At 39.9% G+C, this 60,948-nt stretch overlaps 4 protein-coding genes across 5 annotated transcripts; 1 reads left to right on the top strand and 3 right to left on the bottom strand.

The window, feature by feature from the left end:
- Positions 1-524: 524 nt before the first annotated feature.
- Positions 525-3,909, bottom strand: hadh (hydroxyacyl-CoA dehydrogenase). Of its 2 annotated transcripts, none has more exons than XM_070918529.1 (8): positions 3,755-3,909; positions 2,455-2,583; positions 2,202-2,359; positions 1,786-1,912; positions 1,544-1,633; positions 1,326-1,434; positions 1,007-1,165; positions 525-835 (listed from the first exon to the last, which is right to left on the bottom strand). In XM_070918529.1, the coding sequence occupies exons 1-8, from the start codon at positions 3,869-3,871 to the stop codon at positions 717-719; spliced, it is 1,008 nt and encodes a 335-aa protein (XP_070774630.1). In that variant the 5' UTR covers positions 3,872-3,909; the 3' UTR covers positions 525-716. The 2 variants fall into 2 exon arrangements, with proteins under 2 accessions (XP_070774630.1, XP_070774637.1); XM_070918536.1 differs by having other exon boundaries at positions 1,007-1,123; positions 1,362-1,434.
- A 758-nt stretch (positions 3,910-4,667) lies between these two features.
- cyp2u1 (cytochrome P450, family 2, subfamily U, polypeptide 1) lies at positions 4,668-8,668 on the bottom strand. The gene is made up of 6 exons (XM_070918645.1): positions 8,242-8,668; positions 6,787-7,437; positions 5,860-6,021; positions 5,509-5,676; positions 5,104-5,395; positions 4,668-4,695 (listed from the first exon to the last, which is right to left on the bottom strand). Exons 1-5 carry the CDS (start codon positions 8,666-8,668, stop codon positions 5,214-5,216), a joined length of 1,590 nt encoding a protein of 529 aa, XP_070774746.1. The 3' UTR covers positions 4,668-4,695; positions 5,104-5,213.
- Positions 8,669-10,438: 1,770 nt separating this feature from the next.
- On the bottom strand, positions 10,439-15,759 carry sgms2a (sphingomyelin synthase 2a). The gene is made up of 5 exons (XM_070923611.1): positions 15,311-15,759; positions 14,359-14,476; positions 13,099-13,252; positions 12,046-12,212; positions 10,439-10,624 (listed from the first exon to the last, which is right to left on the bottom strand). Exons 1-5 carry the CDS (start codon positions 15,757-15,759, stop codon positions 10,439-10,441), a joined length of 1,074 nt encoding a protein of 357 aa, XP_070779712.1.
- A 5,553-nt stretch (positions 15,760-21,312) lies between these two features.
- Positions 21,313-36,526, top strand: papss1 (3'-phosphoadenosine 5'-phosphosulfate synthase 1). Its single transcript, XM_070915862.1, has 12 exons — positions 21,313-21,476; positions 22,697-22,811; positions 22,931-23,166; positions 23,907-24,045; positions 24,809-24,927; positions 25,287-25,400; positions 25,611-25,722; positions 28,497-28,702; positions 31,147-31,282; positions 31,694-31,962; positions 33,178-33,407; positions 35,309-36,526. Exons 1-12 carry the CDS (start codon positions 21,417-21,419, stop codon positions 35,445-35,447), a joined length of 1,875 nt encoding a protein of 624 aa, XP_070771963.1. The 5' UTR covers positions 21,313-21,416; the 3' UTR covers positions 35,448-36,526.
- The last annotated feature ends 24,422 nt before the right edge of the window (positions 36,527-60,948 follow it).

Below are 60,948 nucleotides of genomic sequence, written 5' to 3'. Positions count from 1 at the left end.
ACTGAAGACTGTACTGTTGGAAGGTATCCACTTGATAAGTCGAGAACAGCTGAAGCCTCATATTAGCACCAGATAAACTTTGGAATACATTTTAGCACAAACTAATTACTGTGAATTCTTCCTCATCTCAAAGGCGAGGGAAGAAGATGACTGCTACACATGGATGAAAACAATACAGGTTTTAAAATGTTCCGAAAATCGGCTTTGCAGATGTTTTATGAGGAAGGAAATTCAACATTCAACACATCTGTTAAAGCTCAAGGATACACACAATGCGTTTTGTTAAGTAAAGGGTAAAAGGTTACTTTCTATTGCACTGACTCGTGCGGCACAATCAATTTAATGCCTCAGGTCGTATTCAAAGAATTCCAATGAAAATCTTCCATCTCAACAGGGATATCGTTCTATCACAAATATGAATTTATGCTATTTCTGAACTGATGCCAGTCGATGTGAGAGGGATGTTATGTGTATCTGCAAAGCAGTCAACACCTTTCACTCCTATGACAAGAACACACACCAAATATTTGAAAAATCTATTTAATGAGATTTAGTCTCTTCACACATATGAAGACGTCATTCAGAGGACGTCCATAAGAAAATGGTCCGACAGACAAAAGTCGACTAATGGTACAGGCACTTTTTCCATTTCTTATCAGTCCTCGTTAGATGGCTTATTTTCTGATGTTCAAAACCAGCAACGCTGTAAAACTAAATTACTTGTACTTGTAGAATCCTTCTCCTGTCTTTCTGCCGCATTTGCCCTCTGCAACCAACTTGTTCAGCAATTCACTCTGGGCAAAGAGTGGGTTGCCAGGATCCATTGCACTCCAGCCTACAGATATGCAATAACAAAAGGGAATAGGGTTTTTCACATTTAATATATCTGTTCATTCGAATTAGCTTTGTTTCTACTTTCTTGCAACAGTTTAACCTTATCGCTGGCTGTCACACTTTTAAATTAAAGTCATATCCACATCTTTATTTTCCACGTAGTTTTACTCACCATCAATGATGAACTTTGAGGTGTCTAGTCCCACGTAGTCCGCAAGCTCAAAGGGTCCCATGGGATAACCTGCACCAAGTTTCATGGCAATATCGATGTCCTCTTTCGATCCATGACCTGGGGTAGAAAACAGAAAAACATAACGGTAACCCAGCAAAGCTGCAGAAATCAATCACAAATTGGAAAATAATATTGACTAATACTGAATTAGAGCCCCAACATTTGATGGTGTTCACTTAAACATGAATGTGACACCAAAGAAAGGCCCATACACCTCCTTAAAATAAACCTTAATCATGGTGAAAACTGGCAATTTTACTATTGACATAACTGGTGCCCATGCAGGTATACATACCTCTCTCATGCAACCGGATGGCCTCTATTATGTAAGGAACAAGTAGGCGGTTTACTATGAATCCTGGTGTATCCTGAATAAAGAGATGTTGGATGCTGCTGAGTTGGGCTGTTGAATATACTTTTTTTTTTTTTTTTTTTAAAGAGACCACAGCTGTAATAACATCAGACTGCAGATCTTACCTTGCAGGACACAGGTGTTTTTCCGAGCACTTTGCTGAAGTTCAGGAGGGAATCAAACGTCTCTTGGCTTGTTGCTGTGGTTCCAATGACCTGTGAAAGATTAATACTTCAGCAGTTACTTTAATTATTCAGAAATGACCTCTTCACGTTGAGGCAAATCAATCAGTTTTTACTTTTTAAGCATTTTGACATTATTTCAAATGGAGTTGTGCAATATGGAAATAGTTTTTTGGGGGGCCTACCTCTACAAGCTTCATCATAGGGACTGGGTTGAAGAAGTGAAGGCCTCCGAATCTGTCCAGCCTGTTGGTGGAGCTGGCGATCTCAGAGATGGGCAGGGAGGATGTGTTGCTGGCAAAGATGGTGTGTCTAAAAAAGAAATTGCAGAAAAAGAGATAGTATCTGACACATAATATAGACAACAACTTTCCATTTCATTGTCCTTTAGGAAGGCCACCGAATGTAGGCTAATACCTGCCCTCTTCCCTCTCAGACCAGACCTTGAAAAATGAAACCCAGTAATTAGCTGTAGCTTCTGGTTGGTATAAAACCCTTGCTACACTTTTGCAACACTCGCTTCTAATCTAACACCCACACATATACTATATACACCTTATTTTATAGCTAATAAATCAAACAGAAACGGGACGGTGCTTACGCTGGTGCCAGTTTGTCAAGCCGACCAAAGAGGTCCTGTTTGATTTTCAGATTTTCAACAATGGCCTCCAACACAAGATCCGAGCCCCCAACAACAGATCCAGCATCTGTCGAGGTCGACACATTCTGCACGACTTTCTGGATGAATTCTTCACCTGCCTGAAACAAACCAAATGCAATATCTCCCATTAATGACAAACAATTCACTCTCTCATTGTGTTTTTTATTTTGTCTGGTGATCTATTTTGTCTCACCTCTGGCTTATCAGCAAACTTCTTCTTGACCACTCTTTTAAGGCTCCCTTCAATTCCTTTGACAGCCTTTTTAAGGATGTCGTCACTTGTGTCCACCAGCGTCACTGAGTGGCCAGTTGATGCAGCAACCTTTCAGAAAGAAATTAGTTCACGATAACCAGAGACACAGCCGTCAATGTCAATGATGCTAAAGTTGGAGCAAATGAGGGGATACTGTTCACCCTAAAGCCTGGCTTAATAGCAGGAAGTCTCATTAAGGACCTAAAACAGCAAACATAACCAGAAACCAGCGATGTATCTCAATTAAAGATACTCAAAAAAAACATTGAAACAACAGATTTTTGAGCGTCCTGTTGATGTGCACTATTGTTCCACAATGCAGTGCACAAGTAAATACATTGTTTCTTTTATAAGAACTGCAAAAACTGTACAGCAACTTGTATATTGTGACACTGTATACAGTTAGTATTTACAGCTGAAATTCTCCAACAGCTGTTTACTGGAGACTGAATACAGAGAGCGACACCTTGTGGCAAAATGTGTACCTTCTTAAATTCCCTGCAGTGCATCCGAGTTGAATCCTTCGGTGTGTCTTATCTTTGTTATGTCACACCACAAGGAAAACAACTGTGTTTAATGAATGACAACGGAACTATTTCTTAACACAACTTCCTTATGGGATCAATGGGTGATTGTGCTGTGAGACAAGACAAACCATTCTTATAAAAACAATAAACCATGCTTATTTATGCACCAATATACCCAAGCAAATTCCTTGTGTGTGACATAGCAACGAGCCTAATTCCGATTCACTATCAGGGAAATGTGAAACTTTGAAAAACAACTACAGGCTTTTATTTTGTAAACTCATATGATATGTTGTCTTAATGTAATGATCCATACACCAGATTATGTTTTCAAAACATACACAAACCAGCCACATTATCACGTTTTGGTGTGTGCAAACAAGAGGGCAAATCACGTTTTCCACAGCTGAAGTTATTCAAAGTTAACTGTCTCAGTCCGCCCCACCTCCGTTTAAGAGCAGCGCACAGCCGCTCTCCTATGGGACCTTCAGGGACCGTCTCCTCCGTAGTGTATGCACGAGACAGTCCCGAGTGGGGCTAATTTAATCGTGTCCTATCCTTCTGGGTATCAGTCGATAATTATATAATACACGCCTGAGACACACTCAAAGCGTGTGACTATATGTTTGACGCGCATGCTCCGATTTATAGCATATCAGCTGGTTAGCTAAAATGAAGCTAACTGCTAGTTTCTTGCTAGTTTCGTCGCTTACCTGCGCTATTCCTGCGCCCATCTGTCCACCTCCGATGATTGTTACATGCTTTATAACAACATTCCTGACAGCCGAAGACGAGAAACCTCTGCAGATTTGGTGAGAGAAGAAAGCCATGATGTGTTGACCTGCTGCGGGACGTCAGGACAGAAACAGACCAGGGAACCCAAGAGAAGTAGGAGGAAGGTCGGCGGTCACGTGATCGCGCGGAGATGTCCATGACCTTTCGCACAGATATCCTCAGGTGTTACTACATGTGGGCTAAGTTTAGTCATTATTTTTGTGTACATGTTGACTCAGTTTAGTCAATATAACACAAAGGTTTCTTTAAGTGTTATGCATTGAAAACACCTGGAATATTGTTACTCCTTGACAATTCTGCAGTAAAAGTAAAAATATTACTTACGCAAAAGTACAAAATAAATGTCAGTACACTCTACTTTATGTATCAAAAGTAAAAGTATTTATTTATGTAGAATGCCAGAGTTATATTATTATTATATCACTTAAGTAAAAGTATGTATATCATCAAAATATCTAGATTAAAAGTTCTCATTATACAACAGAATAGCCCCTCTCAGTGTTTGATATGAAGGTTGGTGGAGCTGAAGCAAAGTTTAACCACTTTATACACATTTGAGTAATATATACACATTTTACATTTTATAGTTTTGTGTGTGAAACCTGAATTTGTAAAGAAACTAGTAACTAAAGCTGTCAGATAAATGTAGTGAGTAGAACGTACCATATTGAATGTTCTGAAAGTAAAAGTATAAAGTAGAATAAAATGAAAATAATCAAGTCAATTACAGGTAATTGTAACTGTAATTTCACACTGGCTTTGTGCTCAAAACATACACAAACTATTTCTTCCTTCGTCATAAATTCTTCACAGGGCTACAACGATCCCATCCAAGTTGCCAATAATCCACTCATCGAGTCTGTAAGGAAATATATTTTTAAACTCTTGGTCAGAAAACAAATCTTTCTTTAGTTAATGCCCTAATAAAACACATTATATAGACAGGTATGTGTGCTCATTTCTATAAATAAGTGGTATGCATCATAAAACAGTAAAAATGATAAAATACAGATACTCAGCAGGTTTCTTTCAAAATCAAAAAAGGTATCTGGCATGTAATACTGACCTTATTAATCGAATTTTGTTAACAAAATCAACAACATTAATTAATCCTTGATTATCAGGTAAATAATACAAAACATTTGCTGGTTCCAGCCTCTTAAATGAGATCATCATCAACGGATAATGGAATATAACATGCAGCCACAATTGCATTAGTATAACAGCCACATTCCAATCAAAACACTCTATATTTTGGACAACTTACATTGTCTCTCCAGGAGACCTTTACCAACATCTGACTGGCCTTTTGAAAGGTCCTTGGCATCAGAGCACCCGGTTTACAGAAAATCTGTTAAAACCCAGTCGTCCACTGTTTCATCTACGAAGGCTCACACACACAGTGTATGGGCAGGGTGCCAGCGTCAGGCCGAATCGCCCGTGCAGGGGTGGAGGAGGAACCCCCTCTGGGAGTCTGAATTTGAAGGCCTGAAGTAAGCTGGTAACCGTCAGGAACAGCTCCATCTTCGCCAGCTGTTCACCCATGCACACCCTGCGACCTGAAGGATGCACGGGATAAATCATTAGTGCCTGGTGCACGGACTATTAAAATGAAACAAAAGATCAATGTTTCAGTTATTTAGCCCATATAACTGAAACAGCAGTGGCATACCAATCCCGAATGGTATGAAGCACTCTTTCCTGAGCAACTTTCCCTCATCGTCCAAGAAGCGTGCTGGGTTGAAGCTGTCTGGGTCGTCCCACACAGTGGGATCTCTATGGACAGACCACAGGTTGGGCAAAACAACTGTTCCTTTGGGAATAGTGTATCCTCTGAACTCTGAAAAAGGAAAACACATTACAATGCCATCACCTCAGTGAATCAGATGCTCGTGAAATTATGGGAAATCAATCAAGTTCAGCTCTGTAGATCTTTATTTTCCCTGAGATGCAATTATTGTCGGAGACTCAGAGGTCTGACTGGTTGAACATTGACAGGGTCATACGTGTTGTTTAAGTTTACCTGTTGTCTTGGAGGCCATGTGAGGAATACCCAGAGGAACTACTACAGTCAATCTCTGCACCTCCATGATGGTGGCTTCAGTAAAAGGCAAACTTCCCTTATCAGTCAAAGACAGGACCCGATGTTTGCCCACCACTTCATCAATCTCTGCCTGGACCTTGTCTTAAATCACAACAGAAGACGCAACATTAAGCACATCTCTCTTGCGTGATTAATGAAGTCCTCATTTCAACATGTCATCAAAAATTAAGTGTGACTCCTGGTCACACCTTAAACCAGTCAAAATAATTTACTAGAAAGCGGTAGTAAGTGCATGTTTTGATGTGCTAATCAATGTGGTAGTGAAGCAGCTGGAGAAGTGGTTAAATGCATAATCGAGCCAGATGTTTTGTTGTCCTAAAACCAGGAAGTATTTGAGTTGTGAGTTTCCAATCCCCCCCCCAAAGTTTTCCATTTCCATCTATGTAGAAAACAAGGTCTGTGGTTTGTACAACCCAAAACACATTTCACATTCGGTTCTACACCATAAATTACCCGTCAGTATCTCAACTAGACATTTTGAAGCTCGACAATGTTGTTTAATATTATCGATAATTTATTGAAAAACGGTATAAATGAATTGTATTGTTGAATATCATTAGTTGTTTTCTAAACATGCAGAAATTCCATTGGAAATCTGCCATGGGAACTCTGAGGTCATTTTCTAGTTGGCCAATAGAAAGAGACAATTGCTTTTCTACTTTAAAACCTTATTAAAATCAGACAGAATCTGATATTTGATCTGATAATCTGATATGTAAGATCTTGCAGGTGGTGATCCCACAACTACACTCCAGTGTCACTGTGGAGGCCAGTTTTACACAAGCAAACTACACAAAGTGCTAAATTTCACAAGAGCATGCTAGACTGAATAGACTGTTGCTTTACCTTGGATATCAGGGTGTAAGACCATGTAGAGCAGAACCCATAAAACTGAATTAGTGGTGGTGTCAGTGCCAGCGATGAAGAGATCTCCTATTATATAAAAGAGATAATCTTCTGTGAAGCTGCTGTCCTCCTCTCCGGCAGCTTGCTGGGCCAACATCTCCATCAAGTACATGTCTGCAAGATCCCTTGGGTTGTCAGGATTTAATGTCTCCCGGTGCTTTGCAATAATCCTCTTCAGAAACACCGTGATGTCTCCTTCCACCTGCCGTAACTCCTTGAAGACCCCAAAAGGCAAGAAGTACAGCAGTGGAAAGATGTTGATGAGGACCGCAGGGCTGTTCACACAGATCTCCAGCCCACGAACCATCAGGCTCAGCACGGTGCGGAACTCGCGGTCCTCGTGATGGAAGCGCTGGCCCAGGATCATCGAGCAGATGATATTTGATACTGCGTTGCCGATAAGAGGGGCCAGGTCCACACCGGCGCCACGGGACTCCTCGTTCAGTCGCAGCAGCTCTGTTTTGATGGTGGCCAGGCCTTGCAGGATGCAAGGTTCCAAACTCAACTTCCCCAGGCCAAAGTTTCGGAGTGTGGTGTGGCAGAACTTGCGCTGCTTTCTCCACACTGGCCCGTAAGGTGCGAAGACTATTCCTAAAGTTCAATTAAACCACAAAAGGGATGGCATATGACTCAGGTAAACAAAGAGAGCATTTAGGTCAGGGTCAATTGTTTAGTCAGTTTTTATTCCTTTCTCTAGGGCCTCATCAAACTGTGACATACCCATAAATACACAGTTACCCTTGTCAGTAGGCTACTTGTATTGTATTGTTTTGCTATAAGTCAACCTGTGTACTGCACGGCCCAGCTGTAGGATTTAGGGTGGAGTAAGTAAATAAGTCACAGCTATATTGACAAGTGTAAATGTATACACTCAGTTGGCAGTACATCAGGTCATGTCATAACCTTTGGAACTAATGCAACAATCCTGCAAAAAATCCTACCTATATGAAAGTTATCATGTTCAGTTTTTGCAGAGGGATGTTGATTCAGCTTTATGGTCTTTATGGTCACAGCAACCAAGAACCAAGAAGAATGTATGTGCATATCAACCTATCCTTTAATCGGGCTGTGGTTATACTGAGAGTTGTTTCTAAGAATTTGTCCACCTCAGTTGTTACATTAGTGAGAGTAGACTAATATTAGAAACATCTCTTGGTGTATAAAGCAATACAATCCAACAGCACCACACAAACTACAGCCTCCAAAATGACCGTACAGATGAATCACCTCTCTAACGTTTACTTAAATACGTAATTTATTGCAGGGCTCATTGGACTGCATTGTTTTTGGCTAGGTGTAATAAAGTGGAAACTGAATGTGTTTATACAAGTCTATTACATGCGTAGTAAGAAATAAGGTTTAAAATCAATGAAACGTCCCTTTTATACACTTTACCTTTGCGTTTTGTCATGATAGTGACAACAGGAATAGCTGGTCTGTCGGAGAAGACGTCGGGATGGTTTGAGAGAGCATCCTTGACCACTTCATAGCCATTAAGCACAACGACTAACTGACTACCAACAAACAGGCTGTACACATTACCATACACGTTGGCTTGTTCCGTTAGAATAACCACAGCGTTTTTATCAGTAATGTACGTCTGCCGTCCAAACCTTCTCCGGATGAAAGAGGGGATGAGAAAACCGCCGAAGTTGCCGAATATCGGCCACGGTCTCGGACCTGGCGGAATATTTGCGAGGTCCCGTTGTTTCTGATAAAAATTAACTAAATAACAGACAATTAAGAAAACTATGAAAGCTACAATGTTTACATGTGACAGTACAGAGCTGCTCAGATTCTCCAGCCACGGCGGCGACACCATAGTGTCAAAATTAAAATAAACTGAATTCAGTGCGCTGACAATACTATCCCATTTTTAGGAGTCCTTGAAAAGCCATTGATAACATGCGAACTCCACGAAACTGGTATTTAAGGGACCAGCTCACGCGCTTCCTGGGTTGTTGTGAAACGGAACTAGTCAACGTGGTACCGTTACTGGCTTCCTATTGGCTGACCGTGCTGTGACCTGCTGTGATTGGTGCACTTTGACAGTGAGGACAAACGTGATTTTCAACCCTTAAACGTGTCTGTAAGGGTGCACCGCGTCTGGCTATTTGCTACAATGTAACAGCCAGACAGGATATGGTAACAACCTAGCAACATAAAATTATATAAAATTAAATTAAATTAAACAAAATTAAAAGGAAGGATGTGAGCTGCTGCGTCCACAAGAGATTTCGCAAGTGTCTCTTGGCGAAGGGCTACCACAAAGGGTCATTTCAGGGATTAAAATGCTCATAGTTTAACAATAGTTGTAATACTTTATAGTAAAAATGATAGGCTATAGTTTTAACAATCCCACCCCTAACAACAGCATCAATGCTCAGTAATCAATGAAATAATTTCCATTTATACAGATCAAAGGGGAGTGATAGTGAAGATACAAATTATGATTTAAATTAACTAATGAAATGGGATTTGCCTTGCAATTTGTTCATTTACTTTCTTTGTTTATCACTAAAGTTGCACATTAATCCATCAGTTCTTCAGATTTCTTTGTTTTTCTTAGTATTCTAATTTATAATGCTACCCAATGTATAACTTAATTAATCTATGTGTTGCAACTGCAAATTACATTCAAATGTCCATATTTGTTACACACATAGAAGATAGAAGAAAACTTTTAGGACAGAAGAGACTATATTAAATATTTATTCCAAGTTTAGCAAAATTTGATAATAGTCAAATAGAAGTTTATAATGAAAAGTTGCATCTATACTGGACAAACGCAGAATTATACACAGTCCTTTAATACATAAAGATGCATGTGGCTTGGACTTTATTTACATCATAGATTTAGAAAAATATTTCTTGTGAGAAATAGAAATTCTGCAAAGTTGAAGAGATTCAGTAAATAAAGTATTGCCTAAAACAACCAGTTGTAGTATATAGCATAATGTTGACTTTGACTGACGATTTCATTAAATCAAAGGACACACTGAGGCCTTAGTATGGTTAAATTTTAATACAATAGTGCAATGGTGAGACTACAGCTAGGATATACACACTCAAGGCTACTAAAATGAATACAGTATTAATAATAATAATTAAAAAAAAAACTCATAAAAACAAACAAATACACCAAAACTCATAATGGCAGTTTTGGAACGCCTATACTGACTTTAAACACACTAAGGCACCTTGTGACTTGAGCACATTGATATCATGTTGAGGTAAACCCCGTCAACACACACAGTATGAAAGAGCTATGGTAGCAGATCTAAAATCAAGCAAATGCTGCAACAAACTTGCGAGTCAGTTGCAACAAACTGTCCGTTCATGTCTTAAAGTCACTATGGATGACACGAGTATCAATGACGAATTCGCAGGACTTTATCTCATAAATAAATTACAATTACAACGACAAACAGAGACAATATGATTATCTTTCTAGACACATTTCTGCAGAAAACATTTCTTTCATAGCTACGCATTTGGTACCATTATGTTCTTGTCCAGTAGACAAGACTGAATGAAGGAATACCACTTCAGTGGATTATCAGGCAACACTGCTGGGGTTATCAGGGCCATGTCACTCCTCTCGTGTGCTCTGCACCATGGAGTACTTCTTGCAGGAGTTCTTAAGGCAGGCAGGAGGCCAGGTGATGGGCCAACTGTAAGAGCATGGCACTGAGGTTTGGACGTTCCTCTCCAGGAAGTTGAACAGTGGGTTCCACCAGGTGTTGGTGAGGTAGTTGTTGGGCGAGCATTTCAGAGTCTGTCAAGAAAATAAAAGTTTTCATTTAGAATGACAATACAATAATACAAGCTTTTGCTTATATATTACCTTCCATACAAGGTATGTAGTTCCAAGTGCTGCTGTTGAACAGGCCAAACCCACCGTCTCTTCTTTTTGGCCACAATGTTTATGTAATTCAAATTTTGCTTTTGGTGCGATTGCATGTCAGATTACAGATATGCAGCTTCAGTGATTGTGTCATTTCTTAGGCGTCATTAGACAGTAGTTTTGTAAAAGGTTGTATCAAAGTTAAAAAAAACAAACATGTATTGTCACATTTACTAATATCAAAGAATAGGCTTGCATTTTTCAAGTCTGTCTTAAAACAACATTCACATTCTCATATGTACATTACAGGTTTTGCTTACTATAATTATTTCTCCTGTTCATACCGGCCAAAAGGTCCCGTCCCAACATGCTTCCAACAGAGGAGACGGGGGACAAAATCCACAATCCTTGTGGGTATCTTCCAAAACGTGTCGTTTTTGTACAGAATTCCCTCTTTTTGCTTCACCAGTGTTTCCATGCTGAGCCATGGTAGAGGGATAGAAACACAAAGAGGGAGTTTTGTACTAAAAAAGAATGTACCTACTTACTTTGTCTAACTCAGACTGCTAAAGCCTCATATTAGCTTTACAAAAACTGTGGGGTGTATTTTTGCTCAGAATGAGGACAATTTTTCCACCATCACTCACATTAGCAGTGCATTAGGAACGGGTCTCTTGTCACAGACAGTATGAGCAGGAAGAATAATTCAAGCGAGCAAAAACTGTTTCAGTGTATAAATGGGCACCTGACAGCTGTTTTAAGACAGACTTGAATTGTGAAGCTATCCTTTAACACACTCCCCAAACAGTATATGATTTGTAAACAGTTACATTCATTTATGAAAAGAATCATATTTGCACTGAAATCAGCAGCCAAGGTTGCAATTTTTGATTTATTTTTTCTTCATTGCAAAGTTGTGGTGAATGGGTTAAGCAAAATAATTTAGCTCGCTACCACCCCCTACCAACTGTCTGTCTATTTTCTGGCCAGTAGAGGGGGTAATACACTATGTTGAAAAGCCATACACTGACAGTTTGAGGGAATATCATCCAGATAATTCTGACACACAGTCTAAAAATATAGTTTGTAGTTACTGCAAATATATAATTACAAGTAATATATAGAGACCATTTCATTTAAACACAATTTGTAATAAATTCTTGTCCTGGCATGTAACCTTTAGCTGGTACACTTGAGGTAAACTCCATGTGTCACCAGACAGGCAGTAAATCCCTTCATGCATAATGATTAATGTGTAACAAGGTTCTACGAGAGGGAAAGCTCTTTTTTTTTTTACTCTCTTTCACTCCAACACATGCACAGCCACCCAGTGTTCAGCTCTGAGTTCAGACCTGTAAGTTGGCCATGGTGTGGTACCACCAGAACAGGCGGGAGGTGATAAAATAGGCCACGACAACATCCACACTGTAGTGCTCGTGTGCCACCAAGATGCAGACCACACCCACAGCACTCAGCAGCCAGCACATCAGATGGTACCACCAAAACGACCGCGGCGAGTCTTCAGAGAGAGGGGAGGAGGGACAAGAGTGTTGGCAATATTTATGACAACATCCATTTGTGGTCTGTTCTTCCATGTTTGCACAGTCAAAAGTATAGCATTTCACTGCAATACGACAAGAACGGAGGGATTTCTGTAACACACAGACAAGGTGGGGAAAACAATCTCTGCTTGTAATATCTCATCCACACGACATATTTTTGCGTTTTCAGAAACTTTTTAATATAAACTTTGTATTTTTTTTGCCTATTTATTAGATACACCTAGCTAAAACTAATGCAGTCTAATACAAAAACCTTGCAGAGACTCCTGCCTTTATGATGGTCATAATGTTCAAATTGTATTGAAACTGTTTTAAAGAGGAGTTGATTGAACTCTATAGTCATTTAGGAGGCTGTAGTTTGTGGTGCTGTTGAATTGTATTGCATTATACTGAGAGGCTGGTTTAATATTTAGTTTACCCTTATTGATACTGTATAGGTGTGGTGGGCAAAATATTGAAGACACCTCTCAGTACAACACAACATAATTCAACAGCACCAGAGACTACAGCCTTCAAAATGAGCATTATGTTCAACATACAGTTTAAATTCAAACTGGACACTATAACCTTCATGAAGGCATAATTTACTACAGGGCTGTTGTATAAGACTGCATTAGCTTTGGTAGGTGTACCTAATAAACTGGCAAATGAGTGTATATCCAGCAACATACAGCTTTACAAGATATACAACATATCTGGAAACAAATAATACAAATAATTTGAATGTTTGGCAACACAGAGAACTTATTTGTATCCTGTTAGTTCCTCGAAGGTCCATGTGTTCATATTCATATAAATTATTTCATACAAGCAAACAAACAAAGTGTTGCTTTGTGTACTTACACTCCTTGATGAACAAATAGGTGAGAGTGAGCATCACTGTGTGTCCACTGTAGAGGAAGTCTCCACACAAGAGGTGGGAGCTTGTAATGGACAGACCGCCTCCTGAGACCAGTCGCAGAATCCTCTGGATTTTTGCCTGGGAGTCTCCGTGAAGCTGAAAGTGAATTAGTGGTGGATGTAAAGAGGGAGAAACAGATAAACACTGTATCAGCAGCAACATTAGGGCTGCAACTAACGACTATTTTCCTTATCAATTAATTTGTCGAATATTGTCAACAAAGCGTCAGAAAAAAGCTCAAAAAGTTCCCAGAGCCCAACATAACATTTTTAAATTGCTTGTTTTGTCTGACCAACAGTTCAAAAGTCAAAGATAATAAATTTACAGCGATGAACAAAAGCAGCAAATCTTTTTTTGAGAAAGAACAAACTGGAACCAGAGAATGTTTGGCATTTTTGCTCGATAAATACTTAAAATACTAACCCTAAGCTTAAGTCATTATCAAAACTGTTAAAGGACTAGTTTTATATTCAAACATTCATAAACACTTTAGGATCTCCACTCACGGTGATGACAAGACTGCAGGAAATTACTGCGCCAAACTAATTAGTCAGCTTTAGCGGTGTTGGAATTTTGTAACTGTTGGACAGAGCCAGGCTAGCTGTTTCCCCCTGTTTCCAGTGCTAAGCTAAGCTAACCAGCTGCAGCTTCATATTTATCATACAGACATGAGAGTGTTATCGATCTCCTTTCATTTCCATTGATCTTTTCAACTCTAGGCAACATAATTTGAAGTGGTAATTGACAGGGATGGGAAACATGTTGTCAAAATGATGAAGAATTACAGGAGGTAAAACAAAGATAGTTTAACTGTATCATCAACTACACATGATCTAATATTGTGCTTGTTGCTCAAATTACTGCGGATAACCCACTTCTTACAAGTAAAGTACAAGTACCTAAAGGCTTTTATACACAGTACAAAACATTTCAAAATCTTGGAAACAAAACAGCTACTATACTGTCTGAGCCCTGATCCTTTTGCACTACACAACCCAGCAAACTGCCAGGAGCACATGTTTTTGATCAAACACTGATGCACCTCAATATTGTTGGTATCCTGAGGCAGTAAAAAGTCAAAATGGCTTTTTTATAGCTGCCTCTCTTGCGTGGCTGTGCAAAATGAATCCCAGGGGGTGTGCGAGAGTACACGGATGAGCAACGACAGCTGATGCCCGCTCTGATGTTTGCATGCTACTCACCTTAGGAGCACAAGTCATATGCATGCCAGGTACAGGCAGGGTGGTGATGTACATAGTGACACAGCGGTACAAGTACAGGGTGCCAATGAGGAAGAAGAACCGCCTGCTTGCTATTGACCTGCAAATGGAAAATATTTACATATTCAATGAGTCACATTTGAAAGATGAATAGATGTTGTGGTCTCATGAAAATAGAGTACATCTTCTTAAATCTACCAAATGCTGGATACTATCTTGTACAGTGTGATGAGTGTGAATGTGAGGGCTCCTGTTGAGCAAGTCAAAAAATAGTTTTAGTTACCAGACTACATAGTGGCAATACAAATCCTCCATAATATGCTGTAACAAGGTTAAAAATGTTACTGCTGATTTTGCTTGAATTGCTGTGCCCATTTTGTTGTAAAGTTTTTGTTTCTCTGTCTTTACCCCCCCAGGCAAATGGAAGACTTCTTGATAAAAGTTGAATTTAATTAAACATTTTTCAGCTATCTAGGTCTGGTTTTGGTGTCAGCTCTAGAGAGCACAGACTGCTTTCTAAACTACTCATGTTGAACAGTCATACAGGAAAAACTCCACTGTAGAAAAGACAGAAATACAATGTCATCACTGGACTATGATAAGATCCAGTTGCTGAATAAAAGGAAGAGATATGCAGAGCATAGATAAGTTACAGCACATAACTGCAAAACAGCTAATTATTGTGCAATACGAAAAGGAAAAACTGTTGCCTTAACAACTTTTTCTGCAATGATATTAAATTCCCCCCATCACATTTAATTTTCAGGTGTTTTTGAAAGACAGTTTTACATTGACTCTACATTAAAAGATGAGGCTGGCGTTTTTCTGTATTTTTCTTGTCAACAAATCCCATGAAAAATAATAGATACCACGAAAAATATACGCTGATCCTTGAAGATGAAAGAAAACAATGTGTAGTACCAAAGGTTCTTACTTGTATCTGAAGAAGAACAACTGGATCAACCAAATGGCCAGCAGCACCATGCCATTGATCTCTGTCACTGTAAATGCCCATTTGACCCTGTCAATATAGTCAAAAAACTTATCAGGGAGAGGTGGGCTGCTTTCTTTGGGCGGGACCCTCTCGTGGACTATAGTGATGACGACTGTGGTCAGGACCAAGTTAAAACCAGCATAAAAGAAGGCGATTGCTGTCTTCCACCACTCCATGGGCAGACGATTGACCTTGGACTCCTGCACAGAGATCTTCACGTAGTCATTATGCCTCCCTATGCCTTTCCGAAAGCCCCTCTTTGTGTCCTCTCCGCCTGGGGTGTGGACAGGACAAGTTTTACCACTGCTGGGGACAGCACCACCCTCCATTCCTTGGTTCAGATTATCAGTGGCAGAGTCACTCGCATCCACAAGCTCCTGTGATGCCATTGGTGCCTGCACTGTCCACCCACAGGCACCACTTCTCTGGGTTGAGGCCTTTTAACTGCCATGAGAGAAAACAACAGGTTGGAAACGGACCAATTCTTAGGTTTGGAAAGCACAAGCAAACTATTGTCATTTGAAAGAAAAGCACATAAGTAAACAGGTACTGCTCGGTTGCATTAAGAGTGCCAAATCACCATAAACTACCGTTTACTTTTGTTTGCACTCTTTCTTAAACTGGGGATTAGCAAAGCAAGAGATGGAGCTTTTGCTGAAGCAAAGTTCTTGATTCCACTGGCTGAAACGTCCATGTTAGACTAAAAAGCTATTTTTGAGTTTACAGCAGACAGTTATTCTAGATGTGGTTGTATGAGTTAATGCTGTGTGTTATATTTTCCTTTCCCTGGACATTCACCAGAACCACCATGACGGTTTTCTGCTTGGATGTTCAGTCAGACTCTTTATTTTGGGCCTTCCAAAGTCTTCCCGCCACGCTGCTTTGGTTTTCTGACTTTTGTCCTCAACAAGCAGCTGCTAAGGTCACTTCAATGGTTTTCATGGTCAAACATTATCGGTTGCCACAGGGGAATATGCACACTCATTGTAAAAGTTTCAAGCTGAATGCTTAATTAACCAAACTAAACCAAACTAAACTTGTTGAGATTGAGAGTTCATTCTCGACCTTGGAAACAGTAGTTGACAAAATAATCTCACCACCACCATGGTCCATAGTGTTCTGGAGATTTCTATCGTATCATGCCATATTTCTTTAAGGACTTTAAGGACTTCTTGTCATGGTGGCTCAAAAGTCCATGACAACTGGGCAAACTCTGAAGCTGAAGAAGATCATGCGATATGATTGAAAGCTCCAGCCACTAAATGGACCTTGTGATGAGATTATTTTGTCAACACAGCGAAACAAAACCTAAATAAAACTAAACTAAACTAAGCTAAAAACAAAGCTACGCCTAGCAAAACTAAACTGAACAAACAAAAGTAAACTAAAATATAATAACGGATGAGTTGTCGGGAGCGAGAATTTAATGATTAGTGACAATAGTAGCAGACATTCAGACGACAAACAAAGTTGGAAATGAGCTAGAGCAATGTTTGTTGTTGAGCTCTTTTCAGTTAATGACTTGAGAGAGCACTACAGCACTGACCATTTTCATTCTTTCATGTCTAAAAGGCTTCTATTCCCTTTAACAGCTCCATTAATGGATTTGACGATACTGCAATCAGCCATGAAATGCATCACAATAAATGTCATCTGGGATACATACAGAATGGTATGTTTGCTTGGAGACAAACCTGGCACTAGGACAAAAGACGGGATAGAAATAGAGTACGGCTGGATACAGGAGAGCTGCTGAAAGTATCAGTTTCCTCAAAATCAATTTTTGGGGAAATATCATTACAGTGGAGCAAGGCTTATAGTAGAATGCCCTCTGACTAACCCACAGCAGATTCAGCCTCTGTTATGCAACTGATGGATGGCTACAGAACACAAAGTCTGACAGATGTTAAGGGAGTTAAAGGGGTCATAAGGTATATTAATACTGACCAAGATGGCAAATAAGATCAACAAGAGCAGACAAACAATATAAACCAATTACAATGTCATGTCCCTTATGTTATCAGTGAGATTATGTTACAGCACTGTGGTTAGTTATACTGCAAGTTGGGATCCTGTATGTCAAAGATGTTTATGCAGTTAGTCTATTGCTGGTGTAGCAAAGAGTTTACATCATGAGTGTGAGAAATTGTGAATGTGTCCTTTTTGGTTTATGGAATAAAATATAAGATAAATGGTGCTGCTGCTGCTCCACAGACTGTGATCAAAGAAACCAAACTATAACAGCACCAGTAGTGATTTAACAGGGATATGTGAACATTTTCTGATTAACATTTCATCCATAGAACTTTAAGGACTTCTTGTTCATGTTGGCTTAGAAGAGAAGCATGAAGAAGCATTTTAAGCTAACCAATACAGACAAGAAGACTGCGTGGTGAGGTTGAAAGCCCCAGAAAAAGCTAGTATGTGGAGTTGGCCTGGTTCTATTGAACTACAGTTTCAAAGGTCAAAAATGAAAGACTGTGGTCATGGTTAACAGAAACCAACTAAAGCAGTCTCTGGTGTCAAAATCAGAGACTTTGTATAAATTCAACAGTTATTATTCACACAGCTGCATGAGGTCACCTGTTAAGAAAATGTATACATACTTTAGGTTGGACTTAAATCTGTGCATACTCTGTGACCCATCAGTGTGACATTCAATACAAAGGAAAATGGGAAATATTTATTTTCGAGTACCGTAAGACTGTACTGTGTACTGTACATGGAAGGTCAGCAGAGTGTCTCCATTAGACCAGTTTTCCACCGGTTCCCTCCTCCCTAGTGAAAAGTACACAGTGTTTTCCCACCAGTCGGAGCATCCAGCGCTCTAAAGGGATGGGTGGTGATGGAAAACTGGCATAAAAACCTATTCCACATGGTCACAGTCCATAATGGATAACTTGGCTGCCTCCACTCACTCAAGCTATTTCAAGAGCAGCCACCCAGTGGCCTTGAAGGCTGTATTTTACTCCAGGGTTACCAGGGCTTTGACTCCATTTTGGGGCCTCCATAATAACATGCTACTATGGCTGTCCACTCATTTTCTTCTTCACATCATGTGGATTGTCTTCATCAAAGGGAGGGTTAAAAATAAGTCACACTGGAGGTGGCCCAGCCCTCTAGAATCTGGTGACACTACAGAGAGGAGTTGACCACACACAAAACGGCATGTTCGGCAATACATCATGTTTAGATTTTAGTTTTGTTTTCTAACATGTTTTGTTTCATTTCAGTTGCTCAAAATGTTAAATGTCTAATTTAAAAGTCTCACTGAAGAGTATGTGAGTATTTGATGCAAGGTTGTTTAGCACTTTGGCACTATGTATACTGCTGTTTGAGGCTCTGTAATAAAAAAAAAAAAAAGCTATTCCATGGCTTTGTGATATAATTTCTTGTTTGCTTTGAGAAATGAAAAGATGGAAGTGCTTTTTTAGAATTATCATTAGTAGTAGCAGTGAAGTAAGAAGCTCAGATCCTTTACTTAAGTAAAAGCTGCAGAGCAGGAATAATACAATGAAAAAATACATTTAAATGAAAAACCCACCCAAGAAAATGTGCCTTAAGTAAAGGCACATAAGTATTTGTGAACAAAATGCAAAAGTAAAAGTACTCTTTATGCATAAAAACTGCCCCTGGGTGTTGTTGTTACGAATTATATTATTGGATTGTTAATACTGATGCACTAAAGTAGTATCTAGAGTAGTATTGTTGTAGCTGGTTCAGGTGGAGCTAATTCTAACTACTGTAGATGAGTTTGATATATAACAATGCATCATATTATATTAACTCATCATATGTTATCTACCTAAACTCTTGATCTTAAAAGTATTTGTAGCTGTCAACTAAAGGTACTGGAGTAAATCCAAAAGTCCAGTGTTTGCCTCTGAAATGTAGTGGAGTAGTGGTATAAAGGAGCATGGAATGGAAATAAGTAAAGTAACTAAGTAAAAGTATGCTTGTGGTAATAGTAGATGTTGACAATATAGTAACAGCAACATTAGCACAGTTTGCCATAAGTAATAATCTGTATATTCATTTAAGTGAAAACATGTCATGACAATAATGCGAGATTGAAGCCTTTGGTTTTACCACAGTGATGTTCAATTCCTCTACTGGATCCCATGACTACTGTATACTGCTGTTCATCATAACACACACATACATATCCTTGTTGACAGAACAAATACATTTTGCTGTTTTGTTCTGAAAAGACATCCAGTTTTATAGCATACAAGCCAAAATGGTCACACAGTACATGGAGCCACCCCTACTTTTCTGGGAGCCATAACCACATGTGGGGCGGGTACTGGCAGTAATGTCAGGTTCAGGACTGGGTGTCTCCCATGCCTCCCATATATTACAGGGCAGCAGTCTGTCAGATGTGATGTGTGCAGTGCAGCCGGTTTTGAAGTTTACTTTTGGGGTGTAGCACAGTGGCCCCTCACACAGTGTTAAACACCATGTTCCATATGAGGCTTCTGGGTGGGGCAACAGGTTACTGCATGTCCTGTAATTAACTCTCGTTTTCAGTCAAAGCTATTGCAGCTGGGAACTGACAACTGAATTATTAAAATGGAATGAAAGCAAGGCTGTATCACAAGCATGCACAGTCTGCGTATATTGGATATATATCATTCAGAAATCATGTTTCTGATTTGATGTTTTAGAGCTTCATATGTGACACTTGCCTATATATCTCGACACGTGATGTCACTGATCCCCTGGTAAAATCCTGTGTAAAACTGACATCATCCTAAGCACGTAGACTTCTAGCTCATATCTAATGATGATTAAAAAAAACTTTTTGCATGAATTAACGCGAATAATACATGAGCCCTATACTGAATGGAAATCCAAAGATTGATTAGCCTATGTCTACTGGAATTCATAACCACTGTGTATTTCTGTATCTGTAAGCAAGACTGATAATAAAAAAAAAGTTGAATGTCATTAGGAGTATAAAAGCCAGTCTGGCTATACCATCCTATTAACGGTCACACATTCATTAATCTATTAAACACATGAAACCCAACACGCGCCGATGAGAAGTATTCCGATTCACATGTTGCACATGTTTGTAGCATCCTACCTGCCTTGCTCGGGCCTCCTGGTGCCTCTTCCTGTAGGCGACTTGCAGTTCCTTGAATCCCAGTGATGCTGCGCCCTGTCTCGCTGCTCTGCTCCGGCTGGACTGCTACACGACAGTGCCGCTCGCTTTTGAGAGAGCGCTCCTCCCCGAAGCCCCACATATTCTCACATCCATCCAGCCTCCTGCCTCGCATCCCCTTTAATTCACAGTAACTGTCCTGTAATCAGCACAAGCACCCCCCTGTAACTCTGTTTCTTTTTAAAATAGGTGGTCAGAAATATTCGCATTTAAAACCAGTGAGATGGAGGAGCAGAGTATTTTATTATATGTAGGTATTAAACAAACTACATTCTATGTTTTACCATTTTATGAAATGTAAGCATTAGATAAAATACCAATAAAATATATATTTTTAAATGCATTAGGTCATTTAGAATTGAGTCATCCCCGCTCTTTTAAGTAATTTCATATATTTCTAACTACGTCAGTAAACACACAGTTTTCACTTTCAAGACATAAATATTCCAAATAATTAAATCTCATTATATCGTAACGAGAACTGTATTTTTCCTTGGAACTACGAATCATTTGCTTTGCAAGTACTGGTTGCAGATCAGTTGAGTCATCGAGGCAAACACTGTGCTGAGAGGCGATAACGACACTAAACTGACATCAGATCAGTTCTTTTTTTCTTTTCTTTTTTTTTTTTTTTTTACCGAAAAGACCACTGACTGAGGAAATGCGTCATTCCGTCGCCGGTGACGTGGCTGGTGGGGAAGCTCCTCCCGATAGTAGTGCCAGGCTCCTCGGCTCCGGGCTCCTCCATTCACTGGAGATACCTGTGCCAAAAAAATCAATAGATACCTGTTCTAGCAAACCAAGAGCCCGGCGGTTTTTGTCGTTTTGTTTGTTTTAGAAGAGGAAGCAGGTTGAACCAGCTGCTGACTGCTGCCAGCCATGGAGACGTACGGCAACTCGCACAAGAAACAGAAGCTAAGCAACGCTGCCGAGAACTGGGTGAGTTTTCTTTTGCCAAGTTGTGTTAGTTAATTCAACACATCGATTCATCACGCCCGTCCACCTCCACTAACCCGCTACTATTGAGCTAACGGGCTAACTGGTTAGACAGTTAGCCAATTAGCCAATTAGCATGCTTAACATTATACCGCTATACCTGCTAGCTGTACATTCAAAGCCTTGGTTGCTAGCATCGCCATGATTGAAAAGTGGCTAATCAGTTCACCGCTAACACAGTTCATGGAAAGGCATCAACTGTTTGGTTAGCTAGTTAATGAACTTGCAGCCGTGATAACATTACCCTTCATGGTTCCTGCATCAGTTTCAGCTAAATACAGTTTGTAAAAACCTTGTATGCGTTTACCAGCTGCGTGCTTAAATGCCTGTTTGTCTGATGATTAAAAATACACAGTAATGCTAACTAATTGAGCTGCAGTATTTACAGACCTCAAGGATAAAAATATAAAACTTATACGTTGTGGCCCTCCAACATACATCAAACAGCACAAACAAAAACACCAGACAAACATATAGAGCCGAAACAATCAGTCGACAGTTTTGTAAATCGATTAATGATTCAGTCACTTTTCAAGGAATAAGGCCAGCATCCTCAAATGTTAGGATTTGAATCCTTATCACAGTCACAACGTTTTGGGGTTTTGGACTGTTGATCGGATAAAACAAGCAATTTGCCATCACTATGATGAACAATTAAATTAGTCATTTAGTGTGAAAATAATCCCGTGCAATTACCCTGTAACTAAAACATCCACTTTACCTACAAATGATAAATTACATATTTTATAGACTGCATATACTGTACATATCCACCTACCTCATGTAAATAAAGTAACCTTTTACATGCACCCTTACAGAAAGACATATATTTATACATGCGTCTCTACCTATTTGTTTGTACATTATAGTTAAGTGTTTATGTTTACTTATCTTTGTTCAGGTTTGTTGTCCTTGTTTTTAGCTGTATTGCTATTTCTGTGTGTAAACGCATTGGGAGTCAAATCCCTTCTATGTGTACACATACTTAACAGCCAATAAAGCTGTTTCTGATTCTGATTTGAATACATCACGTTGGGCTGTGGTAAATTGTGATCAGTTTAAGTTAAATTAAGCTTAATCTGTTCATGTTAACCTGTTTTTTATGTACTTGTAAAATTGGGCAACAAGTGGTCTGAATTGAGAATAAATCTGTGTCATTTCAGGGAAAGCAACGTGCAACTAATGTCACCTATCAAGCTCATCATGTCAGCCGAAACAAGCGCGGGCAGGTTGTGGGCACAAGAGGAGGGTTCAGGGGATGCACCGTGTGGCTGAGTGGTAGGTTATGACATGTCAGCAGCTTTGATTTACTAAACCAAAGTTCAAGGTGTTCTTTCTGCACCTGTATATCTGTCTCATAGCTGTTTCATAATGCTGTTGTTTTCTTCTGTGCCTAGGTTTGTCCGGTGCAGGCAAGACCACAGTGAGCATGGCTCTGGAGGAGTACCTGGTGTGTCACGGTATCCCCTGCTACACACTGGATGGGGATAACATCCGTCAGGGGCTGAACAAAAACCTCGGCTTCAGCCCAGAGGACCGTGAAGAGAACATCAGACGCATTGCTGAGGTGGCCCGGCTTTTTGCTGATGCTGGTCTGGTCTGCATCGCCAGCTTCATCTCTCCCTACAGCAGGGTGAGTGACTTTCCAAAGAAAGCATCAGCAGTTAAATGAGAAGGGGATAAATGTGTCTGGAGCTCACTGACACAATTTGTCTCTCATTCTGTTATACAATCTTTATTGAACAATATTCAGATACATTCGGGCCCCTCTGTGATAGCTTTGTCCTAGGCCAGAAGGAAACTAGCACTAACAGGCTAGTGCTTTACAGAATTGTAAATTTAACATCTATTTTTGGATTACTTCTACATCTTGGGTTGATAATGATGACGTTACTCATCATGTCACCATGTCATGTCATCATTATCCTGCTGAAGTTGAGGATGCCTGTTCCAACAATAGATTTGGAAGTTTTGATGTAGCATGATAAAGTAGAGCTTTTGGAGATTTTAAACCTGCCGGGCTCACCATTTTGAGTTAGCATTTAAAAAAGTGAATTTATCAATGTTAATTTTGAATAAAGCAAATAAACCCGACTACAAGTTCTGTATGATACCATTTGCAGTTATTTTTTTTCTAATATACTATGAAGGACTCATGATTAGCGTATGTGTGTTTTGTCTTTATTTTTATTTTTATAGTCGGTTATTGGAGGCCAATTCTGACCTGTAGGACCTAATAGGACCTAATTTACTGTACACTGCGGTGAAAATATTAGTTTGGTAAAAAACAAACCCCAATGAGCCTTAATAACATGCTATCTTTCCCTAACTCCTTGGCTAAATCATGTGTGTGTGTGCCTCGTTGTCTGTCAGGATCGCCTCAATGCCAGGAAGATCCATGAGGCTGCCGGGCTGCCTTTCTTTGAGGTGTTTGTGGACGCTCCACTGGATGTCTGTGAGCAGAGGGACGTGAAGGGGCTTTACAAGAGAGCCAGAGCAGGGGAGATAAGAGGTAGCGTATGGTTTAATACTGTTCATGAGCAGTGCATCAGTAGATCCTAGGCCTGGATCCTTGATATACAGTGACATCTGTTCCATAATATTCTGTACCTTTTGACTTTAAAGAGACTCCGTCAAAAACTTTGTTTCGAGAGTGATCTCTAGCTCAGTAGACACATGTACAATGCATTTACAGTTTCATCAGTGTGACTTCTGGTGTTGTATATCGCATGTAATTTCCCACACTTTTTGTTTGTACCAATGCTCATCATATCTAATTACACAGAAATGGCATGACAGTGGCAATAAAACCGATGCATCACTGTTAGAGCAAGTGTTTCTTACAACATTGTGGTTGGTTGTGGTGGTGCAATCTCGACCCAACTTCCTGAGTTTTGTGTCATTTCCGTAGAGCAGATTGGCCTTTGTTGGAGTCTCCCTTCTGTCTTACGTAGTTGAGACATTGTTTATTAATGAGACGGAAATCAGTCCTGATCAGTTCTCTGAATCTCTACTCGGATATATTGTAACTTAAATAATTGTTTTCTAATCAATGGCTAATGACTGGCTGCAACTCTTGAGTCATATTGATTCATGAGTATTGATAAGTTATTTAGTGCTGTTGTTTTAATGGTTTTGATAGAATAACAACTTCATGCAGTGTTCATTTCAAATCCATACAATAACTGAAACAAAATTAAGCTTTTCATGTCATTGTATATTTACTATAGACGATAAAGCGCAGATTGTGCATTTAATTCTCTTTATCTTATCAGGTTTCACTGGAATTGACTCGGAGTATGAGAAGCCGGAGGCTCCAGAGCTGGTGCTGAAGACCGACTCCTGCAGTGTGAATGAGTGTATACAACAGCTTATTGACTTGCTTCAGGAGAGGGTGAGGAAGAAATATCCTGCTTTGACACGTTTTAAAGTACTGTATGTGTATGGTGTTTAGAAGCAGCTGCTATTGTCTTTATTGGCTCTGTCCCCTTTAAAGAATATGTGTGTGACCATTACAGAGACAGGGAGAGGCTTGACCTTCATAAACCTGTGCAATCATTCCTTTATTGGCCACTAGGGGGCAGTGAAGCCTCATATTTGAATACATAAATACGAATGTTGATGTCACTGCATACACACTGTATCATGTAAATGAATGTTTCGCAGTAAACCTTTATCAACGTCTTGATTATGCACGATGTTTTGTAAAGATTTATGTATAATAATTAATTTCACATTCTTTTGATTGTGCAGGATATAGTTCCTGTCGATGCATCTTATGAAGTGAAAGAGCTGTACGTTCAGGAGAATAAACTGGACCTGGCTAAGGCTGATGCAGAGACTCTGCCTGCTGTACAGATTGGGAAGGTGCTTCTGCTTTTCTTCTTTTCATTTTGATGAGTAAATAAATGAAAATGCCAAATAACTTTTGATAGCCTTTGCAAATACTGTATATCGATCAGTTATTTATCTGTCCCCTGCTACGTTTACCTATGTCCTTTTCATTTGAACTGCATATATATTGTGTTGTTGGTCATTATGTAACGTACTGTATGTGACTGTGTGCATGATCCTCAGGTGGACATGCAGTGGGTGCAGGTGCTGGCAGAAGGCTGGGCCACTCCTCTGAATGGCTTCATGAGAGAGAGAGAGTATTTGCAGTGTCTTCATTTTGACTGCCTGCTGGATGGTAAGGTGTCAGTTATGTTTTTAAGAAGAAGAAAATGTCAAGATTGCATTGTAAAATTCAGTGTTGCTATACTTGAGAACAGGCACTAGATGGAGATGAGAGCTCACAAAATGGATTACTAAGACATATGGGATGGCTCTCTCGTGACATCAGTACACGTTTCTTACATCCGCACTTAAGATATGTTTACAAATAACTTTCTTGTGCTACCATCACTGTACTGTCTTCCATATATACTAGAAATTTAGCACCAACATGTGCTGGCAGTTAACCTGGGTTTTTTTTTAGCTGACCTCTTAGCCAATAGGTTATTTCAGTGTCTATCATTTGACACTTACGAGCTTCTTTTGTGTTAATTTTGACAGTTGAACCTCAAATGTTAAATTAGATTATTATAAGTACTCCCTGCATGTGTCGCTGCAAACTGCAATGCATATTTAGTACTGTTGGATATGCTGAGAGGCTTAAATGAGGCTTGTGGGCTGGCCTGCTGAAGAAGTGCGCCATTATACAGCAGTGATGTACAACTTGGATAAGTGGCAGAATGACACATCGATGTAATCGGGAATTAAGTTGATTTAGATGCAGAATTTTAAGAATGATGATGTTGTAAATGTCCATTTGCACCCAAGTCTCAGGAATGCCTTGATTTTTTGCCACTTTTTAGAAAACGAATATCACATTGGATGGAGAGTCTCTTGGTGTAATTACAGCAATTTCTCATGTATTGTTTGAAATTCCAAGAAAAAGTCAATTTACTTTTATTGCCCATACGACCACTCAAACCTCAGTTGTGTGTTGTGATGCCAAATATTTCGTTACATACACACATAAAATAAATTAAAAGTTAACATAGCCTGTATTTCATTTTCAGGTTTTGACAGGTATATATTATAACCGCTGTCCTTGCTGAAGGATGAAACCATAAAATTCTTACAACTTGGAACAAAATCACAGATGATTTAAGTTCTTTCCCAGGAAAGATAGCTTGCCTGAGAAACTGAGGTGTCTGGACAGACAAAGGCAAAAATATATATTGATGTGAAAAGTCTTGATTCCACTCTTCCTGTTTGTCCGGAGGGAGAGGGACACGGAGGAAGAGGCTTCTATATTGATTGACACCACACACCACCATTTGTCCATTTGACAGTGAAAGGATTGATCGCCAACAATATAACACTAAAACTGCTCGGGAAGCAGAAAACTGCATGTTTGACTAATCAAATTCTGTGCAAAAATAAGCAGAGACCCAAATTCAAGCTTGTGTGTGTGTCTCGCTCGGACATTTGGCAGAGTTGAGTGAGTGTGTCTTATTGAAACCAGCTGTGAGCTCTATGCTGTGACAGAAGGGACGAGAAGAGGGTCCAGGGGGAGGGTTGGGGCAGCAACAGTCAGCGTCCTCTCCTGTTTCCACTTTTGATCTGATTTGATTTGATCTGATCTGATGTGATGTGATGTGAAAAGCGTGCCGGTCCAAACGTTTTCATCAACCTGGACGGCAAAATGAAGCCGCCAACACAACGCTGTCACTACACAGCTCAAATCATAAAATGAGAAAGGTCCAGCTTAGCTTAAGAGGGGATTTTTCTCCACTAGCTTCTTAAATTGCAGCCTTGACGACTCACTGTAGCCTGTGGTTTTGCTGTATATTCCACATTTAGCCTGAAGGGGTACAGAATGGAAACTTAATTAGAATGGTTGAGTTGTTTTATTGACACCTAACCTTTGAACATTTTAACCTGCCTTTTGTAGGATGTCTGTTCTCTTTGTCCCGGTGCTTTGCATTGGGAACCTATACATTGTTTTTCTTGGATCGTTATCTGATATTAAAGGTGCCATGTGGAGTTTTCTTGTAAACAAACAGTTCTGTTTACATTCAGTGTTTCCCCTTAAAACACATGGTGTCACATCCTTGAGGTCTAACAATGTGTTGAATGCATTTCCTTCCTCATTAAACATTTGCAAAGTTGATTTTTAAATCTTAATTTGTTCAGCGTTTACATTCATGTTTAATCGCTTGCAGTTGTCTTCCTCACTGCTTCTTCTCTTCTCGGTGTGTTACCGCCACCAACTACGAATTGGTGGAATAGCTTGACAATGGTAGCAGGACTGTGTATCGCGTTGCCTGCTAGCTCGTGCGCGAGCATGATACAAACAAAAAATGGGGCGCACCCGCAAAAAAACATTGCTCCATAGTGCTACTAGTGGTCATAAACTCCACAGGGTGCCTTAATGTAGCTTGAAGTGGAGGATTGTGCTGTTTGCATACTCTGTGGAATCCAAGGCCAATTAGGATGTTGACTCACTGGATAATACAATGATGAGTGGCACACTTCCATGTTATTTAGAGCAAAAAGGCAGACATTCTCTGGATTTAGCTTCTTAAATGTGAGGATTTTATGTTTTTTTTGGCATACTTATGGTGAATGGTAAATAGATTGCATTCATATAGACTGATATTCCTGAACTACACTTGATAGTAAATAAAGTCATTGTTATAGTAAACTGATTATCTTTGCGTTTTGGACTGTTGGTCAGACAAAACAGGGAATTTAAACATGTCGCCTTGGGAAATAATAAAAGGCTTTTTTTCACTATTTACTGACATTTTTAGACAAAACAAGTGAATTGATTATTCAAGCAAATGACCATCTAATTACTCAGTAATGAAAATAATTAATTAATTAATTAATTGCAGCCCTAATGTATTTTCTTTCTGCATTAAATATGCCTTTTCCCCTCATGAAAATGTTCTTGGTTCTTTATTGTCCTAGGTGGCGTCATCAATCTGTCGGTGCCTGTGGTACTTCCGGTGTCCACTGCAGATAAAGAGCGTTTAGATGGCGTGACAGCTATAGCCTTGGTCTACGAGGGCAGGCGAGTGGCCATCCTTCGCAACCCCGAGTTTTATGAACACCGCAAAGAGGAGCGATGTGCTCGCCAGTGGGGCACCACCTGCAAGGACCATCCCTACATCAAGGTAAATCTCTTGAGATGATACGTTCAGGGTCGCAGTTTTCATTCTCTGAAAACTGAATTTACATTATGGGCTAATATGTTGGAAATGCTACAAACCCAAAAGCTCAACTTTGGGGAAAGTACTGAGCGGCATTGCAGAGCTGCAGACGGTCCGTCTCAGTGTGCTATGTGATAAACACTCTGCGTGTGAAAGCAAACTGCCTCCCTGGATTCGGCACTGATAGAACACAGATCCGAGCTGGCCTTTTCACTTTGCTTATGGAAAGACTGAATAGGTGGAGGAGCAGAGCTTTTCTCACAGTCTGTCAGGATGCCCAGTGTAATCACTTGATCTTTTTGGTCCACCCTCATTTTGCAGGTGTTATATTTGGATGCTGAGTCTCTCGCACAGCTTCCACCAAATGCGTTTGAGATTGTGCTGCACAGCTTAACAGACTGTGGAATCCCTGCCAGCTTCCACCTTTCCGCTCACCCAACCCCTCTCCAAATATACCCGGGAATTGTTTCCATCTGTCTCCTATTGACTGTTCTGGGGCTCAGGTAGACTCGGTGGCGAGATAACGTCCTGAAATGATCCTGCGGAAAAAAGTGACATTGACTTGTAGCTGGAAAAGAACGGAACTGTCTGGTGTTGCACACAAAGATAGCTGTCAGATTGCCTTTTTATAAATCCATCTGCGTGGACTGGGAGTGCAAGGTTACTTTTAAAAGTTGCTTGTCCGGCTAATTTTAGATCCCATTGTTTTCAGGATTACTGCAGTTGGTTGGCCACTTGTATATTGGCAAAGGTGCAAGACAAAATTTATAGTAACCTACGTGGTATTTGGTGATTTCACTCCCTGGGCTCAGACTTACTATAAACCTCATTGGCTCATTTTAAAGCTCTATGCTGCTAAAAATTCTGGATGGAGATTAACTTGAACACGAAGACCACAGCTGTCTCAATATTTCAGCACAGTTGGTAGTCATTTTTAATCTTAACAGATACCTTTTTTGCCTGGCCTTGTTCATGGTTAAATCTGGTTCGGTAATGTGTTTTAGGATGCAAGAGGCTGCCAGTTTCATAAATTGGTACCATGACTCTCCTGTGTCAACACCTGGTGCCGCTGAGTACTCCGTATTTCCACTGTCATTCTTTATCCACTCTAACCTGTCACAGCCAAACATGTGTGTTCAGCTTGCTGTGATTAAGGTGTCACTCATTAAAGAGTGTGTGTATGTATACACAAGTGTATGTTTAAGTCCCTGCGCCGGAGCCAGTCTGTCAACACACCTCTGTGCTGGTAGCTACAACTTTTTTATCCTGTCCCTTTCCAACCAGAAACGACCGTCTCCATATTACATGTAGCTAATCCACTTTTTCCTGTTTACCTGTCCGTCAGTCAGACAGGAGCCCCCTTTGTCGGAAACTATGGTGTAGTGGCTGTTTATTTGGCTAGGGCCCTTTTCACATATGAAGACCTGGGGCACTTAAAATGGTTAAACAGAGCGCATGTGTTATTATTATATATTATATTTTCCATTCATTTATGTTCGGAAAATAAATTGTGACTTGTCTACGCTGTCCAAAGAATAAGAGTGTTAAGCATCTTTCATGACTCTGCTCAGGCCAGCAGTGGAAAACAAATTGCAACATGACCCTGAAAACGTCTTACGACGGAGCCAAGTTGTTATTGATCACATCACGGAGACGCCTCTACTGCTGACAACTTTCTGATTTTTATGTATAGTTTGCCAGATCAAACTGAAATCAGTATGTTTGTAAAGTGTGGATATCAAAGAGGTTTATTGTAATTTTTCACATGATAAATTACATGACATTACATGTATTTTTTTTTTTATCAACTTCCAAAATCGGCTTTTCGCAACGCCTACATGACATCAGGTGTCATTTGTGGCCTTTGTGTTGAGCTGTGCTACTTTTATTACAGAGCCTGTTGAGAATTGTCACTTTGTATCACATTAACATCGCACAGACCAGTGTTTTCAGTAATTCTAGCTACGGTCTCATAAATGCCACAAGAGGCAGGCGAAAGATATTGCCTGAAACAATAGCAGCCTTAGCTTGGATCCTGAGCACTTCTCTGACATTGTTGGATTAATTTCTTGAGGGGAAAATTTCTCTCCAATGTGGTCATGAGCTCATCACCGGGTTTTATTGTGGAATACAATCTGATTTTGTCCCTGCTCTGTTATTGAAATGAAGGTAGTAGATGTGGGAGAAGAGTGGACATGCCAGAGTTTTATTGACTGTTTAACGACACATAGAGTCTATGATTTATGCTGGTTTGTCCCTGTTGCAACTGGGTAATAATTCGAGAGTTTTATTAGAATTCATGCTGGCCTGGTTCCAGCATCTTGAAGTTTTTATGGACCACAGTGTCTTAAGTCTGGATTATGTTTGAGTTGTGTTCCCTGTCATGATCAGTGTGCCTCCTATTTCAGATGGTGATGGAAAGTGGGGACTGGCTGGTCGGGGGAGACCTGCAGGTTCTGGACAGGATCTGCTGGAACGACGGTCTCGATCAGTACAGACTGACGCCCACTGAGCTCAAACAGAAGTTTAAAGAAATGAATGCAGGTACGGGCCACGTTCTGTTGGTCTTTGTTTATTTTCTGTCAGAATTACATTAAAACAGCGATGAGATCTTGAACCAAGGGCTTTTAGAGAGACTGTAGTGTCACAATATTTAGAAACTGCTACCCTTTTTTTTGTCTTTAAAAAGGAGAGGACACACTGGATAGTCCACTTACTTCACTACTTTGTTATTTGTTAAGTCTTTGGGAAGGAAGTAAGGGAGACAGAGTAGGGAAGTCATGGGAGAGAAAGCTCTGGTGTGATTCAGTCTCCCTCACTGTATGTGGTTTCAGTGGTGGGGCACTTAGCAGCTTGATTATCTCTGGGTACATTGTGGCCTTTTGTTTGTTTTGAACAGATGTGTTCAGATGTGTTAACAAACCCCTCTCATCAACCTCCTTTCTCTCTATTTAGATGCTGTATTTGCCTTCCAGCTCCGCAACCCAGTCCACAACGGCCATGCCCTTCTGATGCAGGACACCCACAAGCGCCTCATCGAGCGAGGCTACCGCAGGCCCGTTCTGCTGCTCCACCCACTGGGAGGTTGGACCAAGGACGATGATGTGCCGCTGCCCTGGCGAATGAAGCAGCACGCTGCTGTGCTGGAGGAGGGCGTCCTGAATCCAGACACCACCATCGTGGCTATCTTTCCTTCACCCATGATGTATGCCGGGCCAACTGAGGTAATGATTATCAAAAATGTTGTATTTGCAGTTACATGCTTTCGAGGTTTTTTCTTTTTTTTTTTTAAGACAGGCATAATGTTTTCCTTTAACAAAAAATTTGACTGCGGCACTGAGTCATGACAACAGACACAGGGAGGAGGACTGTTATATACTTGCTGTCTGCACATTTTTGAGAGTGAAAAACATCAGGAAAGGGGATTTACAATTGTCTTGATGCGCTGTGGTTAGTGTTACCATGCCATACACAAACCTCTTCATGTGACTGAGCATGGCTGTGTAGCGGGGAATCTTTTAATCATTCACTTATGAGGATGGGGAAAACTACGGTGCAATTATTGAGAGCATATTGGAGGCTGGTGGATGTGCAGTGAATTTATTCAGTTGTAATTCTGAATGGGAGGCTTTGAGAGCCAGACTCCAGCCTCAATATCTTTGTTCTGAACTTGCTTACCCATTAATACCAACATACCCTTGGTCTGCCTGCCACTTGAATATTAAAACTACCTCTCTAGTGTTGCCAGAATGTTCTTTAGCAGCAACACACTCGTTTTGTAACCCTAATCTGAAAATTGTAGATCAAAAAATACACAACATACATGGGCAAGAAGGTAATGGCACTAGTATTTATAACTGTCAAGGAGTAATGTGGAGATTTAGCAGTTATTCATAATGAGACAGAAAAAGACCCTCAGTGCTTAGGGTGAATGCAAATTCCTGAGGGTAATAGGTGTTGGAGCTGGCTGGCTGAACTCATGTGGAGGACCGTGTGAGATATTGTAGCACCCACAGCCAGGTGGCCACAGAAAGCAGGTTCCAAACACTCCTAAAGGTGAACACAATTGGGACCAAAAATTATATTAACAATAACAATCATTATTGTACAACAATAAAATGCTGTTCTATAATTCTAATATCAGCTACAGCAAAAAGGACAGGTTGATCATCCAACACTTCCATATTGGACCAACAGAGCAGCATGATTCCCCAGCACCCAGCATAAAGGGCTCACAGTCTGTACACCAACTACATACTCTTAATAGTAATTTAATTTCAATAAAATATGTTGTAGATGTGGGGTAAAATTTAATTTCTCTTCGTAGCCTTACAAAAGAAAATGCTAATTTAAATTCCATACGAGTTGGAACTTTTCCAAAAGTGTCTTTTCAATGTTTCTCCAGTATCTACAGCCCTTTCTCTTTTCCTCGTCCACAGGTTCAGTGGCATTGCAGAGCTCGAATGGTGGCTGGAGCCAACTTCTACATCGTGGGCCGTGACCCTGCAGGCATGCCCCATCCTGACACAGGAAAGGACCTGTACGAGCCCACTCATGGGGCCAAGGTCCTCACCATGGCTCCAGGCCTCATCACCCTGGAGATTGTACCCTTTAAGGTCGCTGCTTACAACAAGGTCAAAAGAGCGATGGACTTTTATGACCCCAAAAAGTGAGTACTTGTTTATGTTATAATTACATTTTTTAAAGACCCTTTCTTAGTATTTAATTCGATGAGGGTTGTGGGATACAGAAATAGTTTTTGCCGAAAGCAGCAGTGCTCACTCACACTAAATTAAATATCTAATTTGTAGATTTAGTCCAGAGTAATACCTCTCATTTAGGCCAATTAGAACCAGCAGCCTAAACAGAAATTACATTCTCTAAATGAATTACTCATTAGGCTTGTCTTGTTTAAAAAAGAAAAAAAAAAATCCTTTCATCCATTTTATGTCCTTCCTCTCTTCTATCTACTTTAAAATGCCAAGCCAAGGAAAACAGTTTTGTTTTTCTTTCATATACAGTTAAAGGTTTTGTGGATTAGTATGAGCTTTGTTGTTGCTCAAAAATTACAGAGACCTGCCATTAATTAAAGACTGTATATGGACACTGCACATGATGACAAAAACAAAAATCATGCCGTCTCACTGCCTCTCGTCCGGGTTTGCTGCAGCCTCCACCATCAGGTTATGCAACTTTAGCTGTGTTTGGCCCGGAATGTTAAAACAAAGTATGGCCAGACTAATCAGAAGATTTGCTTTGTTTTCCATGATGCATATTTATGATGTTGAGTCCAAAAAAAACCTAATTGTTGATCGGGAACATCTAGAACATTTAGTGCTGCTAAAAATAATCTGTTTTAAAATATGACCAACCATTTGTTTAGTTTTCCATGACTTTGAAATTTTGACATGACCAGGTAAGAAAACAAAAGTTTGAAACACTTTAACCGGTTTGTGAGAGAAAAATAAAACGGTGTGATTCAATAAATACAGTGTGGTATACTCATTAAGACTAGTGTGAAAAATAAGAATAAAGAAATCCAGAAAAAAAGAAATATAACATATCAGACAAAAAAATACAAATATAGGCAAAGATTTAAAATGTACATGTAGACAAACTATACAATTCAATGTTATATAGGCTTGAGTGCAAATAAAAAGTATATGCAAGTATATAGTATGCTTTGTAGTTGTAGTACTAGTAGTAGTTATTTTTAACAGAATCTCATTGACCCAATGAGAGCAAATGCAAGGTGGTAACTGGATTTCCAAAGTCTGCACTCGTCACTCAGTTAGATTTACAGCATTCCTTTCTCTCATGCACGCTGACAGCACCTTGCCAAATTTCAGGAGGAATATGGACGCTTATCCTAATCACCATCAAAACCCCTCCGTCTTTCTCTAAAGTGTAATGGCTCAGATCACAGCAAGCTGTTTCTAATTTGACACTGTATAAAAATGTTCTCGGAAGAATTTGCCTGGAGCTCTTTTACCTCACGCCATGTGAGCTGCTGGGTCTTAACATGATGGGCTCTGTCATGTAGCAGTTAGACATTTTACTTCATGAACAGCAGGACTTTGACCCTCTCTTAATGTAAGCTCGGTGGAGGCGAGTGGAAATATCTGCTAACAAGATGTCTGAAACTCTCTTGATTATCTCCGACAGTAATTTATAGACAAACGTAGTGAAGATGGGATGAACTTGCCACGTGCCAGTTCTCCGCTCAGCACCGGTCTGAGATGAAGACTGTCCTTGGCTGCTCGCTTTCAAACAAAGTTGTTCATATCTTTTCTTAACAAGGAGAACAGAATGTGCAGTGAGAAGCCACCTGTCCTAGAGCGAGGACGGCGTAGACATCAGAATGTTTTAAAGTGAATGGCAGATACCCAATGCTAATTGACTCGGATAGGTGTAGGTAGAGATATGTGAAACTGGCCACTTGATTGCAAAGCAGCAGGCAGTTATCGTTGGCTCGTATTTCCTGTGCCGTTGAGCACATTCTGATTGTTTGAAATATGTCTGTTACTCAAAACTCTCTCTCTCTCTCTCTCTTTTTTTTTTAAATTGCAGCCATCAAGATTATGATTTCATCTCAGGCACTCGTATGCGGAAGATGGCTCGCGAGGGAGAGAATCCTCCTGACGGCTTCATGGCGCCGAAGGCTTGGGCTGTGCTGAAAGAGTACTATAAGTCACTGGAGAAGGCCTAAAGGTTGAGTCTCAGATGAAAAAACATGGAATCACTTTGGTTTTTAATGATGTTTGAAAATGACGAATGAGGGGACCACTCATCTACTGTCAAAAACCACGCTCTGGCTTCTGTCTGTCACTTGTACACTCAACTGTCAGTCGTTTTTAGTCTTATCATATTTAGGTTTTAACCGTACGTACTTAATTTAACTAAACTTACTCTGTAAAATATAGTAGGAGAGGTCGGTATACCAATGAATTGAGTTGATGTTTTTGTTTCTCACTAACTTTATAACTGTATTATCAAAAATACTGTGTAAGAATTTAAAGAACAAGACTTGTAATGACCTGTATGGAAAGTACTGTTGACCAGTACTTAAATAGGCATGAATGAATTATGAGCATTCTTGATGTTCAAATTGAAAAAGTTACTGCACCTGCTAGAGTTCACGCGACTCACTACTGAGACCCAAACAAGTTGCTTTGTACTGTATGTTTGCAAGCAGCAGTGGGAATTGCTCTGAATTTGGTGTACACAAGTATTTGATGTGAAAGTTGAGTGCCTTGGTCTTCAGAAAGTGAATTCACATTATGTTTTGTTTTGAATTAGGATACACACACACACACACACACACACGCACACACACACACACACACACGCACGCACACGCTTCTTGTCCCACTTGTCTTAATGTCACACTGAAACAGTCCAGAGGTTGAAGAAATGGTCTACAAAACAGATGAGCATTAAAGATGTTTTTTATTGGAATATGCAACCTTAACCTTCGTAAACTCCTGGGAAAAACTTTTAACATTTTGTTTCGCCATATTTAGTGTATTTATTCTTTCCTAACATTGCAATGTTTTCTCTTTTTAACAGAGTTGTGCATGTAGTTTTGGTGTTTAACTCTCAACAGTCTTTATTTTGTTATGTTTTCATCGTTTGTATTTTACCCCCCCTCATGGGTTGCTAATATTTTCCATGTGGTAATTCATTTTTAGGAGTTGGCATGTATGAACAGATGGTTGATGGTTACCAGCAAGGGATCAGATTTGTAATCTTCCTTGTCCAATAAACCATTTTTAGCAAAAAGAACAATTTGTTTACTTTTCCCTTCTGTAATCTTCAGGGTTGTTACACACAGTGCACGGTATGTGTTTTTTTTTTTTTTTCTTTTCTTTTGCAGCACACCAAAGAGATTTAAATGTATAACATATTCTCAACTTAATTTTAAATGACTGCACTGAATTTCATGTATTGTAAAAACTAACTTCCATTGATGAGATGTCATGAACCTTTAGCTGCCTGTGACAACTCAATAGCTCTAAATCTCTTCATGTCTGTGACTAACCTGTTTCAAGTGCATTTTGTCATCTACATGAACAGTGCACTCTTCAAAATCTTAATTTCTACAATTACGCCGACCCTGCCTGTTGGAACTTTTGTGACCTCCCAGTCGGTCAATCAGCTGTATATTGAATGAGACAGACCCTCTGGTGACCCTAATCAGACTCAGACACACTCACACGCTGTATACAAAGAGCTGCAGCTGGCTACCAGATGCAGCGGTGCAGTGAAAGTGGAACATACAGGGTTAAACCCAGACCGAGAAGAGTGGCTCTGTCAGAAATACCCTGGGTACTTCATTTAATCCAACTCCAAGATGTAATGAAGAGACCAGCCAGCAGCAATTTTTTCTACCTTTCGCCAGATCTTGTTCAATCTCAAACGGTAATCAAGCTGGGTCCTCAGCGCAACTTCAAAAGAAGAGCTCTTTTTTCACACAGAAAATGATCAAATGATTTGAGAGGTTGCCTTATGATTTTTGTTGTTCTTTTAACTGTCTGGTGGAGATCAGTGCTCTCTGGGTAATGCAGGTGTCTGTTACTATGTGTATCCTTAACCTCTTGATGTTATCTTAGCTCCACAGTGCGTTTTGGTTCTGGGTCCTTTTTCAGCTTGTTTGCCCCATAATCAGATTTTGCTTTGAAACTTTTCATCCCTCTGAGGCTGGTGTTATAGTGTGGCACCCTGCCAGAGAAAAAGGTTGAAGGTGCCAGAAGAGTTTGTAATGTTCAGACTGCTGTTTACACGACGCATGCCTTCAGTCACCTCATTGATGAGGATTTTTGTTGGATCCTGAGCTTAATGCCAGACTTTATAGTCTGCAACTAGAGTGTATGAAAGAAGTTGACTGTTACTTAGTTATGCAGATGTTATTGGTAGGGATATATATATATATATATATAAGATGGTTTATAAATAAACAGTATAATAGATTGGTATAACTCATGGGCTTTTTTTTTCTTGCTGGTGTCACCAGAGCATTTCATAAATGCTTCGTAACACACTGAAAATGTGTGCCAATACATACAGTATAACTATAATTAACTACTGAAGATATATGATATGTAAATGTTGGAAATTACAGTTATAATTCCAATACATTGCTAGTGTAAGCAAGCTTAGTCTTAGCATGTCAGCTAAACATGCACAATAGTAAAATTTGTCTTGTGTAGCAGAATAATGTTTCCAACATTTAAATCTTCAGTCTGTCATTAATTATTTAGTTGTCTTTAGCTTTCAAGGAAAGTCTATAAATCAACAACTGCTTATGACAACTGTAAGTGGCTACCTATAACTTCCTTGTTCTTTCTTAAAAACTCAAATAAATGAGGTGGTACTTAACTTAGGTTATTGCCTCTATCTTATGTATAATTAGTTCTTCATAGGAAATGTTCTTGATTATGAAACTTATAAAAACACTGTTACCATTTAAGAGATGCATTTAAAAGTTGTCCCTATTGCAAGAGCCATTGTAAAGTATGTAAATGTCACCAGTGTAGCCCTTCTCCTCTATACATGCACCATTCTACACGCATGCGACATTGTACATGCAATGACATCACCGCTGTCTCATCCCATACCACCAAAAGGTTCTGCTCTGACATGGACTCCAGCTGCATTTATATCCAATTTCCTTCCATCTGGTTTGAGTTCCATTCAAAGCCAGTCATGATAAAAACAGGCTTTACTTTGCAAAACGCAATACAGTGATACAGGACATGGTTAAAATTCAAGGAAAACTGTGTTCCTCAGTGATGTCTATGAGGTGTGTGCAGTTCAGAGTCGGCGCTCATCAGCAGTAATGATTTTGTGTGATCATCAGGACCTTCATGATGGCAGTGGAAAGAGCTGTCTCACATGTTGTTCTCTTGAGTTCCAGCAAAAACTCAAGTGTTTTTAGGAGGTTCTGACATATGGTTAACATACTGTACTGTTATGCTCTTAAGGGGCAGTTTGATCCTAAAATATGCTGTTCCTAAAAAGAAGAAGTTTAGCCACTGTCTGAGTATGTCTGATTAGAAAGATTCAAATGTATGTCGACCAAAAATGGAATATTTGCTTTGTTCCCATCAGGTGAACGAAAGGACATTTCACTTAAGGTTTAATTTCATCTTCATTCTACCCTGTCCACACATACTCGTCACTTTCTGCTCCCAAATTATGGAATATATTGTCTTAGCTGCTTGGAAATATACATTTTTTGAATATGATCGTTTACCGATCCTTAAAATTGAATTTCAATGATCTGATAATATCATTGGCTCATGTTGTAATGGCCAGTGCACAGAGGCACAGACAAATACATTTATGACAAGCACTTCATAAGTCCTTTGATGTTTATGTACAGGACATGATGGTAGCCAGAGAATAGCCACAAATCATTTGCCACGCCACCATCATATATGTTGTACCTCTTCGTCACACATGCCTTTGATATAGGATTCAAGAGACACTCATTACTACAAGATTACCAGAGCCTGATAAATCCTTCTGCTTTATGATTCTCTTGTCAACGCACCATGTCAGAATGAGGCTAGACAGCCTCGGGAACATTGCCTCAGGAGCCAGAGACTCAATATAAAGAGATCACACAGAGAGAGAAAGATCATGCATCAAATGATGGTTCGTGAGGACATCAAAGGAAAGCATCTGTTTCGCAACCTTGGAGGACTCTGGAAAAGAAGAATTCCAGGCTCTTATACAACCGATACACTGTCAGGGACAAAAGGTGGACTGTAAGCCCATAGCATCCTCCACAGCTTGCATGGCCCTCCTCAGTGAGGGTCCCACCTACAGTACAACAGCTGAGAAAGAGGAAACAGTATATCTGTACCTGTCACCAACAGAGAGGAGAGGCAGCTATGTACAATGTCAACAGATATAAATTACAGAGGGCTTGAAAGGACATGAGTAAAGACTTAGTGGGAGACATGGTACCAGAGGAGCTAGAACTGAAGTGATGTGAACAAGTTGTATATGTAACATATTACTGAGGCATCGTTTGAGTGTGGCTAAAGTATTTATCTAACAGGAGGCATGTAAATGGAAAACATGAGGGGGTCTGAAATTGAACCTTGAGGAACTCCGCAAGTAACTTATGTGGAAGAAGAAGAGTAGTTTCCTATTGTGATGGAGAATGTCATATACACTGTTGACCAAAATTGTACTTAAGGCAGTACTTGAGAAAGTGTAGTTTGTTATGTTTCACCATTGATTAAAGTCTGTAAGGTCTAAAGCCTGAGTAGTATTTATGTTTTTTTTTAAATGTAGTGGAATGTAGACACAAAAAAGATTGAATTTATAACGTGCAGAAGTTGACAAAATGTGAAAAATATGACAAAACGTTTTGTATATAGGACCAACTCTCCGACCACATCATCCTAGTGACTTACCTAAGCCATCAGACAAAGAGTAATGGCCAATCAGGAGGAAAGTTGGCAGAAGATGTTTTGCATTAAATCATCCGCAAGTTGGTTATGGTCACAAGACCTACTGTGCAATGAACACAAAGACATGTGTATGAATGCATGAATTGAAGCACATCAAATTATATATAACTAAATGAATAACTGTTTCTTAAAATATAGTTTTTTTGCAATGATCCAGAGCGTCCATTTTCCTTGGCAGAGCAGCTTAGACACACATCAGCACACAGTCACACGCTGCTTATTGTTTGATAAACAGCAGATACCCCTTTCGGAGACTTTGTGATAAAACAGCAATCAATATTTTTTTGCATCAGAGTCACTGTGACGGGCATATTTCTGTATCCAGACATTTCAATCTGTGTCCCAAATTCATTATTATGAAGCGGTTCAAGGTTTTGTGTCTTGACTGTGTCACAGACTGTCATGTCATTTACTCTGGTTTCTGTCTTTGGGACAGAGTGTTTAACTTTTAACAAACACTGGATCAGACTTGATTGGATTGAATATTGGAGTAACTTTCTGTTTTATTGTAGGTGGTTTCTGGAGATATTTTATATTGACTAAACCTCTGTCAGGCCATTCAACATGAGTCCTTTTTATGTAATTTGTCATGCCAATTCCTATTTGGAATTCAGTGGTTTATTGAACCTGGACAGTTTATAGCAGTCAGCATGTTTCTGCTATATATTGTTTTTTGTTCTACAGTATGTGTGTTTGCCGGTGCAACTCAACCCTGACCACTGCCAGGGGCACAAGGTAGCAGAGCCGAGCCAGAGGTTTAACAGATATCATGCCTTTGTGAAACCAGTACATGGAGAGAGGGGATGTGCCATGTGAGAAAAGCAATGAGCCTGTAATGTCTCAAAGTAAATGAAATTTGGGAGAGATGCAGTGCAAATCGACCACAGACACATTGAAAAAAACAGGGGAAAGGTTGCTGTGGAGCACATTATCATTACTTAGTAACCCTCCTGGCATTAAAAAGTTACGCTGATCTGGACCCAGCCAACAAAATGCCTTATTCAGTATGTAGAGCAGATTTGAGTTTTCAATATGTGATTAACTTTAATGAATTTTTACCTCAAACGATGAGTTTTATCAGTTGTTTCTAGTCCCCTAACAACCATATAAAAGCATATTAAGTTGATATTCATATTTTTGTGGAAACCAGGTGAAGAAACAGTTTGTTCCCACAATCATTCTAATTATCATATAGATAACATGGGATTTTAACGGTCTTAAAGATCTGCTAAAAGCTCCAGGAAATCACTCTGCTCCCTATATATGACTGCACCAAAGTTAGTCAGATGTTAGTCAGCTTTGGCTGACAAATACACAATTAAAATGATCCTGTGTTGACACTCAGCAGTTAGAAGCTCAATCAGATGTCTCTTCAAAACTCAAAGACTCAGACGTAACTGTGAAGGACATCCTGCGATGTGTTTAGTAGCCAGATTACAGCTAAGTTTTGCCTAACACAGGGAAAGTTTGGGTGAACTGTTGCCTTACAGTTTCATCTTGTGCATCAAAACAGTCTTTTCACATAGCACATGGGTAAACAGTATGCACACAATAAAGAAAGTGAAATTATAATGTTGAGATGGCAAACTTAAAATAACCGCCCTATTTTAGGCGGGGACAGATAAAATTTGGAGTGCAGTTTGTTTGTCCTTTTGAAAATAAGTGAGATGAGAGTGGATCAAATGTGAGGGAGCTGCTGAGCAGATGAATCACAGTGCACAATGTTACTCAAATGTACTTCAGTACAGCTGAACTGACTAGTGCATGGCAGCATCTGGACATGGAAATAAGTTTCCCCAAGAAGCTGCAGGGGAGGGTTGCACCTCCTACCCAGCAGGGCTTACAGAGTATGGGAGTACTTTAATTTCTACAGCAGTTTGTACCAAAAGGTTTCTGATCAAATTAAATAATTGAATTTGAAGGTTGAGGTTGAATAAAATGAGCCAGTAAAGGAGAGCCTTCATTGTTAAGAGAAGCTAACGAACAAACTGATCGACAAAGACATTAGAGTAAATGGACAGAACATAGGTCAAGGTAGAGGGCCATGAGGAGGTCAGACCACTTGGTAAATCAAAGCTGTGGTGCCCTTAATATAAAGTTATGTGTCCAATTGTACACCATATAATAAACTATCTATTATGGCTACATTTTTATTAACGTACATTATATGAGTCAACACTAAATAAATTAGCTCTGGCAGGACATTAAAGTCAAGCATCACACTGTGCTGAGTCAGCTGACAGCTGGCCTACCACACCCATCGACTCTGAGGGTGCTGGCAGCCAGTAAAAGGCCTTCGCACTGTCACTGTCTCTGTATACCGATGTTTGCTTGTTGTTGTTGTTGCTGCTGCTGCTGGCAGACGCCTTCTTCACTCCAGCCTCCACCTGCTTTTGTTTTCCTCAGTTGCATAAACCTTAGACTTTGTTTATATCTAGATTCACAAGCTCCCTGTGTGTTGTTGATGCTGTTGTCATGTATTCCATGTTTTTATGCCGTATTGTCACAAAAAGGAGCGTACCGCCAAGTCAAAACATATTGCCATCTCTATTTTGGAAATATATTAGTCACTGCCACCAATTTGTGATTACATTTTTCCTCTTTTGCATGAAACAGTTTGTTGTCCTGCGTTTCTTTATTTACCATCAAATCATTTCTAATTTATCACCTATTGATTGAGCACCACCACAAATTATTTTTGCGTCTTGGTTTTTAACCTTATTGCGTGGTGTCACATTGGGTTCAGAGTAAATATGGCACAAAGAAAAATCTGCCTTTTCAACCAGATAAACATTAAATTTGTCTTTTAATTTAGTTTGATTTACAAAAATAGTGCTAAAGGCCAGCCAAGTGGCCAGCTGATTCCCAACATGTCATTTGATTTGGTCAGCTAGTAGTGCTGCTGGTGATGTGTTACCAGTGCTACAGTGCTGGTAGCACTTGAATAAAGACACAAAATAAACTTTGATTTAGTTTAACAATATATTTATCTTTAGATTTGACTGAGGGTTTAAATATCATACAGCTCAGAATAATAACACTTGCAAAAGGAAGAAATTACACCTCAATGTGTTTATCAAAAATGCATTGAATGATTAATTCAAAAGATGTAAAGTTAACAATGACAATGAAAATGTTCCATTTAACTTTAAAACCATCATCAGGGGAAAGTCAGTTAGTCAGCTAATTGACACCCAGTGTGTCAGCCGATTGGTCAGGCCTTTAATCACAGCAGAAATTTTGACTCATCAGAGTAGGAAAAGCGCAGGTGGTACTGATGACATTACTGATGTCTCTCTTCTATTTAAATATTCCAGTCAGCTATGACAGAGTGAGCCATCATTCATAATACCAGCACCCTGAAACTGAAGCAGCTAAATGGAATTCAGCCATTAATCTTATTATACACACCCGTGCTGTTCTGGGGAAAAAAACCTGTAGCTAACTCCCTCATATCCCAGCTTCATAGCTTAAAACGAGTTTTGACTTTAACTTTGAAAAGACTGAATTTGTCCTAGTTTCCACACACTATATGGCAGCTGGTTTGTACAATCCGGCATCCATATGCTGTTGACCCCCTATCATATTCTGTGAATCATAAATCATATGCTGCAGTTCACTCTGAGTTCATGAGGTCGTACATGAAGACATAATGAGCACCTGTGATTGACTTCCAGCCGCTTTTGCCTGCAAAAAAAGTGTGTTGATGCGGTTTCAGCCTCTCCCTGGCACAGCTCACTCAGGCAATCTCAAGTTCCCCCATATCATCAGATGTACTGCTATCCGATGCCACGATTGTATTTGTCTTGGACATTGTTCTAGCTTTGATCATGAATTGCAGTAATTACTCGGGGCCTTATCCTTCCCTCTGGAAACAATGCGTGGAACAGGAGAAGCCGGTGCGTACACAAGAACCGACACAGAGGCCTACAGTATGAGAGAGGAAAATGGGCTGATTAAATGCAGCCTTTATGTTTTTTCATCCACAGTGCACTTCGCAGCTCAGCTACCGGTGTACAGCCACTTAGCAGTGGATCACTTAAGTCCGGATGTGCTAACGAAACGGGGCGTTCTGTAATTGAACCAGATCTTTTTCTACCTTCTCCTCCGCCTTCCCTTTCCTTTTATCCTTACGTCTCCAAGCACAAATAAATAAATGAGCAGAACCTGAGACGTGAGTACAGGGAATTGTTCATTATGGACTCTGGAAAACAGCAGCAATCAGGACTAACAACAGGCTGTGTGACTCATTTTGGTCCCTGAATAGTACAGGGGCCACACAATTAACCCCCCACTTGCCACATGGCCTTTCATCTACTTCACGCAAAATTGATGTCCTTTATAGCTTCCCCTCAACAGGAAACAAACATGTTTGAATTCCAAGTGCTGCATGCATACCGTGAAAAAAAAAAATGTAATTAGAATTCCTGTCATACTACACTGTAACTTCCTGGAATATCATGAACCTCTGTCTCTGGGAATTGAACACAAGGCCGCGGTGGAACCTCAGCGTGGTTATCCAAAAATATGGTGACAGAAATTCCCCAAATTCTCTATTTATAACCATAAAACCTTTAATGGTGTGAGATCTAACCCTTCCAGTGGTGTTAGGAAACGTTTCTTTAAAGGCAAAGAGGTTGTTAGAGAGCTGATCATCCTCAGCTCTCCAGTTTTCCCTTTAAATATAGGACATACTGGAGCTGAACATGTAATACTGAATTTTATCAGGGTATGTAAGGTATTTTTTGCATCTGTGATGTTTAAAATCATGTTTGCTCTTGGAGCCTGACATTTTCCATTGTTTTTGTGAGATTGTCCTCCCAGGAAGAACAATAGCGTCAGTCGTTTCAGCAAGTGCCTCAAAACGGCGTGTTTATGTTCAAGCGACAAAGACCTCAAGTGGCTGAAGTAATTATGACGGGAACAAAGGAGGAAGTGAGGTGATGTTATTATAGAATGAGAAAGTCTACGTTGGGAGGAGGTTGAGGTGAATGGATGGGTCCCCAAAACACCAGACTTTAATACGTGAGACAGCGCTGCTTGTTCCCCATTTCAACGTATTTTGACCACAATCGTCCCCAAAACCTTTAACCAAGCGCTTATTACCGCTTATTACTATGACGATGACGGTCTCCTAACCACAGTGAAGTACTCATTTTAACCCAAACCATGATCTTTCCCTAACACTCACCAGGTGGTTTTTGTGCCTAAACCTAATCAAACCGTAACCATAGCATTGTCAGATCATAAAGTGGATTCAATTTCTAACAGTGATTTGTAACCGATATGGAAGGTACAGACAAACAATGTCGTCGTCAGATCAGAAAACGCTTCTTCGTGTATGTACAAACAACGTATTTTGTTGATTTCTGTCTCCAGCGAGACACATTTAGAAGCTGTTCCTGAGCTCATCAGCAGATTGAGTCTCATAGGCACTGACAACCTGATAAAAAGTAGATGTTAAAAAGTAGAGGATGATGGCTGTTCATGCTGAGAATTTGAAATAATTCCCCACATATTTCTCATTCAGCTACTACGAAGCCACAAGCTGAGCCATACACTGATCTAATGTCAAAAATATGACTGAGATTTGACTGGTGTTACTGGGATTTGAGCCAGAAATCGAGAATGGTAATCCAGGGAATGTCATACTGTCATGCTACCAATATTCTAAAATTCCACACGCATTAGTTTGAGATAAATGTTCAATGTGTATTCAAGACTTGCCCTTTGGAGTATTTAACATATTTTACGGGAAAACCTGACCAAAAGCAGAACTTCAAAATAAAACGACCTCTAAAAGAGCTTATTTTCACCAAAAACAAGACTGAATGCGATTTAAGAATCAGCCCCATGCCTTGCAGTGAATTGTGTAACACTTGGGCTCTGTTGATTTCCACAACATCTCTTATTGGGAAACATCCTCAGTGCACAGCGAGGGAAATATGCACCCACCAACAGTATCAAATGTGTATCCCGAGGGAGGTCATTACTTTATGATGTGGTATGCTCCGATGCCAACGTGTAATGATCCACCTCAAGACGGTTTGTTCACTGTCTTCTGTGAGTGAACAGTGCTGTTAAACATAAATACTCTTGACATTTCCAGGGCCAGGATTTAACGTTGGCAGATCGATCCTGCCCTCCTGTTTCCACATGAGTGCCCGAAGAGGAAAGTCATGTCCTCATTTCAGTGCTGAGCTCAGGGCAGAGATTTGTTTAAAACATTGAATTTTGTTAGCATGAAAAGAATTGCATCTACACCAGCAGCACCTGTTATAACACCAACAATTACATTTGATTTTTGTCTCCATGTTAGTGACAAAAATGATTGTACTGCTGAAACTAATATCAGAACAGTGAAATGTAAAATGTAATATATTCTCTTCTTTGTGATGAACAAAATGTTAACGATATCACTGACCTGCCAAGGGACTACAACAACATTGGCATATCCTCACCTTATATAGTTGACATGGCAGTTGCCTATTTACACATCCAGCAGGTAGGGAGAAACATTATCATGAGGTATTTGGAGTCGAGTTTCCAGCCACCTGATGAAAGTCAATCCAATATTCACTCCCCTTTTAGCTCAGTTATGGTCTCCACCAACTCCTGAGGTAAACTTCTGGCTCTTGAGCTAACTTTGTCGCTTGAAGCAGCTGCCTGCTGCGGCCAAAAATGATGCTGTCTGTTTGATATAGGGCTGCAGAGTCAGGTGGTAATTCTCTGTGGGTTTGTCACTACAGGAAGCACCTTTTTATATTACACATCATCATTTGATCTATTGTTGAAATAAAAAAATACTGATCAGTTTAGCTTTAAAACAAATATAGTCACCAAAATGCTGTTTAAACAATGGTCATCTGAAATGCGTGTCTAAAAAACCTTCACTGTATGCTAACACATAAAACAGCTTGGATGAAACTGATCCTATCATTCTAAATGGCTCTGTGTTTTTCCATATTCTCTGTGGTTTCAAACAAACTCTGTCGTAATAAACTGCCCTCAAATTCATTTAGCTGTACATCAAGCTAAATTTAATGCCTAGACATTTAACTTGGTTTACTATTCCCTATAAAGTCAAGCATTTATCCAGCTCTGTGTGGTTGGAGTTTTTTGCCTGAGGCTCAGTTTGCTCTTTCAGTCATCAGTTGTGTCACAGCCTGAACCTCAACATTATGATATTATCCTGCATGAGCCTGAGGATAAAGACCTCCAGCAGATGAACACCCTGTCTGCTGGTGTTCATATACTGTAAGTACCTATAAGCAGTAATATCATACAGAGTGTAAACAGAAAAAATCATTCAAAGTTTGTGATTCTTTCCCAGGAACACATTCCCTGTTCTCTTCTGTAACAACCCATCCAAAAAGCTTCTTGTTTTGCAGACGCTGTTTTCACTACAGTTCCATTTGGCCCATTTTCTGGCACAACTCTGACCAAAGCAGTGTTCAGTCTTGTCTCAGATTCAACTTTCAGGTGAAGCCTCATGATATTGTATCTGGGTAATAAGGGGGTTTAACTGTAATAGATAATGTTCATGACATACTGAGTGAGTCATGCATGAGAGCAACACAATGAACAACAGCACAATGTTTATGTAAAATATGAAAATAGAACACAAAGGTTTGCATGAATGATCATTCTTGACCTTCCAGTCTTGTAGGAATAGAAATAGTCAGCTAGTAAGCTAGCTGTTTCCCCCTGTTCCCAGTCTTTATGCTAAGCTAAGCTAACCTGCTGCTGGCTCCAGCTTCAAATTTAATGGACAGATATAAGAGTGAAATCAATTTTCCCTCTAACTCTCCAAAATAACTATAACGCCATGATCTTAAGGTATTAAATGGTTTGTTTGTGGTATATATATATATTATTTATGTTTGTGGTAAATATTATGTAATACCAACTGAGCAAGCTCCATTCACTGAGATGTGGTGGAAAGCTCTGTAAAAAGCTTGAGTTAAGATGGTTATTTTATCAAATAACCTTTAGTATTATAGATACAGCAGCTCAACTAACCCACCAACTTTCACACCAAGTTATTCAATCTAACCATCCAATACAGTCAAAATACAGTCAGTGTTTTCTGGTCAAAAAGATTTTGAGGCTTCTCATAAAAATGCTTAAACAAAGTTGTTTTATGTGTATTTTGTTATTAAAGCAGGGTTATTGTCAAAACCTGCCAATAAACAAATACAGTGACAAAACCACAGGGATCGATTGTGGGAGTTTGTAATAAATTATGGACTCAATGTGAAGACATTCAGTGAGCAGAGTGACCACACACTGCTGATGAAATGAAAGTGATTCCAATGCTTACAAAAACCCTGATTTTCCAAATGTCAGCTCTGAATGACAATGACAGTAAAATTAATGACAATACATCTTTGAGTTTACGCAGTGGGTTTTAAAAGTGCCTTTTAAGTACAGGGGCTCAGAACATTTCTTCTACCCAAATGTATAAACCTCCAAATTGATGTGAAAACATGGTGAGTTATGAGGTTGTAGCAGCAACATGCAATATCTCACACGAAGAAACGACTTGCTGTTCACCAAAACTCAGCACTTTTATGTTGGTCCACAGACTTTTGGTGTGTGGCAAGCTGTTTCTTCATATTTAACTTTTTTCTATTGCCTGCATTTGACCAACAACCAAATTTACTTGGTTAATGATTTAATTATGGCTTGATCCTCAAATTATATGTTTTGCAATTACTTAAAACCTAAAAAACTATTTATTATAAATGATTCTAAATTCATCTCTAAATCACAGCAGCTCAGTCCACTTGAGTCCAGTTAAATAAACAAAACCAGCAGAGGGACCCTGCATTCACTGCAGATGTGCGGAGGGAAGCTGCGTGCTACAATCTAATCTCAGTTTAGTTGTTCACCAGCTTGTTTGTGGTCTTACTGACTGAAAACTTGCAATCACTGTTTACAAGAAATCAAACTCTGATGCTGTCACTGGCTCATGAGTTGACCGCTCTGTAACATCCTCTGCACAGCACTGACACATCATCTCTTGTTGTGCTGGCATCATAAGAGGATGTTTATATATCAGCCCTGTAATCTGCTTCTGCCGGCAAGCTTTGTAGGTTCAGTTAACATCAAAATCTGTCTCAATAACACAGGACTCGGGGACACTCAGTGGTGTTTTGTAATATACATTTTACAGCTGTGAGAAATGAAACTAAGTAGTTTCTAAGTGATTTCTAATTTCTTATTCAACCTTACTTTTAAAGTTCTCCATTTTATGCTCACAGTCCCAGATGATTTTTGCTGGAGGGTTTAATGTAATAGGTAAAGGGTTCCAATTTCACATGGCCTGGAGCTATTATGTTATAAAAAAAAGTTCTGGGAAATGTTTTGAGTGTCATTTTCATGCAAGAAAAGGGGACGTTTTGTTCCTCACTGTCGCCTGAGGAATGGATCTTCTCTTTTTGCTGTGGTTTTCCCCACTGACCGCAGATACTTTGTTCACTTTCTCAAGGCAGAGCTCCAACCAACGTCCACGGCATCTGCACGGTGACTGAGGAACAAAACATGCCCAATATGCATCACATCTTCCCCCAACAACTCCCCGGGGAGGCGATGGGTCAACATGCCTCTCAGAAATCCCTAAGACCCCTTTAGTTTTCGAGTGTTGTCAAAACCACCATGACAAATGTGGTTCTGCACTACAATTAGGGCCAACTGAAATTTTACCAAATATTGCAGAAGACTAAAATGTGTTCATGACATGCTCTGTAAAAATGAGAACTTAAATTAACTTTCTTTGACTGGGCTGTGCTGCTCTCACTGCCAACCCGACCATTACCGTTTAATTCGGTTTGACTCAATGCTTTTTAGCCTTTCTAATGTTTTTGAGACAGTCAGTGTAAATCAATGGTCTTTTCAAGTAGCAGACCTCCACGAAGTCTAACATCTGCTATGTAAATATGCTTGCCCCACACGGCTCTGCTTCAGATCACTCATCATGTTGTGGTGTCATCTCATGCCGTCACAGAAGCCGTCTTATATAATTCTAACCAACCTCGCACACTGCGGCATCGCTAGTCCACTGCCGGCGGATTTTTGCGTTCGTCGAGGTCAACTTTCAGGTCTTCTACACTTTATTGCTCTTCTACGTGAGAGTGGCTGAGTGCCTGGCATCTATTACAGCACATATTGGATTCACACACGTTCAGAGACACAGAGGTAAACACACTGAATCCCAGAGTTTGTGTAGTCATAGTTGTCATACCTTCCCTGCTTGCACGTGGATCTTATTTGTAAAGCTGGAGTCAACAGCCCTTTTCATCTTTCATCTGGGGTTTAATTTTTTTCGTTAGGCCTTTTTGCCAGTGACACATTGTTTGAAACCAGTGGCGTTGCTGGAAGCAACAAGTGCTTTGGCTTTGACTTTCACAAGTGAAAACAGAAACCTCAGTGCACACAGTTTACACACAGAGCCTGTAAGAATCTTAAAGGAATACCCTATATTTTTTAACGTAGGTCATGTTTGCATAGTTATAGTTGTAGCCATTCTTGCTCACTTTGCACTCCCCACTTCCTTTGTAGAGATTTGAAAAAAGGAGTCTTTCAAAACAATGTATATCATGAGGGCAAGCAGCATGAGCCTCCTAAAGCTTTCAAAATAAACTCACATTTTGCATAAATCATTTAAAACAGAAACTTGCCCTGTGGATTGGCCATTGTAGCTAACTGATTTACCTCTGGGTGAACTTGCATATTTATCTGCACACAGCAGTTTTTTCTTGGACATGTGTGAGGCTGTTGGTTGCTGTGAATTTAGCATCAGCATCAGCATTAGTATCCTGGCTGCAGAAGTAGTAGCAGACTAGATGAGAAAACAAAGTGTGATTGTTAGTCACTTCCCTTGTTATAATGCCATATTTACTACCAAAAATTGCGATTCTGTACTAATTTGTTTTCCCAATTACACTGTGGTGACAAACGTAATGGATTATTTATTCATATTTTTTTTTTGAGTGAATGAAGCGTTTCATTTATGTATAGTACCGGTTAGTGAAAGATTGTGGTTTTGGTGAAATGTTGATTAAGTAAACACGTCATGTCTCGTGCTTCAAGTCATTGTGGAATTTTTCTGTATTAAACCAAGACCATGATCTTTCCCTAACCTTAACCAAGTTCTGTGTTGGCCTAAACATAACCATAATATAGCTTAATAATGTTAATTGCATGTAGTTGCTATGAGCAGCTAATGTATCGCATGTTGTCACTGAGCATTCTAGTGATACGTCTAATAATCCAAGCGTAATCCGGTGGCATTAAGTTTCCTCCAAAACATATTTGCTGTTGCAAATTAGCAATATTGTTTTGTAATTTATAGGAGAAAGGGTTGATATTTTACACACAGATGAGAAGCTAAATCAAAGGGAAGAGGAGAGACAAAGAATGGAGAAAGAAACTGGTGGTGTTGCTGTGGTCACTGCTCTCCACAGCTGAGTGAGGAGGAAAACTTTGGTGCGGAGTAAGACTTGAATATTTAGTAGAAACAGCGATGGCCGGTCTTGCAAATCATATTTCATAATTAGCGACAAATAAAAAAGGGACAAATGTAAGAATATAATACTAAATGAAATGAGTGTAAATGAAATGAGTGTAAACCCTCAAAAACAAGCAAACAATGTCAGAATCATATAAAAGCAGTTTCCATCATTCATGAAAGCCTGTAATTTTTATTAATACCAGCAGTTATGTGAACGTCTATGAATGTTGTTTGATCAGCGATGGCTGATCTGAAGCTTGTGGTTGATGTTACACAATAAAAAAATGTAGTTTAAGCTGTCCACCGTGAATACTCCTGTTTCCAGGCTGTTGTGGCTAGGTGAGGAAAACGATGCAATATTGCTGAAGATGTACTGTAAACAGCAGCATTGGTCAGTCCTGCACAAAGGAGCCAGTGATTATATATTGTAAGTGGAGAGGGTGCTATTCACCACATGGTCATAAAGAATCATTTCTGACTGATGAGATCATGCACTGCCAAGATAAGCCCTCAGCTAACTGAATGGGTGGCTCGGAAACGAGACTGCTGTCCCTTATTTTCTTGCCGTCCTGGAAATGTCTTAGTACTTAGTGTACAGTAACTGGCCGAGGACACATGAAAGGAAGCTTTCCTTGAAAGATGCTCTTTCAAAAGTTGCCAGGTTTGACTTATCACTGTTAGCGCATACAAATTGCTTCAGTTTAACTTTGCTGTAGAGGAATTGGAAACATACCACAGGAATGTGCTTCATCTTTGCTTTACCTTAAAGGGTTTTTTCTTTTTTTTTTGGTGGGACAAAGACAAAACCAGGTTTTACCAGGTCAAAGTTAACACCTAGAGACATCTGGTCCCATCACATCAAACCAATAAAAACTCCAAGGACCAGGACGGATGACAGTAATAAAAAACACACATTTTTTTTCTCAGTTGTTCTGTGATGTATGGATGTTTGACATGCTGCTGCAGTTTAGAAGGCGTCCAGAGGTTGTCCAGGGGGTTAAGCCCTGTGCCTCTGGGATATTGCTGATGCTAGAAGGGTGAAAGGTTTTGACAATTTGAGAGGCCCACTGCTGGAGAAAAATTCCAGTAGGATTATTTTATGAAGAGAAGTGGGTGTCCAGAGAGATAATAGTCCTTCAGGGGGCCCATAATTCATAGCTCCGCCACTGCACATACAGTATGTGGCTCCACTCATCAAGCTCGGAAACCCAGAGACCACAGATTTGTCTCCTGCTGTCTCACCTGTGCTAATTTGTCACATCCAAAATGAAAACCATAAGAGTGAGCAGACTTTTCACTTCGCTTACTTTGAAATTGGAGGGAAACAATCCTGGATTGCAACACCATTCTTACTTTCATTATTTCACGTTTAATTCTGATTTATTACAACTTCTTATTTTCATAGTTTTGGCCATCACTTCTATTGCTAATGATAACATTGTCCTCACGAAGTTAATTGCTGAGATCTTGGAACGCAGCAATATCGCTAAAAATAAGTTATACAGGGCAAGAAACACAAGCAGTCAGACGAGCATACGGGATTTAAACTAATTCCTATGTTAGCTGCGCTTATTTAGAAGAAATAACAAAAGGCTCACTTTTTGTTTATCTCCAACTTAAGCGGTTAAAGACACCTATACATTGTGCTATAGCAGCAATTTCACAGGTTAATTGCATGTCTCACAGATAGGTTTGATAGGTGTGATATCAATTTTGAGGAATGTCAGATTGTGAATGTCCAGTGAATCATAATGTTTTGATCCAAATAGAGAAAAACTATGCAAGCAGAGCCATGCCATCAATTTCCACAGATTCATTTGCATTTGTCATATTCTGAAAATGCAGCAAAAACAAACTGGTAATTCCACTGGTGCTTCTTTTCTAACTTTATTTAAAAATGGTGCCTATGCTGTTTGCATACACACCAATGTGGAATTTACATGTATATACATTTATGGTCGATCACGATGTTGCATTGGTCAAAAATGGCGAAAACTACATTGTCATTGTCCCAAGTTGTAATAAGATGGAATAATCCGTTAACAATGTTTAGTAACAAGTCTGTGAAAATTACATCTTCCGGCTGCCCTGTGTGGAAATATTTTCAAGGTCCATAGCATGTGAGGACTTCAGTGATTTAGGACTTATGCACCTAAAACATGTGTGCGTGTCATTGAGAAAGCAGGATGTTGCGGCCAAAATAAATGTGTGTTAAACTGTTTTCCTCTGTGGATGAGTGGTTGTGTGTGTTGATTGAATGCTGGCAGATAGTTTGTCCATCTCTGACCAAGAAGCCTGGATGTCCAGAGATGAGTGATCTCTTTACGATGGGAAGGTCAGAGTTTGGGCTCTGACTTAACAATATCTTCACACTTGTCCAAACCAGAAATATTCAAACACTGACCAACACATCTGAGTGGCCTATGACTGAACCGGAAAACATTTGAAATTAAGAGTCACAGATGTTTGTGGTAATATGGTGAACGGCGGTATTGGGAATATTGATTTGAAATGTTTCCATAGTTTCTTTCTCCTGAAAGAGCACTTGCCCCTCCCTTATTATTGTAGCATTGCTGTGGAGCCATTGAGCAAGGCTGCTCAGTGGCCAACAGATGGGATTGTGTGTCCTGGTCAGCTTCCAGATAGATGACCACGGAACTCATTTTGATTGGAAATGGACTGTGGCAAACCTCCTCGGACCCCACATTCATAATAACATTTTCATAAAAAGACACCTAATCCAGAAGGGATCTGAGGACAGTCAGACTCAGATCCCTCTGAATAGATTTAGGGATTATTAAGGTTGGGCTTGAAGAGTTTGTGAACTAGTTTGTATGACAAACAAAGAATATGGGCATGATGGCCACGTTCATGTCATATGGGATGAATGGTAAAGATTCCTATGTTGGCGACATGCGAGTGTTTGTGTCATCAAGATGGTTGTACGATTACAGACAATCTTTCCGGAAAGCCATTCATAGTATTGCACCCGGTTCCTACTTAGGGGAGATGTGAGGAAGGGTTTCTGAAGCTGTTGGCCATGCAATGAGTACTTCATTTGGAGCGCACGATGCCTTTAGACCATATCCAAAATGCAGTTGACTCGGGCAAACAGAAACAACACCAACACTGGCAGCAGAATGATGAAATACCAATTACCAAGCCACCATGGTCAGAAAGCAAAGCAATGCATGTCATTTTTCCAGCACGCTTTGCCTTGTATCAAAAGACACATTATTCTTTGCCTGTACTGATTATGACGCAGCACGTGATCAGAGCTGATAGTGAGTCTGCTCTGACTGAACATACAGCCTTCAACCTGCAGGTGAACATGTGTATATGTGAGTGAACAGGGCATTTCTGAGGTTAAATGTTCACTGTGATGGATTAAACAACTCAAGCCAGTTTCACAGGTCTGTTGATAAATTTTCTCCCTGTGAGGAAGTTAATGGAATACATTGACTGCCTGGAAGAGTAGGACAATTACACCCCAAAATCTAAAACATGCATGCATTTGAAAATGGTCAGCAAAAGGTACATATGATTTATGGTAAAAGAGCTAATTACAAACACACTGGTATAATCCTTTAACGTCTCTGCCATGCAAAGCTATTATCTCAACTAAAGATTGAGTAAATACAGAGAAAGATCTGGCTTGGCAGCTACTAAACACTAAATAAGAACCAATATAGCACTTCCATGACAGTGGAATGCATTAAGTAAATTTAGAGTCTATTAAAAACAAACCAGGCAGGGAATTCTCTAGATCTTCATAGGTATACAGTGCTGGACGGACTGAGTGGTCACAAATGTGCAGGGATAAAAAGATCTGAGAAGGAATTACACTGATAGAAGTCTATGCTTGAAATGTACAAAGAGGGCCACCTCTGTGACTTTCCTGTGCACCGACATCACAGGTTTGGGGACAATGGACCATTGTGTGGCAGTCATTCAATCCAGTACTACGCAGTAACACTGATAGCGAGTGATCACAGAGAAATGATGTCACCACAGCTGCTTGCAGGAACAACAAAGAAGTACCTTTTTTAGGATGGGCAGATCTGAAGTCAGATTAAAGCCAGAAGGGAACTCAGAGTTTGAGGAGCCCCAAATAACACACACAGAAAGACGTTAAATGTCACTGTAGGGTGAACTTCTCAGAAGATGTGAACTGTAACCTGGGGCAGAGTTCAAAAGCATTGAGTATTCATATCTGCTTGTGTGAATCCTTCTGAATTTCTTATCAGATATTATTTAAATATTTAGGTTCAGCCTCCAACAATTCTAAGTAAAGAATAACATAAAAAATACTCAAAGACTGACAGTCAAAGAACTGAACCTCAAACCTGCATTTATTAATGTTTTGGCCACTTGGGGGCAGCAGAGACAAACATTGACATTTTATCAGCTTATAAAGTTGATTATTATTTACACATCCAGCAGACATGGAGCAACATTAGCATTCATTTGCAGTTATGTTTGTGCCCATCTGATGACTATAAGTCCAATATTTACTCTCCTTTTAGCTCTGCTTTGGTCTCCACTAACTCCTGAGGAAAATATCTTTAGCTGTTAAATGCTCTGCCTTCTGCCTTTTGATGCAGGCCAGGTAGCGTTCATTGGGTTTTTCAGAGCTTTTTTCGCTGAACACTGCTGCTTGTTCGACTGAAAATGGTGCCATTTTGAGGGCAGAGACTCAATCAAAACAGTTGCGGGATAGAAAACCAAAACAAAGAGCTGAAAGACACTAAAAAGCTCTGTAGAACCGATGGGGAACTGCAGAGTCGGGTGATAATTCTCTGGGACCCCTTTCACATTTAATGTACTCATTTAATCCATTGCTTAAATAAAATGAAAAGATTTTTGCAGCTTTACGTTTTGCCAGATAGATCTCTTAATGAATGTATCACCTGTATGTTTTGTATATGGCTCTTTGTTGATTGAAATAAAAAGGAGATAAAAGATTCAATAAGAGCTTAATGAATCCAGTTATTTCAGCAACTTACAACTGGACCTTAAATGAAACTCAAACGACGGTTTCTGGTTGGATTCTTATATGGCACCGACACAACATTGATGAGACTCAGAACTAGTTCCAGTTGTCTTTTAATATCTGTGATCTACATATTTGGCAGAGAAAAATCTGCATATTAGTTTTGAAATGTATGACAGCAAAGTCACATTAAGTACACGAACTTCAAACTATACTTATATCTGAGTAAAATTGCTCAGATTCTTTATAAACCTGGCTGTGTACAGCTTTTCCACCTATACAGCACATTGTATAACTCTTGAACTTGCTGATACAGCTATTACCTGCCAAACCTGAAAACACTGTTACTAGACCTACACAGACAGACCTGCGAGTTACTGACCAAAAATTGTACGCTTTAGTGAATACTGCAGACATTTTAAAGCAGCACATTAGGGTAAACTGCTGAGTACATGCGTGAGCCAGACGTAGCATGTATACCACCAGGCTCACATGCGTTTGGCCGGGGCTGGCTTCAATTAAAACACTATTACTGTCAAAACTAATCAACACTCCTCATGGGGATCTCAGCAGGAATAATTAAACTTGCATTTATCTGTGCTGTCCAGGCAGTGCTGGGCTCTAAGTATGCTATTAAAATCCCGCAGATGGTATTATCTAATTTTCTGGTTTACCATATTGATTCAGTGGAATATTTGGAAAATCACAGTTTATCATGAGAACATGGTATTTATAGCCTATGTTGGTCAGGCACATCATAAATCTCATTTGGAGAGTCGGCCACAAGCCGCCAGAGTCTGGCCCCAGTGCATGCTGCTCTGCTGACCATGTACCTGGTGCCTGTTATTCATGGTCCATGCTAGTCCGAACCACAGGCTGAAACTTCCTTTTCAAATATGTCAACCTCAGCATTGACAACTATATTTAATCTTCCCTGCTACCATGTAACACTGCAGTGGCCTTGGTGTTGAAGAATGAACAAAAGCCTATAATGTGTGCACGCTATTGTTCTGTGCGGTACCTGTCTTTCAGTATACGTCTTTGTAATACTTTGCATTAGCCCATGAGACATGACCGTGGAATGTCAAAGCTGCCTCATTTCTCTCATTTCAATTGTCTATAGTGAAACTTCAGGAGGACAGGCAGCCGCATCTTTAAAGAAGACTTCAAATAACGGGGGCAGCAGTGACAGTGCGCCTCTGTGTGTCGCCACTTCCCACAGCCCAAGGCAAAGAGGGCATCGTTTGATTTAGAGGCAGGAATGGCCTTCTGAGCCCTTGATTACCAGAACCCTGCGTGCTTTCATGTGGTCAGCATTCTGCCAGAGAAGGGTCACTGTTATCGATTAAATAATCTGAGTCAGTTAAAGGCAGAAACAGGGCGCATTCATGTTCCCAACTGAAGGCTCGACTCTTCGGAAATGGCCTAATCCATCTTCCTGGTAAATGAGAGGATAGGAACAATTATCTGCCAAGCAACATGTCCTCTTTTAAACAGAGCCGTGCCCACGGCTCACTGCAGCCTCCAGTTCATCTTCCTGGAATGTGCGGTTGAAAAGAGTTATGAAAGCAGTGTTGGACTTTTGATTAAAGTGATGTTGTTAACGATCCAGATCAGAGCTGCAGGACGTGCACTGTACGCAGACTGGGCATTACTGGGACAATGAATCATTTGATTTGAGAGGAAGTTATTCAGTTTAGTTCCTCTGGCTCAAAACTACAATCGTCACACGAGTGAACATCTAGAGCCTTTCTACGCTCCTGTATGTTGGGTAAAGTCTTTCATTCATTGACTAATGAACATACACATATGGCAGAGATTACTTAATCAGAATTACACTAATGACAAAATAATTACCTTTGCCCAAGTACTGTTGATGTAATTAAGTACTTTGAATGTTTTTTGTGTCATTGAGATTACAGCTGTAAAGAAAGCATCATACATTATGTTTGATTGTGTGTACGTATTAATTCTACTAACAATCTTTAAAGAACTTAATGGTTTGGCTTCCCAGTACTTTTCTAACCTGCTCACTACAATCCAGGCAGACCTCTCAGGTTATCAGGTGGTGGTTTCTTGGACGTTGATGTAGTGAGGATGCTTTTGTGCTCTCTAACTATAGAAAGCCAGAGTTATCTAGTGACAACAGTTTCCACGCGCTTCTTTCTGTGTGAATGTGAGTGAATGGGTGAATGAGGCCTATCTGTACAGCGCTTTGGGAATCGTGAAGGCTGAAAAGCGCCATACAAGTGAAGACCATTTGTTTGATAGACCCTTTATGATAAGATTGATTGTGAAAAAAGGTCAAGTGTGAATATGGATGGATCAGTCTTTCCTGGTTCACTTTTGAGACTGGGTACCTTAAAGAGGAGACAAAATGTATCCAGTGAGTACTTGTTTCTGTAAAACACAAATATTTGTCAAGTTTGAACAAAACCCTCTGATCCCAAAAATCTTTCCCAAAAAATTTCTGGCTAGTTCTCGCCACAAAGCTCACCCTTTATTATAAACATATGCATAGGATGGTTTATTTTTTAGTTTATTTGGAAAGAGCTGAAAATACTTTTGCAAGTGTTGAAAGAAAACTGTCCAGATATGTACTCATCTCTTCAACTGATAGCTCTTAGCTTGGATTTTGTTGGAAAAAAACAGTTAACCAATGAAATAAGCAAACCAAAATCCTGTTCGGAAACAACTCCTAATGAGAAGAGATTTCCAGATAATCCATCATCAGTGTCATCCTGAAAAATTCCGGTAATAAAATCAAGAACAGTCATTAGCATTTAAAATCAGAACAACTCCCAACAAATGTGTTTTCTTGTGACGTCCAAACGCTTCATTTTCTGGATCCAGACCTGCTTCCTCTTGGCGCGTCACACCGATGGTTAGCCACCTGCCGTATGACCTGCGTCATCAGGCCGCCTGCTCACATCTGCAGGCCACGGAGGAAGTGATCTGCTAAAGAAGGGAGAGACAGTCTCTTGGATCATTTGTTTATCATCTAGTGTGGGTGTAGTCCATATGCATGTTCTGAGTGAGTCACATCAAAGTCAGCATGACAGCCTTTCACTGAGCTCCACCGCACTAACAAAGCATGATTTACAGACATGTTGGTGGGTCTCAACGGTGGGGAACCCCATATTCAGCACAGAACAAAAACACACATTTTTGAACAACCCCGAACCAAAGGCAGACTCAGGGTGGGCTGACTGATGTGTTGTACTGATGCGTGGCTGCGGGTGGTCAACCAGGAGGGTGAAACCAGTCCTGGACTGTGTGATCCATTAGTAAGAACCAGTCTCACACTGTCTTCAGTAATATGAAAGGATCATCCCACGATCACTTTTTTTAATCGGAAATTAGGATGTCACACAGCATGTAAGATGTTGTGTCTACAGACTACTGCATTTATTTGATTTACACATGGTGTCATAGCCATTTAACACATTTTATTGCATATTACACAATGTGAACTCAATAAGTAAGTAGGTGCGAAAAGACAAACCTCTTAGCCTTGAATTTAAGTTAGCGTTGCTATAGAGACTGAACTTAACTTGTAGCATAAACCTCATGTAGTCAGTTTGTTTCTTCTGTTAAGTGCTCCAAATTGCCTCTTTGATGGATGACCAAACAGATTTAACCTAGTGGAACTTAACTTTTCTCCAGCTGATCATTTTTGTCTGAGGACAAAGGTTTTTAGCTCAACAAATCAACAAGCTGTAAACACAAAATGAACATGTTAGCAAAACGTTGCTTATTTACACATCCTGATGAATGTAAGTCCAATGCATCACTCAGCTTTTAGCTCCGTTTGGTCTCTCAGCAGCCTGCTCTTTAACTGCTAAATGCTCCCCTATGTTCACCAGATAACCTTTCTTTGCTGAAAACAGCTGCCTGCTGCATCTGGATATGATGCCGATGAGAGCGGTGAGACTGAATCAGAACATTAAAGTTGCAAGCCGTAAAAAACCAAAACAATGAGCTGAAAGATGCTAAAGTGCTTTGCAAGAGAGTCTACCTGTCATGATACCACTTTCATTTTCCCTCAAAACAGATTGCAAATCAGCAGTGCTTTGCTTTCTCCGTTGTCAGGTGAACTGATATTGATATGTTCTCGGATATTATTTTACAGATGGTTTGGATTTTTCAACATCTGAGTCTCAGCAACGGTACTGTTGTCGGAGCATTAACGCTGCAAAAGGGTGGTCAAAATGTG

The sequence above is a fragment of the Enoplosus armatus genome, chromosome 2 (assembly GCF_043641665.1).
Source record: "Enoplosus armatus isolate fEnoArm2 chromosome 2, fEnoArm2.hap1, whole genome shotgun sequence".
In the NCBI taxonomy this organism is placed as follows: domain Eukaryota; kingdom Metazoa; phylum Chordata; class Actinopteri; order Centrarchiformes; family Enoplosidae; genus Enoplosus; species Enoplosus armatus.
This window is presented reverse-complemented; position numbering and strand designations above follow the sequence as displayed.

Coding starts and splice junctions, on each gene's coding strand:
- papss1 (XM_070915862.1), top strand. CDS start 21,417: ATGGAGACGTACGGCAACTCGCACAAGAAACAGAAGCTAAGCAACGCT. Junction 23,167..23,906: donor TCATCTCTCCCTACAGCAGG/GTGAGTGACTTT, acceptor GTTGTCTGTCAG/GATCGCCTCAATGCCAGGAA. Junction 24,046..24,808: donor CAGAGCAGGGGAGATAAGAG/GTAGCGTATGGT, acceptor TTATCTTATCAG/GTTTCACTGGAATTGACTCG.
- sgms2a (XM_070923611.1), bottom strand. CDS start 15,759: ATGGCATCACAGGAGCTTGTGGATGCGAGTGACTCTGCCACTGATAAT. Junction 14,477..15,310: donor TTGTTCTTCTTCAGATACAA/GTAAGAACCTTT, acceptor TTCCATTTGCAG/GTCAATAGCAAGCAGGCGGT. Junction 12,213..13,098: donor CTATTTGTTCATCAAGGAGT/GTAAGTACACAA, acceptor CTCTCTCTGAAG/ACTCGCCGCGGTCGTTTTGG.
- cyp2u1 (XM_070918645.1), bottom strand. CDS start 8,668: ATGGTGTCGCCGCCGTGGCTGGAGAATCTGAGCAGCTCTGTACTGTCA. Junction 6,022..6,786: donor CTTACACCCTGATATCCAAG/GTAAAGCAACAG, acceptor TTGTGATTTAAG/ACAAGGTCCAGGCAGAGATT. Junction 5,677..5,859: donor CATGGCCTCCAAGACAACAG/GTAAACTTAAAC, acceptor TTCCTTTTTCAG/AGTTCAGAGGATACACTATT.
- hadh (XM_070918529.1), bottom strand. CDS start 3,871: ATGGCTTTCTTCTCTCACCAAATCTGCAGAGGTTTCTCGTCTTCGGCT. Junction 1,166..1,325: donor GGGCACCAGTTATGTCAATA/GTAAAATTGCCA, acceptor TGATTTCTGCAG/CTTTGCTGGGTTACCGTTAT. Junction 836..1,006: donor CTCAAAGTTCATCATTGATG/GTGAGTAAAACT, acceptor GCATATCTGTAG/GCTGGAGTGCAATGGATCCT.